The 72,089-nt window shown below is 36.4% G+C and overlaps 6 protein-coding genes and 2 long non-coding RNA genes across 15 annotated transcripts in view; 7 read left to right on the top strand and 1 right to left on the bottom strand.

The window, feature by feature from the left end:
* The window catches only part of LOC132599364 (acetylserotonin O-methyltransferase-like), a 2,909-nt gene extending 1,574 nt beyond the window's left edge, over window positions 1-1,335 (top strand). Inside the window, exons 2-3 of the mRNA XM_060312700.1 lie at window positions 1-138; window positions 919-1,335. The exon at window positions 1-138 is cut by the window's left edge and continues 215 nt beyond it. Of these exons, the coding sequence (XP_060168683.1) occupies window positions 1-138; window positions 919-1,221 (441 nt within the window). The 3' untranslated portion in view covers window positions 1,222-1,335. The remainder of the gene's footprint in view (window positions 139-918) is intronic.
* Window positions 1,336-26,889: 25,554 nt separating this feature from the next.
* Window positions 26,890-30,071, top strand: LOC132599363 (acetylserotonin O-methyltransferase-like). The gene is made up of 3 exons (XM_060312699.1): window positions 26,890-27,417; window positions 28,047-28,399; window positions 29,602-30,071. Exons 1-3 carry the CDS (start codon window positions 26,994-26,996, stop codon window positions 29,902-29,904), a joined length of 1,080 nt encoding a protein of 359 aa, XP_060168682.1. The 5' UTR covers window positions 26,890-26,993; the 3' UTR covers window positions 29,905-30,071.
* A 1,055-nt stretch (window positions 30,072-31,126) lies between these two features.
* Window positions 31,127-34,615, bottom strand: LOC132600286 (uncharacterized). 4 transcript variants are annotated; one of them, XR_009567175.1, is made up of 7 exons: window positions 34,518-34,615; window positions 34,250-34,367; window positions 34,016-34,125; window positions 33,047-33,105; window positions 31,818-32,002; window positions 31,635-31,725; window positions 31,127-31,345 (listed from the first exon to the last, which is right to left on the bottom strand). It is a non-coding gene; the product is annotated as an uncharacterized LOC132600286 (long non-coding RNA). The 4 variants fall into 4 exon arrangements; XR_009567177.1 differs by lacking the exon at window positions 34,016-34,125; XR_009567174.1 differs by lacking the exons at window positions 34,016-34,125; window positions 34,250-34,367; window positions 34,518-34,615 and adding an exon at window positions 33,642-33,873.
* A 257-nt stretch (window positions 34,616-34,872) lies between these two features.
* Window positions 34,873-39,426, top strand: LOC132599362 (uncharacterized). Of its 4 annotated transcripts, XR_009566814.1 has the most exons (6): window positions 34,873-35,152; window positions 36,326-36,383; window positions 36,497-36,657; window positions 36,976-37,085; window positions 37,155-39,161; window positions 39,256-39,426. It is a non-coding gene; the product is annotated as an uncharacterized LOC132599362 (long non-coding RNA). The 4 variants fall into 4 exon arrangements; XR_009566811.1 differs by having other exon boundaries at window positions 37,155-39,426; XR_009566813.1 differs by having other exon boundaries at window positions 34,873-35,295; window positions 37,155-39,426.
* A 2,438-nt stretch (window positions 39,427-41,864) lies between these two features.
* Window positions 41,865-42,317, top strand: LOC132644763 (uncharacterized). Its single transcript, XM_060361370.1, has one exon. The coding sequence runs from the start codon at window positions 41,865-41,867 to the stop codon at window positions 42,315-42,317; it is 453 nt and encodes a 150-aa protein (XP_060217353.1).
* A 66-nt stretch (window positions 42,318-42,383) lies between these two features.
* LOC132644762 (uncharacterized) lies at window positions 42,384-43,133 on the top strand. The gene has a single exon (XM_060361369.1). It carries the CDS (start codon window positions 42,384-42,386, stop codon window positions 43,131-43,133), a length of 750 nt encoding a protein of 249 aa, XP_060217352.1.
* A 77-nt stretch (window positions 43,134-43,210) lies between these two features.
* LOC132644761 (uncharacterized) lies at window positions 43,211-43,807 on the top strand. Its single transcript, XM_060361367.1, has one exon. The coding sequence runs from the start codon at window positions 43,211-43,213 to the stop codon at window positions 43,805-43,807; it is 597 nt and encodes a 198-aa protein (XP_060217350.1).
* An 18,293-nt stretch (window positions 43,808-62,100) lies between these two features.
* On the top strand, window positions 62,101-68,448 carry LOC132599361 (F-box/LRR-repeat protein 10). Of its 2 annotated transcripts, XM_060312697.1 has the most exons (5): window positions 62,101-62,258; window positions 63,174-63,551; window positions 63,628-63,833; window positions 64,054-64,147; window positions 66,777-68,448. In XM_060312697.1, the coding sequence occupies exons 2-5, from the start codon at window positions 63,366-63,368 to the stop codon at window positions 68,211-68,213; spliced, it is 1,923 nt and encodes a 640-aa protein (XP_060168680.1). In that variant the 5' UTR covers window positions 62,101-62,258; window positions 63,174-63,365; the 3' UTR covers window positions 68,214-68,448. The 2 variants fall into 2 exon arrangements, with proteins under 2 accessions (XP_060168680.1, XP_060168681.1); XM_060312698.1 differs by lacking the exons at window positions 62,101-62,258; window positions 63,174-63,551; window positions 64,054-64,147 and having other exon boundaries at window positions 63,693-63,833.
* Window positions 68,449-72,089: the final 3,641 nt, after the last annotated feature.

Genomic DNA, 72,089 nt, shown 5'->3' with positions numbered 1-72,089 from the left:
AAGGCATTTCCATGGATTAGTGGGATCAACTTTGATCTTCATCATGTTGTGTCTGTTGCTCCACATTGTCATGGTGTTGTACATGTTGAAGGGAATATGTTTGATTCTGTTCCCAAAGCTCACGCTGCTTTCCTCATGGTAAGTAGGGTAGACAAATTGAAGTATTTATCTTATATTTACTTCAGATATAAATTAAGAGAATCTTTGAATAAACTTATAATTAAGTTGATCAAATTGAATTATAAGCATTTTTTTTTGACTTATTAAATTTTAATATACATTCTAAGGGTTTATAAGCGAACGCTTATAAGTAAACATCAGCCAACAGTAGTAAGATGATCACTCAACTTACGACTTTTCAAAGATAACACACTTTCTGCTAAACTAAGGCTTTATGTGCTTTTCTGATCATTCTAATACTATGCCAAAATATAAAATATAAAAAATATTGTACCCCAACAAATTTTGTGTTCATAGTCTCATAAAATGAAAATCTATAATTTTTAGGAATAGAGACAAGGGGTGAGCATGGTGTGGTGATTGGCTGGTCGCTATAGTAATTTACAACTTATCTCTATTTTCGACAAAACGAGAAAAAATGAAAAAGAATATTAGAAATGAATGCAACTAAGTATTTCTAACTTTTATATGTTGGCCCTCGACCAAAACTATTTACATCCACTAGCCAATATACATAATATATACATATGAATGCAGCTAAGTATTTCTAACTTTTATATCTTGGCCCTCGGCTAAAACTATTTACATCCTCTAGCCAATATACATAATATATACATACTTTATGTGCTGACTCTCTTTTTGGGTGCAAAACTATTTATGTCAATTTCCCTTTAATTTGTGTACGCTCCTTATTTCTATTTAATTTTCGAGTTTTTTTTTGCTTGTGGTAAAAATCAGTCGGTCTTACATGACTGGAGTGATAAGGAATGCATTCAAATCTTGAAAAACTGCATAAAAGCTATTCCAAAAGACACTGGAAAGGTGATAATTGTGGAGGCAGTTCTTGAGGAAAAAAAGGGCAATGAAAAAGGGCTCAAGGATGTTGGTTTTATGCTAGATATGATAATGATGGCTCACACAACTAATGGAAAAGAAAGAACTGCAAAAGAATGGGCTCATATTCTGACTGCTGCTGGATTTAGTAGGCACTCTATTGTGGACATTCCTGCTATTGAATGTGTTATTCTGGCTTATCCTTGAATTGGATCTTCTCTTAAAATTTGTTTTTTTCTGTTTTTTGTGACTATTTCGGTTTAGGTTTGAGGTCATTGTTTGGTTAAATGTGGAATAATTTATTCAGTTGTTGTGTGTCAATCTGTCCAATTGCTTATTTCAAGTAATTATTTGAAATAATTATTTTTTGTTTAACCATCCGGTATCTGGTACTTACTGATTTGGAATCGCATCATGTGTGATTCATTACATGAGAAGTGCTCCCTATTAGGAATTCATCCATTTTCAAGTTTAGAATTCAAATTCCTTACTTAGTAATGGAGACTGGATATTCAAGCACGTCAAGAAAAGCGTACAAGGATCTTATAGGTATCTACCAACAAATCAAAGAAGTACAATATATGAACAAAATAACCTTGATAATATTTTCTACTCTTTCATGATAACAAATATTGAATGTTTGGCAAGTTTTACTTGTACTTTAATTATAAAACCATCCTTCCAAATTTAATGTGTTTCGTCTTTACAAACAAACACAATTTATACATGCAGTTGATTGAAACTTGTATCGTATATGTATAGGTGCACTCGTGCTATATTTTTTTTTTTTTTTTTTTTTTTGGTAATCAATGTGAATTTATTACCATAGACAAACAAAGATAATACACTTAAGGAGCACCTAGTATCACAGCCAACTGCATGAAGCTGTTGTGATTTCCTAGGCCTCAAGGCACTCGTGCTATATTAATAGGCTCAAACGAACTTGTCTTATGATTTATGGCAGTAACTACCCTAGTAACAAAGTAAGCTTTAATAATAGGACTAATAAAGATTGCCCCTGCTGGCACGGGCTTTGTATCTATTTCTTCTAATAAGATCTGGAGTATCAAAGAAGTACAATTTGTCCGACTATGCAGGAAAATATGGTGGCCAGATTTTTTGTTTTTGTTTTTTGTTTTTGACAAAAGACTTACAAGTAGGTAAATTTCATATCTCAAATTCTAGTTACTTTACAAAAGACAGATATGTACATCTAACTTGTCTAATCTATTGGTAAAGGCGCATTTAAGCCTTGATAAGGTCCAGGTTGAACGGTTTGCCTGTCTTTATATGCATGCATTCTTCAAGATATCTGGTTAATTTTTTGACGAATAGATGATATTTTATGCTTCATTCTGGTTGAATGTTTTCTTTGGTTGAAATTTTAGGGTCTGTGATCGTAGAAAATAGCAATTGTCATATTTGTTCGACATCTTACACTGGTATGTTAAAAAAATTAGTTGTACACTCGTTGGCACCCCATATTGTAGTGATTGGATATGAAAACTTACTAACTTTTTAAATGCAAACAAAATCTTTTTTACTATTGAAAATTTCATAAAGAGAAAACTAAAACGTGAAAATAAAAAAAAAATGATCAATTGAAGTCATTTCTGAGTGGATGACAAAAGTTATTTCTGTAGTGGATGATTATAAGAATCGAATGAAATACAATATGTGATTCTTAGTGGACGATTAAATTAAAGTTGTTTGTGACTAATTTGGGATTAATGACGCATATATAGTTGATTGATTACTTTGATTTAACTTGATTATGGACACTTAATGCTATTGCTATTTTCTTGATTCTCCAAGTGCATCGTAATTCTTCATTTAGATGTCTCCATCAATTCTTTCCCAAGTTCCGACCGACTTGATCTTTTGCAATCTTTCCCACATAATATATAATCGATAAATTTTCTTTGGTTGGTGTCCCAGTACGGACTAATTTCAGTTTTTTTTTCCTTTCCTGTTCGACTGGAAGGTGCCTGGTGACAAAACACGTTGATTGAGGTTGGGCTAATTTTCTGGGTGAGTGGTTGTTTACCCCAAATTTGGATAATCAATTAAATTTATGAGTGAGGTATAGGATATGTGGTTAAACTTTAATCTATTTTTGATTGAGAGAAAATGGAGTAGGATCAAATATGAATAATCTAAATAGTAATCGATGATTTACACTAAACGTATGTGCCAATATATTGAATATCGTTTGATTGAACAAATCTAAAGAACACAATAAATCCGAACAAAAATCAGATATTGAGAGGGAGAGATTTATATATTTTTTGCTATTACAAATGTTCTAGAACTCAAGAAGCCAACCCCTAAAAGTAGGGTAATGACCCCTATTTATAGTTTTTGCCTCATGGGCCTCATAAACATAAAACCCTTTTGAATAAAGAAAAACCCTAAAAGGATAAGGTTGGTCGTACGGTCTGACACCCGTACGATTGGCAGTACAATGTGGCAGAACGGTCTTGACGCGTGACAATTATGTAACGGATTACCCGGACCAACGACCACGATCAACCGGGCCATGGAGAAACCGGACCAAACAATGTCTTTCGCTTTTTTCGGTTCAAGCACCCCTTCGGTCCCGAAAGAAAGTCTTCATACTCGTGCTGGCTTCTTTCTTCCCTCGGTCTCCGGTCTTATCGGTTTAGCATATATCCGATTTTTACCGTATACAGATAGTCCCCACACTTTTCGGGCCGTAGTTTACCGGAGTAACGGGAAGTGGATGAATCAAAAAACCGGTGGTTTCATATGCTCGTTCTTATCTTTTCATTTTGGCGGGAACAGTTGCGTCACGTCCCTCCGTCATCAGCCACGTGTCTCACACCGGACGGTCAGCTCTGACAACCGCCGTAACGCACGTCATTTCAGGTCACTTCTCATTAATTATGGGACATGTGGCACTCCCCGGTTGGCTGGGATCTGCAACCGCCTCGATCCCATGTCTATATAATGTCTTCTTCCACTTCACTTTTTCATTTTACGATCCATTCTATTTCATCATCTTCAGTTCTTCATTTCACCTCTTCATTTCGTTTCTTCTAATCACCTTTCATCTCATATTTCTCATTGATTCATTTCTTTTATTACGTGAAATGAAACAACTTTGCCAACTTCTTCACTTAGCCATTTTTGTTGAGTGTGTTGCTGCTGCTTCTTCTTACTCTTTTGCCATTTCGAATTCTTTCTTGATTGTTTTCTCCCTCCTATTTTTTAACTTCTTTTTTGAATTCACCCAGTCTCCTTTTCCATATTTTCAAATGTCTGCTAACACCGAAACCACCTCCCATGATGTTCCCTCGGTTTCTTCTCAAGGAACCGAACCAACTTCTCAACCCAAGGGGAAGGTCACCTTCGAACCCACTGCCTTGGACATTGTACCGTCCAAACCTAACTACAACAAAGATTTCGAGGTCGAGAAATCTTCTCTGGTTTTCGATAGAGGGTTTGATGTAAGGTGGTACCCCTCGTCCATTACTGAGGACAAACGCGATTTAGTCCGGGCCGATTGCGGATGGGATAACCATCCGGTTCAAGTTTTCGCCCCCGCACCAGATGAGTCAGTCACCGACCATCGGGAGGGCTTCTTGTACGTTTATACTTATCCTTTCACCCTCAAGCTCGACCCCCCGATCGATCCGGTCATTTTAGATATGTGTCGGACTTACAACGTTACCCTGGCCCAGATTGGTCCGATTATTTGGAGGACCGTGGCCTGCCTCCGGCTGTTGGCCAATAATACGAAAAAGGAGTTCACGCTGGCCCGTTTCATACGGTTATACTCCCCGAGGTTGTTCCGGGGCGGTGTAATAAAACTCGCTAAGCGTAGCCGGAATCCGATTTTTTCAAAAATGGACGAAGACAGAGACCGGAGCTGGTTGGAGCGTTATGTCCGGGTGAGGACCAAGGACATTATTCCGGCCAGTTACATGCCCTTTTTGGAGCGGTGGAATGATAATCGTAAGTCCCAGTTCTTCTAATAATTACTTTTGAATGCTTTGTCAAACTCCAGTTCTTCCACATTCTCACTACTTGTCCTCTTATTTATACTAGCCGTGGGTTGGATACCTCCGGCTGTCCGGAACCTCAACGAATGGGTTACTGCTCTCCTCAGCCAACATACCCACGAAGCTCGGACATGGGGACTCCATTCTCATGGCCGATGGGTCGCCCGAAACCACGGTAATATTGCAGGTGATGCTTCTTCCGAAGAAACCCCCCTGCAAAGGACAAGAAGATCCGGGAAGGCACCTGACGCCGAAGCCGGTCAAAGAACTGAGCCAGTCCCCGAGACCGAAGTTCCAACGGCTTTTGTCCCATTTCCCAACTATGAGACTGCTGCAACTTCGGAGATCCCTACCTTTGCCGAAACTGCTGAGGCCGCTCCGAGTTCTCCAACTCCGGCTTCAAGTTCGGATGAGTTTGATGACATGTTCTCGGACACTCCTCCTGTTACCGGCGAAGCTGCTGGCTCCGGACATCTCCCGATCCCTCGAGCCACGAAGGCGGCTAGCCGGACCACCGAGACTGGAGCTAGGGATAGCCTGTGCGTGTCTTCCCGGCCCCAAGCGTGGAACCCAGGAGGAACAGATCGGCCGTAATCACCGTTCCCGAGGATTGTATCTTTTTGTCTCGCCTGGTGGGAGTAGCAAGCTACCTGAGGCTGCTCGTCTCGGACTCGGACAAATGGAAGATGAATGGAGTCCCCTGGCAGTGTCTCATTAACGAGGGCATGCACGCGGGCAATCGAGTATGTTTATCAGCCATCCTTTGCATAATTCATTGAGAATTTTAGTTTCTCGTTTATCCGAGTTTTAACTTGTTTCTTTTACAGAGTGTGATGCTTGTTAACGAAGTCTTCGTCCGTGCCAAGTAAGAGGTTGACGATCTCAAGGGCCAACTGGATACCCAAGGTCGAGAAACGGAGAAGTTTCAGCACCTTTTACGGGTGAAAGAGGATGAGCTGAACCGAGCAGTTACTCTTTCCAACCTCCAACCCGAGCTCGATGCGACGAAGGCCGAAAATCTTCGATTAAAGGATGAGCTGGCCGAGATGGTTGAAAATAACCGGCTTTTTGAAGCGGACAAAGTTGGCCTTAGCCAAGACAATGCTCGTTTTTCTTCAAGGCTTGGTGAGCTCGAAACTACCATCTCTCAACTCCGGGGGGAGCTGGATTCGGTTAAGTCTGATGCCACGAGCATGGCCGAAAGACATCGGCTGCTCGAATCTGAGAGTGCCCAGTACAAAGAGCGGATGAGGGTGTTTGAGCGGAAAGCAGAGGACCGAGCCCGGATATGTGATGAGCTGAAAACCGAACTCGAGGGGATGGCCGAAGCTAGTGACCTTCTCCAGGCCGAGCTCGAGTCGGCCACTCAAATCCAAAGGGTCCTCGAAGAAGATCGGGATGAATGATGGCAAAATTAGCCCAGGCTGAGGCCGATTTGGCAGAAGCCCTTCGGAGCATGGAGGCCGCCGAGGCTCATACTACGATATCTGTGGAGTATGAATGGTGAAAGTCTCGGAGGATCACCCTTGAGCAAGCCAGGCATGGTTTTGCGGATCTTCCGGCCTGATACTCGAAGCTAAAAGGGTCGAGGAAGAAGCTAAAAGAGCCCTCGATGCTGACTCCGAGCGGACAGTGTCCGAACACTACGGATCCAGCCATACCGGATAGACCTAGGCCTGTACTTAGCCTTTGTTTTTTGCTTTTGTAGAGGTTCCCGGTGTAAAAACCTTTGTATAAATGGAAGATGCATTTTTCTTTTCTTTATTCTTTTGTAGGATGTTTGTTATGACTATTGCCCAAATTGTCGGTTCGTTTTAAGGACATGCAGACTCGGAGTCAGTATTTCGGACTGTGCCTAAATATCAGCTTTTCTTTTCGTCCGGTACTTTTTTTCCGGAATTTTGATGAAGTTTTTTGCCCGTGGGAGTTATCCAATGCTTTGTGAATTCAGACGTCTCCGAATCACGATAGGCATTTTTTAAGGCCAGTATTTTTCGTCTATTTTTTAGGGCCGGTATTGTTTACAGCCTTAGCAAAATTTGATGTAGCAATCCCCATTCGAGGGAGTTGAAAGATTTTGGCTCGGTTCATTGTGACCTTGTTGCCTTTGTCGAATTTCGACCGTAGTGCCCGGAATAGGGTATATGAATGAAACGATGCCAAAATAAGGCGATAATCACCGGGGTAGGGTGTTTAACAAAAAGATATCCGAAATATCGTAATTCGAACTTTCGATAAATTTTTGTATTGTAAGTATTTTGTACATACATGATATGAGAATTTGTTTCCTTCTGCTTTTGCCGCAACAAATACTAAATGGATATGATTCATTCTGATCGTTTGGTCTTTACATCGAAACCTAATGCAAAAGGTCCGGTCTTGGTTTTGCCGTAGCAAATATTGTGTGGACACGATTCATTCTGATCGTTTGGTCCTTACATCGAAACCAAATATAGAAGGTCTGGTTTTGATTTGTTGAGCTCCTCCGTTTTCAACTAACCGGGGTATAATAGTCCCCTAGCGCTTATCCGAGCTGCAAGATCGGGTAAGCGCTATTAAGCCCCCACTCATAGGCCGTGACCCCGAGTTCCGGGCGTTTGTCCTTGTCTTTGTCAAGTAACACGTTGTACTTGTTGCCTCATTAAAAACCTTGTCGGAAAACCCATTTTGGGACAAAATCATACTAAGGAAAAGAGTGCAACACATGTTTTCATACCTCGGTTATCTTGTACGGTCCTTCCCTGTTCGGACCCAATTTTCCTTCGTTGGGATTCTTGGTGTTCAAGGTAACTTTCCGAAGCACCAAGTCCCCAACTTGGAAATGCCGAAAATTGGCTTTCTGATTATAGTACCTCTCCATTCTCTGCTTCTGGGCTGCAATACGGACCAACGCGTTTTCGCGAAGTTCATCCGTGAGATCGAGTTTTAGGGCCATGGCCTCCTCGTTTGACTCCTCCTGAATCGAAGACTCGGTTCACCAACTTCTACGGGAATGAGGGCTTCGGCCCGGTATACCAACGAAAAAGGTGTTTCTCCCGTGCTTGATTTCGATATGGTTCTATAAGCCCACAATACCTCCGGTAGTATTTCCCTCCAGTGATGCTTTGACGTTTCAAGTCTTTTCCTCAGATTTTGAATTATTATTTTATTCGTGGATTCCGCCTATCCGTTCGCACACGGGTGGTATGGATTTGATACGATTTTCTTGATCTTCAACCCTTCGAGAAAATCATTGACTTTGCCGCCCACGAACTGAGGACCATTATCACAAGTTATCTCTACCGGGATGCGAAACGACATATGATGTGGTACCATATGAAGTCAATGACTTCCTTCTCTCTAATTTTTTCGAAGGCCTGCGCTTCGGCCCATTTGGAGAAATAGTCAGTCATAAATAGAATAAAACGGGCCTTACCCGGTGCCCATTGCAGTGGACCAACGATGTCCATTCCCCACTTCATGAAAGGCCAAGGTGACACAACCGAATGCAGCAACTCCTCGGGCTGATGAATCATCGGGGCATATCTTTGGCACCCGTCGCATTTTCGAACACAATTATTCGAATCTTCCTCCATCCGGTTCCAGTAATAACCGGCTCTGGAAATCTTTCGGACCAGGGCTTCAGCTCAGGCATGGTTGCCGCAGGTCCCCTCGTGTACCTCTCTCATCACATACTCTGTTTCTCCGGGACCCAAACACTTGGCCAGGGGTCCGAAGAAAGACCGTCGATACAGTTGGCCTTCTACCAAGCAGAAACGCGCAGCTTTTGTCCTTAGCGACCGTGATTCTTTTGGGTCCCTCAGGAGATTTGCATCTCGCAAGTAGTCGATGTACTTGTTACACCAATCCCAAGTTAAACCCATTATGTTTATTTTAGCATGTCCGTTTTCTATCGTCGAATTCATCAAGTGCACCATAGTCCCGGGATTGATCTTTTCTCCTTCGACTGAAGATTCCAAATTGGCCAATGCATCGGCTTCGCTGTTCTGCTCCCTCGGTAAATGCTGCATGGTCCACTCTTTAAACCGATGTAGTATCACTTGGATTTTTTCCAGATACATTTGCATCCGTTCGTCCTTGACCTCGAAGACGCCATTCACCTGGTTAACGACCAAAAGAGAATCGCACTTTGCCTCGATTATTTTGGCCCCCATACTCCGGGCTAATTCCAAACCTGCAATCATAGCCTCATACTCGACTTCATTGTTAGTCAATTTAACAGTTCTAATGGATTGTCGAACGACATTCCCCGCTGGGGTTCTAAGGACGATTCCTAGCCCGGAACCTTTGAGGTTCGAGGCTCCGTCCATGTGTAGCGACCAAATACCCGAAGCTTTCCCCGAGGTTAGCAGAAGTTCTTTCTCAACCTCGGGGACCTTAGCCTGGGTGAAGTCCGCCACAAAGTCGGCCAAGATCTGGGACTTGATGGCCGTCCGAGGCTTATATTCGATATCATATCCGCTAATTTCTACGACCCATTTAGTTAGCGGGTTTGTGCATGATGTTTTTTAGGGGGTAAGTGGTCACTACACATATCGGATGGCATTCAAAGTACGGCTTGAGCTTTCTAGAAGCAGTTACCAATGCCAATGCCAATTTTTTCAAGTGGGGATAACGGGTCTCCACAGCCCCCAAAGTTCTACTTACATAATATATAGGGAATTGCGTACCTGATTCTTCTCAAACCAAAACGCTACTTACCGCTACCTCGGAGACAGCAAGGTAGAGATAAAGCTGCTCGTCCGTTTTTGGTGTGTGCAATAGCGGTGGGCTGGACAAGTACCTTTTTAATTCTTGTAAAGCTCTTTGACACTCCGGTGTCCAAACGAAGTCGTTCTTCTTCCTCAGTAAGGAAAAGAAGCGGTGACTCTTGTCCGAGGACCTCGTTATGAAACGACTCAGTGTCGCTATCCTTCCGGTGAGCCTCTGCACTCCTTTGACGTTATTCACCACCTCAATATCCTCGATGGATTTGATCTTGTCCGGGTTGATTTCAATCCCCCGGTTTGACACCATGAAACCCAAAAATTTACCAGACCGGACACCGAAGGCACATTTTTTCAGGTTGAGCTTCATGTTATACTTGCAGAGTACATCGAAGGTTTCCTGCAAATGCTTTAAATGGTCCTCTGTTTCCAGGGATTTGACCACCATGTCGTCAATATAAACTTCTATTGTTTTCCCTATTTGTTCTTCGAACATCCCATTAACTAGGCGTTAGTAAGTTGCACCGGCATTTTTTAATCCAAAAGGCATGACATTGTAACAGTAAGTCCCATACCGGGTAATAAAGGATGTTTTCTCTTGATCCTCCGGGTGCATCCGGATTTGGTTATACCCGGAGTAAGCATCGAGAAAACTTAACATCTCATGCCCGGCCGTCGCATCGATCATTCTATCGATGTGAGGCAACGGAAATGAATCCTTCGGGCATGCTTTGTTTAAATCTTTATAGTCAACACACATTCGAAACTTATTACCTTTTTTCGGCACCACTACTACGTTAGCTAGCCAGTCCGGGTATTTTACCTCCCGGATAGAGCCTATTTTTAAAAGCTTCGTTACCTTGTCCTTCACGAAGGCGTGTTTTGCCTCTGCCATGGGCCTTCTCTTCTGCTTCACCGGGGGAAACCTCCCGTCTAAGCTGAGCTTGTGAGTTGTTACTTCCGGTGGCACACCTATCATATCTATATGGGACCATGCGAAGCAATCGACATTAGCTCGAAGAAATTCAATTAACTTATTCCTGAGCTTCGAGGTTAACCCCGTGCCCAGGTATACCTTTCTGTCCGGTAGATATTCGAACAAGGTGATCTGCTCCAACTCCTCTATTGTTGACTTGGTTGCATCCGAGTCATCCGGCATGACGAATGATCTGGGTACACCGAAATCATCCTCTTCATACCCCGGATCCAACCCCGTGTGCTTTAGTTGCTATTTGGTGTCCTTTCCCCTGGTTGAATTTTCTTCAATTTGATCCGATTTTTTAGGCTGAGGTGTCGCTTCCTCGACCGCGAACATCTCCCTTGCAGCGGGTTGTTCACCTCGGATGGTTTTTATTCCCTCTGGGGTCGGGAATTTCAGCAGCTGATGCAATGTCGACGGCACGACCCTCATGCTATGTATCCAAGGTCTACCCAACAATGCATTATACTTCATATCTCCTTCGATTACGTAGAACACCGTTTGCTGGATAGTGCCATCAATGTTTACCGGCAATGAGATCTCCCCCTTTGTGGTTTCGCTCGCCATGTTGAACCCGCTGAGTACTTGGGCTACCTGGGCAATCAAAATACGTTTAATTTAAGTTTTAAAAATAAGTATCGAGATTACCAATGCATCAATGTACGGATGGATGATGCCTTCTGTATCCTCGTTGCTGAAAGAGATGGAACCCTCGGGTAAATAATCCCGGCTGCGCTTCTCACGCACAATAGAAACCTTGGTCCGTTTCATCACCGGCCCTCGTGGGGTATCGGTACCCCCGATTATCATGTTGATTATATGCTGAGGTTCCACTGGTTGGCTCGTTCACTTAGCAATTCTTGGAGATGGTCATTCTTTAGTAACCGAGCCACCTCCTTTCTTAGCTAGCGACAATCTTCAGTTCTGTGTCCATGAGTTCTATGATATTCACACATTACGCTCGGGTCTCGTTGGCCCGGGTCCGACCTTAGTGGTCTCGGCCATCTTATATCTGCTATACGGCCAATAGCCGAGACGAGGTCTGAAGTGTTGACATTGAAGTTCTACTCCGATATCCTCGGCAAGTATTTGTTGCTGGCAGAGCTTTCGGCATCGCTCCTGAATGAGAGACCTCGACTGCTCGACGGGCGCTCGTCCCTTTTATCTCCTCGACCAGAGAAATGACTCGGGCCGACCCTTGATTTTCCCGACCTGAAGCTTGGTTTTTCCGAATGAGAATATGGTCGATACTTTTCCCTCGATGATCTATCCTCCGGTTCTTAGTTCTTCCTTAGTCTTTCCAAACTTTTGTTCATATTTACGAGCCTCGGGAGAAGCTCGAGTTGGTTATATTCCATCCGAATCTTTGACTCATATCGGTTATGGACATCCGCCCAGGTCACAGCCTCGTATTCCAGCAAGTTTTCCTTTAATCTGAACGAAGTCGTCGAGCTCCGTGGATTGAGCCCCTTTGTGAAAGCTTGTGCAGCCCATTCCTCCGGAACCCGAGGGAGCTCCATTCGTTCCCTTTGGAATCGGTTGACAAATTCACGCAATAACTGTTATATCCCGCATTATTAGAGCATGAGCGTGATACGTGCTTCCTCAAAAAATTGACAATCATGTTGTTGCTACATAATTTAAACTCACATTGATAGTGTTGTATCCTGTATTTTTGTACGTCAGATTATTTGTAAGCTGAGGTGGGGCCCACACGTCAAGAATTTTTTTTGGAACATGTGACAAGTTATATGAATCACATATGTAAAGTTAAACACAACTCACGAAGGACCCTTGGGCCAAATCAAAGTGGAAGCCCTCGAAACGAATATTTTTAAGAAAACGTTTTCGGGTGACCTGACTTTGAGGGGCAAAAACGGTATTATAAGTTTGGAATTTGGAAAAATACTAAGAAATAGAAGTTGTAGATAATTGAATTAGCTTTCCAATCATAGGTCGTGGGTTCCCAGGTGACGTCGGTACAAGGAGATATGGACGTTTTAAGGTCGAAAGATCAGTGGGTTAGGCCCAACTCGGGCCCAAACCGGGTTAGGCCCATGACCCATGGTTATTTAAGTAAAATTTCAGCCTTTCACCCTCATTTTTCACACCAAAACACCCAGAAATTTCTGGAGGAAAGGAGAGAAGAGATCCTAGAGAGAAAAATCAATTTTTGACCAAAATCCAAGCCCCGAATTCCGAAGCCCATGAAGAGAAAAGTGTTGTACGTCGCGTTGTCTTCAATTTGAGCTAAAAATCAACCAAGGAGGAGGGTGATAACGTGGTGGCTGAATTCTTAAGGTATGGATAAGGTTCCTTTTCATTGCTAACAAGTTTATTTAAAGTTTTAACGGATTAGAACGGGAAAATAGCGATATAAATTCGTCCGTTGGCCTTGTGAATTATGGAATGAGATTTGAAGAGAATTTTGGATGAAAATAAATGTAGTTAACTTGTAGAATGTGGAGGATGTTGTTATTGATGTTGTTAGTATTAATTTCGACTTCTTTAATGGAAATAAAAAAATTATTAAATAGTTATCGCGAATTGGTTGGTTGAAAAATTTGAAGAATAACGTGTGGGTTGTTCTATGGAATATTTTGGGGTTGAAATCGTTTGTGAGCTATTGTGGAAGTTAGTACATTGATAACATAGTTTCTTGCATTTGTATGAATGGTATTGTAACATGTGGGTTGTGGTGATTAAATTTGAAAGAAAGAATTAAGTTGTTATTGTTTTGTTAAATTCGGAAGGTGTCGGATGAAGTAGTACGTTGGTTGAATCGTTTTGAATATTATGTGAATTAAATTGAATATAAATGAATGTTATCGAATTGTATGACGAAGGTTATTGACGTTGGAATGTGTCTTGAATTGACTGTTGATATTGTTGGCATAATTGTTGGTATTGTTGTTGATAATGTGGCCGAGTTTCATTCTCGGATTTGTTGTTGTTAAATTGACCGAGCTAGATTCTCGGGGACGTTGTATTTACAGGGGAGATGCTGCCCAAATTTCTGTAGACAAGTGTGGATTTAAGATTCAACTCCTAAAGGCTTATAATTAATATTTGGCAATTGTGACCAATTGTAGATTTTGGAGGAAACGGGAGTTGAGTTTGGACAAAGCGTAAAAGGCGAATAAGGTATGTAAAGCTTTACCTTTCCTTCTTTTAGCATGTCCTAGACATAATAGGTTATGATACGAGCCTCGAGGGAAAACTCTATTCCTAGAAATACGAGCCTAATTTTGACCCTTATTCATTCAATGCAATTGAATTAGATACTTTATGCTTTGATAGAAAAATAGTTTAAACATCCGTAACTTTCACAAACATGACCGGATTGCCCAAAAATTTTTGTAGATGACCTCATAAAGTCTAATGTTCGTAATTTATGTACACCACCTCGACTTGACCCGAGGCGGGCCCACAATTTCCGAGATCTTTTTGTATCATTCTATTTGACTTATTTCCGTACGGTAATTAAAGGAAACTTTTGGCTAATCTTCCGGCTACTAAACGATAATTGTTTTAACTATTCCTTTGAGTCCCGTGATGAATTTTGATATGTACAAACGATCCCAGAAGTTTGTTTTAACATAATCCATCGTAACGTCCAAAAGGTACGTACTACGACTATCGTCTGATTCTTTTTCTAAATGACCTATCGTTCGGATTACTTTGTCGAATCTTTTTAAATGTTTTATGATGCATATAGTATCTCACTACTCTACTCGTGGATGCCTCATTGCTTCCTTCACTAAGCCCGGGCCAGGATATGTTATCACGCGTACTCCACTGCATTGTTCGCCGTGCCTCGATGTGAGGGGGCAGGTATACATGTACATGGGTTGTGGAGTATGCTGTGCCATGTACACACATTCTGATATATGATGATATGATATGATATGGCCATCTGATATGTTTGATATGTGCACATTCTGATATGATATGATATGATATGTTACGGAGCTATTCCCTACTCTGGAGTATGCTGTGTTGTGGCGCCAGTGACGGGGTGGCAACCACGTTCTGTTCACCGTATCCCATAATGGGGCCGGATATGGCATATGTTCTGACATGCATTACCTATTTTATGAGTAAGCATTTTTGATACTCCGGTTACTATACTTATTTTCTGTATCCTCTGTTAAGATTACGATTCTGTTTATTGTACCTTATGCTTTACATACTCAGTACATATTCTGTACTGACCCCCTTTTTTGGGGGGCTGCGTTTCATGCCGCGCAGGTACACCCAGATGATGTGGAGTTATTATAGAGGATGTTCCAGCAGAGTTGGCAAGCTCCATTTGCTCTTGGAGTGCTGCCAAGTTAGAGTTTGTATGTGTGCTTCTTCTAGATTGATGTTAGAGACTTTGTAGACAGAGTCGTGGGTATAGTATGTCAGTTGTGTAAGCGGCTTCATCAGCCGATATGTCCTTCTGTATTATGTGTTAAATTTTGTATAATCACAGATTCTGTTTGATTTGGAAATCACCGGGAAAGAATATTTTGAGAATTTATTATGTATTTTATCTTTATTTGATTTAAAAGCCTAATAAGATTTTGTATGTCCCAAAGGTCTGTGGGTTCGCTCGGCTCCGGATATGGGGCTGGGTGCCCATCACACCCTAGTGGAATTGGGGTGTGACAATAACTCATCGTCTCTTTGGGCTATATGAAAAATATCTGCCTTACGGGCCTGCACCTTTTTGGCACCGGTGTGAGCTTTTATGAAAGCATCGGCGAGCATTTCGAAAGAAGTGATCGAATGCTCGGGCAGATGGTCGTACCAAGTCAATGCTCCGTTTGATAGAGTTTCCCCGAATTTTTTTAGTAACACGAACTCAATTTCATCCTCTTCCACATCATTGCCTTTTATAGCGCAGATGTATGAAGTCACGTGTTCCTGAGGGTCCGTTGTGCCGTCGTACTTCTGGATATCCGGCATCTTGAACCTCTTCGGAATCCATTTCGGAGCCGCACTCGGAGGAAAAGGCCTTTGAATGTACCTCTTCGAATCCGGTCTTTTCAGAATAGGCGGATCCTCCGGTATTTGATACACCCGAGAGTTACATGTTTCCACTCTATTTTCGGTCAAGTCTACCTACTTCGCCAATGTTTCGAGCATTCTCAGAACCTCGGTGGATGAACCAGCTCCAGACCCATTGCTCTCCACCATCCGTGCCTCATCCCTTCTGGGTTCAGCAACACCCTTCGCTTTCTCCGGGGTCGTTTTTTCTCTTCTGTTTTGCAACTGGGCTATTGTGATTCCTTGTTCGGCAATCGCTGCTCTCTGTTCTTGCAACATTTCAAAAATTAAACGTAAGTCAATATTATCATTCGGAGTATTCGGTTCTTTCCGGCCTTGTGTACGGGACAAAGTAATTGAATTGTGAGTATTTAAAGGATCGGTGGCCGGCTGGGCGGCATTCTCCTGATTCACGGTGTTTTGCCGGTTGAGGCCCTCCCTCGAATTAATGGGGTTCGGGTCAGCGGGATTTGCTGGTAATCCTCCTGGCCCGCTGTCTTCATTTTCGGCCACAATCTCGTTGTTGTTGACGTGACCAGGTTGTCCACTGTTAACCATTTGGTTCGTTTTTTAGAGATGAACAAAAGATTTTTTTGATTCTAACGTGTGAAAGAAATTAAGATCAAAGACCACTATTATCCTAGCCCCACGGTGGGCGCCAAACTGTTTACCCCAAATTATATTTATGAGTGAGGTATAGGATGTGTGGTTAAACTTTAATCTATTTTTGATTGAGAGAAAATGGAGTAGGATCAACTATGAATAATCTAAACAGTAATCGATGATTTACACTAAACGTATGTGCCAATATATTGAATATCGTTTGACTGAACAAATCTAAAGAACACAGTAAATCCGAACCAAAATCATATATTGAGACGGAGAGATTTATATATTTTTTGCTATTACAAATATTCTAGAACTTAAGAAGCCAACCCCTAAAAGTAGGGTAATGACCCCTATTTATAGTTTTTGCCTCATGGGTCTCATACAACATAAAACCCTTTTGAATAAAGAAAAACCCTAAAAGGATAAGGTTGGTCGTACGGTCTGATACCCGTACGATTGGCAGTACAATGTGGCAGAACAGTCTTGACGCGTGGCAATTATGTAACAGATTACCCGGACCAACGGCCACGATCAACCGGGCCAATGGCCACGATCAACCGGGCCATGGAGAAACCAGACCAAGCAATGTTCTTCGCTTTCTTCGGTTCAAGCACCCCTTCGGTCCCGAAAGAAAGTCTTCATACTCGTGCTGGCTTCTTTCTTCCCTTGGTCTCCGGTCTTATCGGTTTAGCATATATTCGATTTTTACCGTATACAGATAGTCCCCACACTTTTCAGGCCGTAGTTTACCGGAGTAACGGGAAGTGGATGAATAAAAACACCGGTGGTTCCATATGCTCGTTCTTATCTTTTCATTTTGGCGGGAACAGTTGCGTCACGTCCCTCCGTCATCAGCCACATGTCTCACACCGGACGGTCAGCTCTGACAACCGCCGTAACGCACGTCATTTCAGGTCACTTCTCATTAATTATGGGACATGTGGCACTCCCCGGTTGGCTGGGATCTGCAACCGCCTCGATCCCATGTCTATATAATGTCTTCTTCCACTTCACTTTTTCATTTTACGATCCATTCTATTTCATCATCTTCAGTTCTTCATTTCACCTCTTCATTTCGTTTCTTCTAATCACCTTTCATCTCATATTTCTCATTGATTCATTTCTTTTATTACGTGAAAGGAAACAACTTTGCCAACTTCTTCACTTAGGCATTTTTGTTGAGTGTGTTGCTGCTGCTTCTTCTTACTCTTTTGCCATTTCGAATTCTTTCTTGATTGTTTTCTCCCTCCTATTTTTTAACTTCTTTTTTGAATTCACCCAGTCTCCTTTTCCATATTTTCAAATGTCTGCTAACACCGAAACCACCTCCCATGATGTTCACTCGGTTTCTTCTCAAGGAACCGAACCAACTTCTCAACCCAAGGGGAAGGTCACCTTCGAACCCACTGCCTTGGACATTGTACCGTCCAAACCTAACTACAACAAAGATTTCGAGGTCGAGAAATCTTCTCTGGTTTTCGATAGAGGGTTTGATGTAAGGTGGTACCCCTCGTCCATTACTGAGGACAAACGCGATTTAGTCCGGGCCGATTGCGGATGGGATAACCATCCGGTTCAAGTTTTCGCCCCCGCACCAGATGAGTCAGTCACCGACCATCGGGAGGGCTTCTTGTACGTTTATACTTATCCTTTCACCCTCAAGCTCGACCCCCCGATCGATCCGGTCATTTTAGATATGTGTCGGACTTACAACGTTACCTTGGCCCAAATTGGTCCGATTATTTGGAGGACCATGGCCTGCCTCCGGCTGTTGGCCAATAATACGAAAAAGGAGTTCACGCTGGCCCGTTTCATACGGTTATACTCCTCGAGGTTGTTCCGGAGCGGTGTAATAAAACTCGCTAAGCGTAGCCGGAATCCGATTTGAAATAATAATTTTTTGTTTAACCATCCGGTATCTGATACTTACTCATTTGGAATCGCATCATGTGTGATTAATTACATGAGAAGTTCTCCCTATTAGGAATTCATCCATTTTCAAGTTTAGAATTCAAATTCCTTACTTAGTAGTGGAGACTGGATATTCAACTACGTCAAGAAAAGCGTACAAGGATCTTATAGGTATCTACCAACAAATCAAAGAAGTACAATATATGAACAAAATAACCTTGATAATATTTTCTACTATTTCATGATAACAAATATTGAATGTTTGGCAAGTTTTACTTGTACTTTAATTATAAAACCATCCTTTCAAATTTAATGTGTTTCATCTTTACAAACAAACACAATTTATACATGCAGTTGATTGAAACTTGTATCGTATATGTATAGGTGCACTCGTGCTATATTAATAGGCTCAAACGAGCTTGTCTTATGATTTATGGCAGTAAGTACCATAGTAACAAAGTAAGCTTTAATAATAGGACTAATAAAGATTGCCCCTGCTGGCACGGGCTTCGTATCTATTTCTTCTAATAAGATCTGGAGTATCAAAGAAGTACAATTTGTCTGACTATGCAGGAAAATATGGTGGACAGATTTTTTGTTTTTGTTTTTGACAAAAGACTTACAAGTAGGTAAATTTCCTATCTCAAATTCTAGTTACTTTACAAAAGAAAGTTATGTACATCTAACTTGTCTAATCTATTGGTAAAGGCGCATTTAAGCCTTGATAAGGTCCAGGTTGAACGTTTTGCCTATCTTTATATGCATGCGTTCTTCAAGATATCTGGTTAATTTTTTGACGAATAGATGATATTATGTTTCATTCTAGTTGAATGTTTTCTTTGGTTGAAATTTTAGGGTCTGTGACCGTAGAAAATAGCAATTGTCATATTTGTTCGACACCTTACACTGGTATGTTAAAAAATTTAGTTGTACACTCGTTGGCACCCCATATTGTAGTGATTGGATATGAAAACTTACTAACTTTTTAAAAGCAAACAAAATCTTTTTTACTATTGGAAATTTCATAAAGAGAAAAGTAAAACGTGAAATAAAAAATAAAATAATCAATTGAAGTCATTTCTGAGTGGATGACAAAAGTTATTTCTGTAGTGGATGATTATAAGAATCGAATGAAATACAATATATGATTCTTAGTGGACGATTAAATTAAAGTTGTTTGTGACTAATTTGGGATTAATGACGCATATATAGTTGATTGATTACTTGATTTAACTTTATTATGGACACTTAATGCTATTGCTATTTTCTTGATTCTCCAAGTGCATCGTAATTCTTCATTTAGATGTCTCCATCAATTCTTTTCCAAGTTCCGACCGACTTGATCTTTTGCAATCTTTCCCACATAATATATAATCAATAAATTTTCTTTCTTGTTCGACTGGAAGGTGCCTGGTGACAAAACACGTTGATTGAGGTTGGGCTAATTTTCTGGGTGAGTGATCGTTGAGGTTGCCCTGATATTCGACAAGAAATTATTTGGAAATGTAATGCACACAAGAGACAAATTAAGAATTTAAGTCTTTTTTTTTTTTAGTTAAACTGTCTTCATTTAATAATTGATTTGCAATAAAGTACACGTTGAGTTTGGCATCCCGAGCTTTTTACATGATCATGAGATGGGACTATCTTTGTAGGTTAGCTTCTATGGATGACAACAAAAAAATTGCTCTTAGTTAGAACAGTAAGCTAACCTATCATGACTATATGGACCTCTCCTTTATGGAGGATCACATACAAAAAGAGATGGTTTGACGGGTTTGGTTCTAAAGCTAGGCGTATTCCACCTGTCAACATTTATCAAGAAGTCATATATTTGTTGTATGATCGAGTTACATGTTATTGCATTTCAAAATTTAACCTAAGGTACGTAAAAGGTAATATACACCTTATAAAGATTGTGGATGATAAGTACTCCTTCATCCTATAAAGGTTTTAGGTTCGAGCACATGGAATGAAGTCATCTTTAATAGGAAGCGCTTTACAACCAAAATAAGGCTTTATTTACGGTACGAATCTGAATTAATTGAATCTCGAAACACATATGATATACTATGTAAAAAGAAGAAAAGAAATAAAACAATAAAACCCAAAACTGAAGCTTGTCACCCAATTAAGACCTGGTTCCTAGTTGGCTACTATTTAAGTGTGTGACTATTTCATCTAAAAACTTAACCAATAGAGATCATGTTATATCCCTTATTTTATACATTCGGATATTTCAAGGTGGTCGTGGTAGGTTAAGGGCAAGACTATGTTCCAAAATTATTATAATATACAAGTTGTTTATTAGTATGGAAATATTGAGAAAGGCTAAGGGTAAAAAGGAAAATTCACAAAGTTCATGGTAATATTGTGGAAGGCTAGGGGCAAAATGAGAATTTCACAAAATATTCAAGAAGATTCTTGAAAGGGCCATGTTGGCCGTGTGGTATGTGTGGAGTATATGTCCACATTTTTATTTAATAGGGCTAATTATAAATATATATGGACCAAAGCTTACATGGCAAGACATTATTCATCCTTTTAATTTAAGAAAATTAGAGAAGTTTCAAGAAAGAGGACATGTGTCCACTTGGAGAAAAGAAAAGAAAAAGAGAAAGAGGGTGTTCGGCCATGGCTTGGCCGAACCTAGTCCATGGAAGTTGATCAAGGAAAAATTATTTTCTTCTAGAATTTCAACTAATTGGAAGGTCCTTATTAACATGGAGTAGTTGTTGGAACAAGCAAAGCATTCAATTGGGCAATTCATAAGCCTAGCCGAATGAAGGAGTTAAGTGAAGAAGGTATGTATTCAATCTCCTTTCTCATGTTTTATGGATGATTTGTGAATGTTGTAGAGTGAGGAATGAATGAAATTCCTGAAATATGTAAGTATAGGGGTGTGGCCGAATGGAGGTGGTGGTGTAGAAGTGATGAATTAATTTTATTTAGTAGTTTGATTGTTGTGTTGTGGATTCCATGATGTAAAATGAAGGTTTGGTGGCTTGAAATGAATTTGAAATTGTTGTGCATTATTGAAGAAGTTAGTGTGACATTAGTGTGGTTTCTTATATTTGTAAGAATAAATTTGTTAATGTATGGGTTGTTGACATAATTCATGAATTTGGAAGTGAGACATGTGTTTGGAAAATTGTAAGTTGGTTTGTTGTGATTGAATTTGAAAGAAGGAAATAGGTTGTTATGCTTCTTGTTGAATATGGAAGGTTTCGGGTGAAGTAGTATGTGATCGAGTCGTTTTGAATGCTATGTGAATTGAATTGAATATAAATGAAATGTCGTTGAATTGTATGACAAAGGTTGTTGATGTTAGATTGCGTCTTGAATTGGTAGTTGATGTTGTTGGCACGATTATTGGTATTGTTGTTGATAGTTTGGCCGCGTTGAATTCTCGGATTGTTGATTAATGATTTGGGCCGAGTTAGATTCTCGGGGATGGTGTATTTACAGGGGAGATGCTGCCAAAATTCCGACAGATCATAAGTGAATTTATTTGAAAGACTAAGACAAGTGTGCGTGACGATGAATCTAATGATTATGTAAATCTTCTTGAATGTAGACTAGCGATAACGAGCTTGGACAATTAAGCGTAGCTAATAGGACGTGGAGCGGGTATGTTAAGGCTCGTCCCTTTCTTTCAAATGCATGATTCTAATGTTATGGCTTCATTAATGTTTTCATATCTTCTTTATTTCCAAAAGTTGGATGTTATGATTCCAAAGAATGACTTATTCTCCCGATAACCCGTAAATGTTTTCTAAAGTGGCCGTATTTTTACAAGTCGAGGTTTATGACTCTGTAAGCTTTTATGACAATAACGATGGATATGTGTTACAATGACATTGATGATGTCGAGGATCAGAATATTTCTATGATGACTATGATAAGAATGATTTCATGTTTAAAGGTACTTGATATGATTATTGCTTTGATTTTTCCAAAAATGGCTTCTGAAACGTTCATAGAAGGTTCTGTACTTCAAACGCTCATAACTTTCTTGTACTAACTCGGATTGGCTCGAAACGTGGTTATGATCTTATCCTACGTTCTCTTAATGCTATCCTTCGTTGATAGTCTCACCTTATAATAGTTGTTCCTTCAAGGTGAAACGAGGCCACGATGATTATTCTATAATATAATCGGAGGTTACCGACCTTACGTCACTCCGATAGATACATGACTTTCTTTGAGCTCTCATGCATGCTGCTTATATGATATATGTATATGCATATTTGGGGGGGGGGGGGATATGGGGGATATGGGGGAAAAGGGACATATGTTGCGCTATAGACGCATTGTCACCTGGTCAGTTGGCGTAATTTACCATCCCGGACGCGGGATGCCCGGACGCAGGACATGTATGGGGGAGCCGACGTTGTTCGACGCTATGTGGGGGAGCCGACGTTGTTCGGCGCTATGATATGTTCTATTTTCTATATATGAACAAGAAATGTTTTTCAAAGGAACGCTAAGCATGCATGGCATCCGCCCTAAGAGGCACTCAGATGTACAGGTTACTCTTTTACCTCATGATATGCTCTATATTTCCATTCTGTTATTATTAACATTTATATCCTTTACTATATTACTATTCATGCCTTACATACTCAGTACATTGCTCGCACTGACCCCCTTTCTTCGGGGGCTGCGTTTCATGTCGCGCAGGTACACCCAGATGAGTAGAAGCTATGATAGAAGATGTTTCAGCGGAGGTGGCATGCTCCATTTGCTCTGGAGTGTTGCCGGGTCAGAGTACTATGTTATGATGTCTTGTTCGAAGTTAAAGACTTTGCAGACAGAGTCGTGGGTATAAGATGTCAGTTTGGTAAGCGGCTCCACCAGTCGATGTGTCAGTATGTTCCACGTTACAAGTTTCATGTGGTGACAGATTTTACTTGACTTGAGCACGATGAAAAGAATGGTTCTGAAAGTCTTACTATGTATTTCATTTTATTTGATTAAAGAGTCCAAAGAGATTATGTATGTAATAAGAGTCAGCGGGTTCGCTCGGCTCCGAATATGGGGTCGGGTGTCCATCACACCCTAGTAAGGTCGGGGTGTGACAGATCACACTTTTATGTTTTTGGTTATTGGTTATGTCTTTAACACACCCTTTAGACTTGATTCTATTCCATGAGTCAATATGGATGAAATTTGAGGCGGGATAGGGCAGGTTGGGACAGGAAAACTCTTAATGGGCAAGAGCAGGGGAATATTTAAATGGGGTGGGGTAGGACAGGGCAAACTTATTTTTTGAAAAGATTAGTGGAGTGGAGTGGGGTCGTGCCGGACGGGACGGGGCAGAGCGGAGGTGTCACACCCCAATTCCACTAGGGTGTGATGGGCACCCGGCCCCATATCCGGAGTCGAGCGAACCCACAGACCTTTGGGACATACAAAATCTTATTAGGCTTTTAAATCAAATAAAGATAAAATACATAATAAATCCTCAAAATATTCTTTCCCGGTGCTTTCCAAATCAAACAGAATCTGTGATTATACAAAATTTAACACATAATATAGAAGGACATATCGGCTGATGAAGCCGCTTACACAACTGACATACTATACCCACGACTCTGTCTTCAAAGTCTCTAACATCAATCCGGAAATCATATCGTACATGCACTCTGACTCGGCAACGCTCCAGAAGCAAATGGAGCTCGCCAATCCTGCTGGAATATCTTCTGACAAATCTTCTATTCATCTGTAGGTACCTGCGTGGCATGAAACGCAGCCCCCGAAGAAAAGGGGGTCAGTACGAAAAATGTACTGAGTATGTAAAGCATAAGGTACAATAAACAGAATCATAATCTGAACAGGGGATACAGAAAATAAGTGTAGTAACCGGAGTATCAAAAATGCTTACTCATAAAACATAGGTAATGCATGTCAGAACATATGCCATATCCGGCCCCATTATGGGACACGGTGAACAGAACGTGGTCGCCACCCCGTCACTGGCGCCACAACACAGCATAACTCCAGAGTAGGGGATATCTCCGTAACATATCATAACATATCAGATGGCCATATCATATCATATCATCAAATATCAGAATATGTGTACATGGCACAGCATACTCCACAACCCATGTACATGTATACCTGCCCCCTCACATCGAGGCATGGCGAACAATGCAGTGGAATACGCGTGATAACATATCCTGGCCCGGGCTCAGTGAAGGAAACATTGAGGCATCCACGAATAGAGTAGTGAGAAACTATATGCATCATAAAACATTTACAAAGACTCGATCGGATAGTCCGAACGATCGATCATTTAGATAAGAAATCAGACGAGGGTCGCAGTACGTACCTTTCGGATATTCCGACAAATTATGTCAAAACAAAACCTTTTGAGATCGGTTGTACATGTCAAATATGTCATAGGACTCAATGGAATAGTTATAATAATTATCTTTTAGTAGACGGAAAAATAACTAAAGATTTTCTTTACATATCGCTTGAAAACAAATCAATAGCACAATAGGAGGGATTTCGAAATAGTGGTCCCACCTCCGTCAACTGAGGTGGCACACACACAAATTACGTACATAAAGCTTTATGGAGCCACTTATGAAAGTTTTAGTATAATCCAGTTCCATTTGGGCAAATTATACATGTTTAGGCAATTATCTCAACAATGCACAAAGTACTTAATTCAATTCTATTGAATGAAAAAGGGTCAAATTCAAACTTGGATTTATAGAAATAGAGTCGTCCCCGAGGCTCGTATCCAAACCTCTTAGGTCTAAGACATGCCAAAAGAAGGAAAGGTAAAGCTTTACATACCTTATTTGCTTTTTACGCTTGTCCAAACTCAAATCCCGTTTCCTCCAAAATCTTAAGAATTCAGCCACCACGTTATCACCCTCCTCCTTGGTTGATTTTTAGCTCAAATTGAAGACAACGCAGCGTACAACACTTTTCCCTTCATGAGCTTCGGGATTCGGGGCTCGGATTTTGGTCAAAGTTGGTTTTTCTTCTCTCCAAAGCTCCTCTCTCTCTCTTTCCAGAATTTTCTGGTATTTTTGGTATGAAAAATGAGGATAAAGGGCTGAAACCTCACTTAAATAACATGGGTCATGGGCCTAACCCGGTTGGGCCCGAGTTGGGCCTAGCCCACTGACCTTTCGACCTTAAAACGTCCATATCTCCTTGTACCGACGTCACCTGGGAACCCACGACCTATGGTTGGAAAGCTAATTCAATTTTCTACAACTTCTATGTATTGGTATTTTTCCAAATTCCAAACTTATAATACCGTTGTTTCCCCTCGAAGTCAGGTCACCCGAAAACGTTTTCTTAAAAATATTCGTTTGGAAGGCTTCCACTTTGATTTGGCCCAAGGGTCCTTCGTGAGTTGTGTTTAACTTTACATATGTGATTCATATAACTTGTCACATGTTCCAAAAAAATCTTGACGTGTGGGCCCCACCTCAGCTTACAAATAATTCGACGTTCAAAAATACGGGATACAACACTATCAACGTGAGTTTAAATTATGTAGCAACAGCATGATTGTCAATTTTTTTGAGGAAGCACGTGTCACGCTCATGCTCTGAAAATGCTGGATATAACAGGAGGAATATCTAAAAAGAGATAGGGGAGGACAAAACTTATTCTTTGAAAATTTTAATAGGGTGAGGCGGCAATAAGACTAAAACTAGGATCTCTACCTGCTTTGGTATCATATTAAAATGTGATCATTTAATTTAAAAACTTAGAAGCCGTATGGATATGAGAATTATTTATTTTTTCTCGGAACAAATTTTCACTTTATTTCAAAATTCATGTTTGGTTATAAAAGTTTGAAATCCAACTTAGAGTTGGATTCTAAATTTGAAAAAGTCTTTCAAGTTTTCTAGTTCTATCTTCATAAATTTCAAATAAAGTGTTTTCTTCTCTTTTTTCTAAAAAGTATAACCAAACATAACTTCATCTTCATCTTCAACTCTAACTTCATGACGTTCAAAAATACGGGATACAACACTATCAACGTGAGTTTAAATTATGTAGCAACAACATGATTGTCAATTTTTTTGAGGAAGCACGTGTCACGCTCATGCTCTGAAAATGCGGGATATAACAGGAGGAATATCTAAAAAGAGATAGGGGAGGACAAAACTTATTCTTTGAAAATTTTAATAGGATGAGGCGGCAATAAGACTAAAACTAGGATCTCTACCTGCTTTGGTATCATTAATGTGTGATCATTTAATTTAAAATTTTAGAAGCCCTATGGATATGAGAATTATTTATTTTTTCTCAGAACAAATTTTCACTTTATTTCAAAATTCATGTTTGGTTATAAAAGTTCGAAATCCAACTTAGAGTTGAATTCTAAATTTGAAAAAGTCTTTCAAGTTTTCTAGTTCTATCTTCATAAATTTCAAATAAAGTATTTTCTTCTCTCTTTTGTAAAAAGTATAACCAAACATAACTTCATCTTCATCTTCAACTCTAACTTCATGAATTTCAAATAAAATGAAAAATATTTGAAATCTACGACCAAATGCCTATAGAGAGAACACACTTTTATTTCGTAATTATGTTAAAGAGGTTAAAGAGGGAAACATCAAACATGGAGTACTTGTAGCTAGAGGAAGGTGTAATTCTATAAATAGCTGAATCACTTAATTAGCTTGCACCACTAAATATCAAAATCTTATAGCTTTCTCAAACAATTGTCATATGGCGGAAAAAACAAATGGAGTTGCAAGAATCCATGAAGGAGACCAAGTTGAGTCTCAAGCTCAAGAGGATATATGGAACTGCATCCTTGGTTTCACTGAAATGGCTGTAGCAAAATGTGCTATTGAATTGGGGATTTCTGATTTCTTGGAAACCCATCAAGAACCCATCACCTTAAACCAATTGTCCTCTGCACTTGGCTGCTCTTCTTCTTCCCTACATCGGATCATGAGGTTCTTGATTAATAGGGGGATATTCAAAGAGGTATCCATTGGACATGGCGAAATGGGCTATGTCCAAACACCGGTTTCTCGTCTGCTCATGAGAAACGGAGGAAATAGCATGGCTGCTCTTGTCCTACTTGAAAGTAGCCCGGTCATGCTTGCGCCATGGCATTATCTCAGTGCCCGCGTTTTGGCAAAGGGTATCAATATATTAAATTATGTGATCATCTTGTTGGGGTTGTAGGCCGGGGGTGGCTAAATCAAAATCTAAACCGCCTAAAGTTTGTTGGGATCAAAATAACTTGGGGTTAATAATATAGGTCAAATAACATCGTTATAACTCAACCCCTCAATATAAATTCAACCTCACGTCTTTTTCAATTTTTGCTTTTTGCCCAAAAAAATAAATAAAATGAAAGTTAATTACCTTTTTTTTAAACAGTCTTAAATTTTATTAAATTATGAGATTACAAGGCGGGAATCGAACTCTCACTAATAAGGTGAAAATTCAAGTAGCCAACCAACTGAACTACTAAGATCCCCAACCATTGTGTTAAGTTAGCAAACGAGTTATAAGTAAATCGGTTCAAATTTGGCAGGTCAATAAAAATTGGTTGATTTTGACACCTTCAATCTCATTTAAAGTTTGAAGTTGTTAAAGTGGGCGCAACTACTTAATCCTATATTACATCGTAAAAAAAAAAATCTTTCTTTTTTAGTGACAGTAAAATTTGAACCCAAAACCCTTGATATTATTTGTGATCGTTATATTTAAGAAAATTATTAAGAATGCGTTTATTTTTAATTACTTAACTACATATCTCTACAGAAAATACAGCAGCATTTAGTGCAGCTCATGGAAAGGACGTTTGGGAGTACGCCAAAATCAATCCAGAGCATAGCAAGCTGATAAACGACGCCCTGGCCTGCCATGCACGGGTGACACTGCCTGCCATTATCGATAATTGTGCGGAGATATTCAAAGGGATAGAGTCATTGGTGGATGTTGGGGGAGGTAATGGTACAACTCTTGGTATGTTGGTGAAGGCATTTCCATGGATTAGTGGGATTAACTTTGATCTTCATCATGTTGTGTCTGTTGCTCCTCATTGTCATGGTGTTGTACATGTTGAAGGGGATATGTTTAATTCTGTTCCTAATGCTCATGCTGCTTTCCTCATGGTAAGTTGGGTAAATTTATTATACAGTAGTACTATTTATCTTATATCCGCTGAAGGTGCAAATTAAAGGGTGTTTGGTAAGCTAATAAGCTGGTTGAGTCAGCTTATAAGTGTCTTTAGATATATCTACGCATTTGATAACACTCAAAGGCTTATAGGTCAAATACTTATAAGTCAAATTGTCAAAAGTCATAAGTTAGTCACCCATAACTTATGACTTTTGAGCTTATAGACATTTTTAATTTGACCAAAATCTTTAATTTTTTTTAGTCTCAAAATATCATTTTCAAAATAAAGTCCCTAATTCCACTGATTAAAGGTATTTATGTTTAAACAATTTTGACGAAACCTGGCAGTAGAAAAATATGTTACATTGATACTATATAGAAGTTAAATCCATTAATTAAGTATTTGTACATAATTATCAGCCAGTTTGCTATTAAATCAAGAGATAATTAGAGAGGGCAGCAATGAACGCCGGGGCCTAGGGGTGGTCTTTAATTTTTGCCCTCTGCCTTTGCAAATTCTGCATTAAGGCAGAATTTCGCAAAACAGAATTCTGCCAATGCAATTTGGGCCTTGAGGCAGAATTTGCATGGACAGAATTTGCAAAATTTCGCTAACGGAAGTTTTTTTTTTAAATCATTTAGGATATTTTTTAATTAAAAAAATGTCACGTAAATTTTAAAAAGTCTACCTATTTTTTTTTAGTAGACATATTTTTCTAAAGCCATGTAATTTTTTTCTGGTGTGTCAGGTATGATTCGCTTAAAAAAATATCTCCATGACTTTTAAAAAAAATAAGTCTACCCATTTTTTTAAACGAACTAGACCCGATCCATCAGAAAAGAAAATTACTATGTGGCTTTAGAAAAGAATGTATACTAAAAAAAATGGATAGACTTTTTTTTTAAAGTCATGTGACGTTTTTTTAAATTAAAATCTAAATGATTTTTAAAAAAGAACCCGTCAGCGAAAAGGGTATATTTGCACCATTTTGTAACGGCGGGAATATATTTGCACCATTTTGTAACAGCAGGGGATATATTTGCACCATATACATGTACACCACTTTTGTAACGAGGGTATATCTGCTCTAAATAGCAAAGTTGAGGGGTATATTTGCACCTTTGCCCTTTAATGTACATTCTTTATTTTTATTTAATTTTCGGGTTTTATTTTGTACCTTGTGGTGAATACTAGATGGTCTTACATGACTGGGGTGATGAGGAATGCATTCAAATCTTGAAAAACTGCATAAAGATTATTCCAAAAGACACAGGAAAAGTGATAATTGTTGAGGCAGTTCTTGAGGAGAAAAGAGGCAATGACAAAAGTATCAAGGATGTTGGTTTTATGCTAGATATGATGCTGATGGCTCACACAGCTAATGGAAAGGAAAGAACTGCAAAAGAATGGGCTCATATTTTTACTGCTGCCGGATTCAGTAGGCACTCTATTGTGGACCTTCCTGCTATTGCATCTGTTATTGTGGCTTATCCTTGAGTTGAATCTTCTCTTATAATTTGTTTCTTGTTATTTTGGGTTTGTTTGTTCTGTGTTTTTTTTTTTTTTTGAGTATTTTTGGATTAATATGGGATAATTTATTTCGTATTTTGATTATTGTTGTGTGTTATGTCCCATTGCTTGTTTAATGTAATTATTTGATTTTTTGTTTTGTTTTGTTTATTTAACCATCTGGTATCTGGTAGTAACTGATTTCATCATGTATGGTCTATTAAACAAGAAGGACTTTTCATTAAGAATTCCTCTATTTTTAAGACTTGAACCGGAAATCTCGAATTAATGATGGAGACTGGATAAATTTAGTGTTACACACAAGGATCCTAGGTCATCTACCAACGAAATAAATAATACTAAAGACAGATAACCTTAACCATATTTTCTACTCCTTCGTGATGAAGATTTATTGAATGTTTTGCAAAATTTACTCATACTTTATGAAACCATGCTCTCAAATTTAGCGTGTTTCGTCTTTAACATTGAATATCAATAAGGTCACACAAAAAAATTTATTTACATGCAATTGATTGAAACATGCTAGTATCATATATGTATAGGTGCACTCATTTAACGTTATATTAATAGCCTCACACGAACTTATCTTATGACAGTACGTAACCATAGTCATAGAGTAGCTTTAGCATATTATTGCACCTAGCCATATAATTCTGGATGTTCTGAAATATCTCTTACAAGTTACATGTATAATTGGTTTGAAGTGATGAGAATCTGCAATTTATTTGTATAATTGTAAGTATTTTAAAGTTAAATTCTAATGATCATTTCATTGGCCGAATAAAGAAAGATCACCGCAACTTGAGCCTGTAAACCGGTTGACCCGGAACCAGAACCGATTCCGGTTAGCAAACTGACTGATTACCGATTTCCGAACCGGTAAAGTTGCCGGTTACCGGTACCGGTTAGCCGGTCGGTTTTGCTCTAACCGGCTCGGAACCGGTAACCGGTAACCGGTTAGCCCAAAAACGATTTTTTTTTGCTTAATTACGTATTTTGCACATAAATTAACACTATAGTTTATTAGTTTGTATATAAGTTTTATATATATCCAGGTTATAAGTATTAAGAAACTCAAGATTGTATATTTTTAACTTAAGTATATTTGTATATGTTATGTTACTCTAAGTATATATATATATATATATATAACTAGGGGGTGATGGCCCGTGCTGCGACGCTTTTTGTTAGCCAACTGGAGATATTATTTACACGCAGATATTGTACCCAACGGTGGGACGCTTTTTGTTATATTGTTTACATCCATGGCTGCATAATTTACATCACATATCAGAAAAATATATGTACATGCCACACTATTTACATGTTGGAAATGGTGGTGTGGTATTTCTCCCGCATTTTGTCTGTGCTTTGTAGCCTTCTTCTTAGGAGCATTTGGCAAAAATACCTGTACAGTTATTGAGTAATAAGCAGTTGTTAGCATTTACCCATGATACTAAAGCGAACTTCGCTGGTTAAGCCACATCACACAAGGTATGCAACCAGCAATGTCGAGTTTGAGAAGTTTATCATGCTTGAACTTTGAACCTTAAAATTCAGAAATCTTTAAACACCAAACCATAGGCAAATTGAGAGAACGGACACACAACACAGGAGAAAACAGCAGAACATAAAAACAAAACCACAAGATAAAATAAAAATCAAGAAGAATCAGAAAATCTCAGATGCAACAATACCTAAATGAAGACAAAGGCACGGGCAAGACAGAACAGTCAGAATACTCCTTGCGAAGAAGCCGAGAGCACAGAAGCATAAAAAACTGCAACTCTGGAATGGGTTATGAATAAGCGGACCAATTACTATTTACAATACATTCCAATTTTAGATCGATATATACTAATTGAGCTAAAATGTCATACCTTTTCTGGAAACTTAAACCGCTTCCGAACAGAAACATTGTGAATCTCATCATTACCATCAGATCTTAAACAACCCATTTCAGTGTTGTTCATAGTGGATTAGACTTCATCAGCAACACTCAATTTCGCCGCCCTTTACTTTGACCTTTTTGCAATTGCCACATTTTCTCCATTACAATCTAAACCTGCAAAGCAAAATCCAGTAGTATTAACAGAGAATTTGGAAGCCGTCGTGAAGCATCCAAGAACTGATGCGGCATTTTGTTGAGTTTTTGGGCCGAAGGACTCGTAGTTGTTCGATTGCAGAATTGATAGACACGTATAAATAAGTAACGAAAAGGTCCAATATGGCCTTAGGTTGAAATTTATAGACTAAGAAGCAGCCATGTCGAGGTCAACTTTTCTGATTAAATTTCTTTTAATGTTCAATAATCTAAATAAAGAGTCATTTTCAAGTGAACTTAAAATCAGTGTTGATATCCCTGGGAGAAAATACAGAGAAAAAAAATTCTTACCATCAGGAGTGATAGCAGCAGTTCAACAAAAAGCTTTTTCAATAACAGAACCAAACAGTAATATTTTCCGGGATTTCAAATTATTTTCTTTTTCTTTAAAGTTAACAGATACAGTGAGTTGAATACATCAATAATCATAATTGAGGAATATTTATGTAGAATATTGCACATTAATTTGGTAGGGGGGGCTTTTATATGAAAGTTTGACCGGAGTAGTTTAAGAGGTAAGAATATTTGCTTCTTCCATGGATCCATAATAGTTTTCAATCAGGGAAGATTGTTTCTTTTGCAGTGAGCAAAATAACCCATTCACAATGAAAAGGGCAAACCATCATAAGCTGGTACCCTCTTGTCTTTGAGACTAAACAAATACGGCTTTACCTATTCATCAAAATCACAACTTTAAATCATCCTTGTCTGCAAAAATGTAAATATCCTTCCTCGAATTATGAAATGGATAGATAGAAACCCCAAAGAACCACCACAAAAAATAAATGAAAGATAATACATATTACTTGCACCTAAGTTCCTAACAGAGAAGGCCATATTTTTTGCCTTCTTTAGAGCATTATCAAACACAATAAGAACATAAAAAGGACTAATAATATTCTCATCTCTTCACATCCAAACATATCTGATAAAGGGAACTTGTGCCGACAATGAGAGTGATAAACCACTCAAAATTTGGTGGAACAAAAGAAATTTCGCACATACCTGTAATTTGTAAAACCATTATACATTGCACAAATCATAATCTTTCCATTGGTCGGGACCTAATTGAAAATGAAGACGCATCAGTAATTAATGGCAGCTAGGACAATGGATGCTGCAATTATAAATAAAATAAAACACAACAAAACGAAAAGATTGATGACGGGCAAGGACTACAAAATTCATACTAAAAATCAGTTAGCCAATCGTGATTAATCAGTACATAATAAATGCAAATTCATTTAGTTATTTTTCCTTTCATCTATCAAATTTCCAACTTCTCAACATAGACCCATATCGCCAACTGTGTGTATTATGTAAAGATGTAAAGGCATGGGTCTTTACGCCCAACCATTCTCTCAATTTTGTTCTTCCTCCAATTCATCGGGTCGAAATTTCCTTTCTCAAGAAAATTAAGAGAAATCAGAAGGAGACCTGAGGGAAGATCGAAGACGAAGCAGCGAAAGAGAACCCACAACATCAATTCAATTTCAAAATTACTAAAGATGCAAAGAAACCCAAAATAAAACCTAAAAATAGAACCCAGCAAGACAAAGGATAAGAAGGTATGACAAAATTGATAAACAAAGACACATACCTTCTACGAAGAAAAGTAATACCGACTGCAACGCCTAAAGAGAGGAAAAGAACGATGACATCGAACAAGATGTAAAGGACGGATAAAAGATAATATGCTACGTGGTTGTTGGGTTACAACGTTGAAGACACGTATAAATAAAGAGATGAAAAGTCCATTATGACCTTAAGTTGAAATTTATTGGCTAGGAAGCAGCCATGTTGAAACCACTGCTTATATTTATTTATTTAAACTTAAGTATATTTATATATGTTATGTTATGTTTGTATATATATAAAAGTTTTATATATATTCATAACTTATGTATATAAGATTATAAATATATATATAAAATTTATATTATAAGAAAATGAGAAAATCTTCTTGCTTGATACCAAATATCAAATCTTCTTGCTCTGATACCAGGATATCGCCAGTCCATAACTCAGATCTTGAAGTATATGATGAGAATAGTGAACAATAAGCAGATAGTGATGTTTGAATTCTGTGTCAAAAAGTCGATAATATCATTGGACAGCTAATAAAGGAAACAAGCCCGATAGGGCTGTTGAAGAGCAACCGAAATAATTTTCAAGCATGATTGATACATAGAAACAAAAGGAATGTACCTTTATATCGGGGGATCAAATCAATTACGCCCAACCATTCTCTCAATTTTGTTCTTCCTCCAATTCATCGGGTCGAAATTTCCTTTCTCAAGAAAATTAAGAGAAACCAGAAGGAGACCTGAGGGAAGATCGGAGACGAAGCAGTGAAAGAGAACCCACAACATCAATTCAATTTCGAAATTACTAAAGATGGAAAGAAACCCAAAATAGAACCCAGCAAGACAAAGGATAAGAAGATATGGTAAAATTGATAAACAGAGACACATACCTTCTACGAAGAAAAGTAGCACCGACTGCAACGCCTAAAGAGAGAAAAAGAACGATGACATCGAACAAGATGTAAAGGACGGATAAAAGATAATATGCTACGTGGCTATTGGGTTACAGCATTGAAGACACGTATAAATAAAGAGATGAAAAGTCCATTATGACCTTAAGTTGAAATTTATTGGCTAGGAAGCAGCCATGTTGAAACCATTGCTTATAGTATTTATTTATTTAAACTTAAGTATATTTATATATGTTATGTTATGTTTGTATATATATAAAAGTTTTATATATATATATCCATAACTTATGTATATAAGATTTAGTACCCTTTAGAAGAGCCGGTTAAAGAGGCAGCTTCGTCGTCCGTTTGGTGGACCCACTGTTTAATTGAAAATAAAATTCACCAGCTTTGATGTTTGCTGGACTCACTTTTTAATTTATTTAATAAAATTCACCAGCTTTGATCCAGAAACTTCTACAAAGTAGTAGAAGCTACAACTTCCGCCCAAAACCCAATCCAGATAGTTTTCATCCTCTTCACATACAGTAAATCAAGAAGCTTCTCATCAATTTATACCGCCAAAAATATAGTATAATTTTGCTCAGACTGGTGCTGCAATTTTCAGATATCAGGTATTAATTTTTGAACTCTTCTACTTTGAGCATCAGTCTTCTAAAAAGTAGAAACTACGGTTTTGGGGATTTAAGTACAAGGTGTTTGATAATATGTGTAAGAGAAATGGGTAGGAAAGAGCAAGGGTAGGGAAGACTAAGAGGTTAATCATATTGAAAGTATTCTGCAATTTTAGTTTCTGGGTTGTCTCAAATTTTAATTCTTTTTCCTCTATTGTTGTTGATTTTCCAAATCTTTCTGTACTTTTAACTATTTGTTGTCTTAACAATTGTTTCTTTCCCACTATTATTATGCATTTTTAGTTTTTCTTACAATTGTAGCATCTGGATTGTCTTAAAAGAATCGATCAACATGGATATTCCAATCTATCTGCAACTTTAGCAGCTGGGTTTTATTAAAATTGATCTTTTTGGCACCAATTGGAATGAAGTGCTTTCAAAATGGTGATAGATTAGCCGACTCCACCTTAATGTAATAAAATTCACCAGCTTTGATACTTTATTATATTACCAATTTTTGAACTCTTCTAATTTGAGCATCGTCTTCTAAAAAGTAGAAACTAGGATTTTGGGGATTTAAGTACAAGGTGTTTGATAATATGTGTAAGAGAAATGGGTAGGAAAGAGCAAGGATAGGGAAGACTAAGAGGGCTGAGGCATTTAACTTGACAATTCAAAGTGCCCACAAAGCAGCAAAATTGAAACAAAAAAAAAATCAACTCAATCGAATGGAAAATTGACAAAAGGCTGGAAATTGAAACGAAATGAAAGAGGAAAAGAAAGTAAGAAAGAAAAGGGATAGTGGGTACTTTATATAGCTTAGATTTCACTTCAGCCATCCATGAAAATTAATAATAAGCCAAAGCTCATTTTACAGAGCACCTTTTTTAGAAACATTTGGATAGGGAATATGGGTAGAGAATAGAGTCGAAGAAAGATTGAACAGTGATGAAACATAATAGTGTTAATGTTGTCTGATTTTTGCCATTACTATAAAGTTGGAACTTTATTTATGTTATTGACAAAGTTGGTTGAATGTGTTCGTGAAATTTCTTGGTTGGATTTTACGTAAATTTTCCATTTTAAATTCTTTCCACCTTTTACAAAATAACAATAAGTTTTATATTACTAATAGTTGGATTGTTATATTTTGTTTGATCTTATTTGCTGTAGGTTTAACTTTGTGTTGTAGTGATTGTGTACATATGTCTGTTCAGCCTCTTTAATTTAAGTAAGTGTCACTCTTCTGCATTGTTAGATTATTGTCAAATTGTTTCTTCAATTTATTTTGTCGTCACGGGATTTTATCACTCAACAAAACTAAATCAGTTTGTTAATTTACAGGGACAAATACTCTATATCGACGGTCAACTTTCACTGATAAATGAAGACCAACATTTCTGCTCCATGGCATGCTCAGATTGTAAAATGCCATTTTTAAGAACTACTTCACCAAGGCCAATCTACTGCATCCAGTGCGAAAGATCCACCCAACTTATTCCCAGGTATTACTGATAAACATAACATCGACAAATATTCAACCTTTAAAGAAATACTAAAAGACATCTACACTTACATTAACCGCTGAAACTACTATGAAACTACTTTGTTCGCGTAAATATAAAAATAGGAGGAGGATCTTATACCATAGATTATATTCACGTTTTAGTCTTGGAATATGATCGTTCAAATGATGTTTACGCATGTTCGAGAAATCTTATTAGTGCATAAAATTAAAATGATTAACATATTTTGGGCCCATGTTGCCACTTATTAAACTTGAAATTGTTTTTTATTACTTTATGACATAATCCAATTTGAAGTTATGGTCATGGATCGCACTGGTAGCACAGTAGCCTCCATCTCGGATCAATCAGCAACGAAGATGCTGAACCTCACTGTACAAGAGATTTATGAAATCTGCCATGCACAGGTATTTTATATCATCGAATTTATAAACTTATGACAATCATCATGACTAACTAACTTTTTCTCACTGTAGAGAAAAGTGCTGCTACTTGACAATGCGCATAAACAATTGGGACCAAAGACTTTCAGAATCCAGATGAAAAGATTATTTTCCAAAAATCAAGATAAGCTAGCTATCATGAATTATGAAGAAAAATAACCTACCAACCAACCATTACCAACTACACCAATGATCAACACTGCTGAAGCAAGCAAGCGCAAGGCTATGGAGATTAGCTTCGACCAAACGAATCAGCAGAACCTGCCCACCAAAGACAGACCTTCCAGCACTAGACAGAAAACAGAAACCAAGACTCCTCTCAAAAGGGAGTGAAAGCTACTGGAGATGTAAGTCTTACAATTTCACACATAACTGAATCTTCTCCTTACTTATTACCATTATTAAAGTTACCATCTTGGAGAATCTTCTCTAGCTTACGTTACAAATATCACTTCTCTGTTTGGATTTTATGTATTCTGCTAAATTGAGATATGCAATGATATCTTATTTATGTCTTTGACTTTTTTGTTTAGTTGAAACAATGCTACTTCATTTTTTGTCAATAAAAATGGTTAAAATGACTCCTTTTGTGCTTTATGAAACAGTGCTACTTTCATTCTACTTTAGCAGTTAAAATAAAGGGAGGAAAAAAAGAGAGAGAGAGAGACTATAATTATGTTTATAATACATAATGAGCATGAGACTTTCGTACTAATACACGTGAATGTATTTTTATAGTGTTATGTTAGAAGTTATTAGTATGGAAAGTTTTAGGGTAATTCTTCAAAACTTCCATTCTATTCAGTAGTAGTTGGATTGATTCACTTTGAAATTTTAGCACTCTTTGTACTAGCATTTGGGTTTTATGTATTCTGCCAAATTGAGATATACAATAATATCTACTGTAGGGCATAGGTGTTGGGATCACATATCTAAACCTCCATATTTCTAGGCAATTTTTCAGAGGAAACACTCTTCCTATCTTTTCCACTGTTCTGATAAGTATTTCTGCTCGATATTTCATAAATGACATCCTCAATATCATGAAATTCCACCCATATCTTCTTATCTCCATCTATCTGATTCTGCAACTCTCTAAATAAATTCTCATACTTCATGTTTTTTTTATTCAATTTTTGTGCCTTCTAATCAATATGTCTTTTGTCTATTTACTGTTTGGTACTCCATAACTTTTAGATGGATAATACGTTGTCTTTAGGACATATGAGCCATTACACGTTGCATATATGCTGCAACATTTTCTCTTCGAAGATTTGGTTGTTTATTCTCCGCTATGCTAATAGAAACTTGATTAAAAAAAGTTGGCAACTTCCTTTCTTTGGCCAACAAAAATGCATAACAGATGCTTTTCATTCGCTAAAAACAACACTCTAATTTTAAACTCCAATTTGATGTGTTGATGGATCTCTATGGTACATCTGGAACATATATCCAAATTCACATTTTTCTTTACTAATTTGATTTGTTTGGATGTTATATATTATGATGTGTATTATTCCTTGCTGAATTATGCATGACATGTTACTCTTTTGACTCCACATCTTATAGAAAAATTCTAGAGGGTCTGCTGCTCTTTTTGTTTGTTAAAAAAATTTAAAGAATGTTTAAATTGACTCCCAGAATAGTAATTGGGATGGGGGAAGTAATTTTCAGTGTGTGACTATAGGAGATAAATACTTTGTCAACCAGGTTGACTATAGGAGGAAATAGAGTTTTTTCCCCCTCTTGGTGGATTCAAGTCATGTTGCTTATGAAAGTTTTTAAAGTAATTTATTGTCTTTCCTAATGTAGCGAAAAAAATTGTAACTTTTTGTTTGTTAAAAGAATTTGAATAATGTTTCAATTGACACCCAGAATAGTAATTGGGATGAGGAAGTAATTGTTAACAGAGAATATGTTTTTAGTATTTACAGGGGAAACTAGGTTTTCAGACTAGAATTAGCTGTGCACTTCACTGTGTATATGGTTGGTGGAGAGGTGGGGGCTTAAAATGATTTTGACGCCCCCTGCTTTAAAAAGGTACATGACACAGCTAGCAGAACTGCACTACTACTACACTCTCTACATCCATCACCTGAAAACTTGCATTAATTTTAACAACAAATTTCTACAGGTATTTTGTCAACCATGGCGTTGCACAACTACAACATGCATGATTACTACTAAGAAAATACTTTTTCTGTAAATATGTAATATAAATGATGTATATATGACAGTGCAATCATCAATGTAATAGACAAATGTATATATGCATAAACAATGCAAACTTATTTTAGTTGTCTTATACTATATTCAGTAGGAGACAAACAAACATAAATCCACTTCAAGCAATGGGACTGCCCTGACAGTGTTTTGCTAACACAGACAAAAGGCAGCGAATTTTTAAGCAGTTGTTGAAAGTTCTGCTCTAGATTTAATTATATTGCTTTCGATTATCAATGATAGTACCATTTTTCAAGGAAATTATGCCCTGTACTTAACTGTAATTGCTCAAGGTCGTCACAAATTGTTGATACCAACTCTTTTCAACTCAGCGTGAAGGAAAGTGTTTCTATTTTCAAAGCCCTTCATACATACAACAATACATTCTAAGAGCTAGAATATATAGAATTTTTATCCAATCATTGGTATGTCTCCTTGTCTTTGTCTTTATCTTCTTTTCTGTCAACCTATTCCATCAAACATGCACTTTCAAGCTAAAATAGTACAAAGTTCACCTATTATTTCTACTCGCCTGAATTCCTTTGGATTTCTACTTTATCATAGTTGTCTTGGAAAGAGTAGATGATTTATTTTCGTTGATATTCCAAAACTTTTCAGACTTTTCTTTTTTTTTTCATTCTTCAAGTAGTCATTGTCAATGAACTTAGTCTCACTTTCATCTTTTACGATATCGTGCATTCTTTTAGAGGTAGTAGATGTTAGCATTATTCTTTTGTTTTGAATTATGTTAAAATTTCTATTTAGATATCGAATTATGCATCACTGATGCCTTAGTAAACCCCTAGATATTCTCTTTTTCAGGATTTATTGTTACTTACAATATTGCCCGCGCTGCGCACGGACGCAACATTTAAAAATGTGATACTAATTAATGTGGCTACCCTTTACTTGCATAGTTTCATTCACCTAAGATGTGACTTAAATCCTAAATGGCAATAACTACTTCAAAATTAACCATAATAACACTACCCAATATAAAATACATATACTAACACTATTCAATACATAAACTTTTACAATTGTACGCAATTACATATATATAAATACATTATAATTCAAAGTGTTGGGCCCGTGCGCAACACGGGCATACACCCTCTAGTATAAGTATATATATAAAATTTATATTATAAGAAAATGAGAAAATCTTCTTGCTTTGATACCAAAGAGCAAATCTTCTTGCTCTGATACCAGGATGTCGCCAGTCCATAACTCAGATCTTGAAGGAGACATGGTAAATTTTCAGAACAGTGCATTTCATGACTCGCAAGATCCAAATGACGTAGATTCTGGAATGAGTTTTGATTCCATTGCACTACATAATTTAGACACATGAAGAAATTAGTAAAAGAGGTAATTATGATAGCCAAAGACAAAAGAAGAAAAAAAAAGATTCGTTGAAAAAAGCAGCAATGAGTAGAAGACAATATAGATAAAATAACTTCATTAAAGTAAGTTTTAATAAAGTAACTACAGCAAAGTAGTTGGTTTCATATTAAAAAAAATTAGATGATTATTTTTATTATTGTACCATTAGTGGAAATGCTTTTGATCAAGAGTTAGGTAAAAAATTATTTAATAAATTAACAGGAGCCTTAGGAAGAGAAATAGAAGACAGATGGAACAGGGGCGGATCCAAAGCCGACGAAAGGTGGTCATATGAACACCCTTCGTCGGAAAAAATTGTCGAGTGCCTATGTTAAATATAGAACTTTGTGGATATATACTAGTAATGAACAACCTTGACATAGAAATGAAGGATAGCCTAGCGGTTAAGGGTGTGCAAATTATCGCTGAGGACACGAGTTCAAATCCCCGCTGTGGCACAACTTTTTTTATTTTTGCATTAGAGAAACTAGTTGTCTATTTTCACTACTCCGTATTGCCACAAGTCCACAACTTTTAAAAAGTGGTGACTTTTTCTTTTAAAATAAAAAAAAAGTTACTCATCAAACTTTTTATCTTCCAGCAGAAGCCATCTTATTTTGTATTAACATAGTCAAAATTCTATTTTCTACCCAAAACACCTCTTTTCCTCATAAACTAAAAACCTCCCTTTGCTTTTCTTTCCCACCACTGTCATCCCCTCTGCGACTCTGCCTTCTCTTACTCCATCAAAAAACCACCTGCACCACCGACCACCGCTATCAACTATCACCGCAAGGTCCGCAACCATAACGCCAGTTAATAGATGTAAGTAAATAACATCATTGAGAGCATGTAATTTTTCTTTTCTTTTTTATTTCTAGGTGATGGGAAGAAAAATTAGGGATTTTTATATATTGCTACTTTTTCAGTAGAGATTTTTTTTTTATTTCTAGGTGATGGGCTGATGGCAAGAAAAATTATGTAGTTAGGACCTATCTTCAATTGTAGAAGTGTACTGTGTTAGATGTACCAACTGAATTTTTGTGTTTTTTTAATTTCTTTACATATTCAGCGAGTGATTTGTATGATTGATTTCTAATAAGTGCATCACATTTGACTGTTATTTCAATTTGAATGGAGAAATATTTTCAGAAAGTACCAAAAAAAAGTTTGGTGTCTCGCTCTTCTCAGAATCAAAATCAACTAGGCCGAGATGAAAATGCCAACCAAGCAGAAATACCATCGTCTCACTCTTCTCAGAGACAAGAATTTGATGTAAATGATCTAAAGGCTGACCCGACCGAAAGAACTCGAATTTTGGATTATCATCCAAACATTCGTGATGAGGTAAGGAGGGCATACATTAAAAAAGGTCCTTGCCAACCTAAGGATCATAAGTTTCCTAAAACTGATATTTCTGGAATACCACGTCGTTTTGTTTCTAAATGGTTTGATGAATTTCCTGATTGGTTGGAATATAGTACAAGTGCAGATGCAGCTTATTGTTTGCCTTGTTATTTGTTTCAAGGTGAAAGCATTCATCAAGGTGGTGGTAATGTATTTTCGACTAAAGGGTTTAAAAATTAGTATAGAAAGGATAGCTTGCTATCGCACGTTGGTCCACCAAATAGTGTTCATAATCAATCAAAAAGAATGAGTGAAGATCTAATGCGAGAAGAACAATCCATTCAGGTTGCATTTTACAAGTTGGATGATAAAGGTAAGCATGAATATTCGGTTCGCTTAAATGCTTCAATCGATGTGGTACGACTTCTCTTGAATCAAGGTTTGGCACTTCGCGGTCATGATGAGAGTGAATCGTCATTGAACAAAGGTAATTTTCTTGAAGTTCTTTCATGGTACGCGGATAAATGTGATCAAATTCAACCTTATGTGTTAGGAAAAGCTCCAAAAAATAATAAAATGACTTCTCATGATATCCAGAAAGATATTGTGAGTGCTTGTAAGATTGAAACAATTAAGGCTATAACAGAGGACTTAAATGGTGACTACTTTTCTCTATTGGTTGATGAATCTAGAGATGTGTCACACAAAGAGCAAATGGCTATTTGTTTACGATATGTTGATAAAAGGGGATTTGTGATGGAGGCATTTATTGGACTTGTTCATGTTAAAGAAACTAGTGCGTTATCTCTAAAGAAAGCAATTGTGGATGTACTCGCTCACCATTATTTAACTTTATCTTATGTACGGGGGCAATGTTATGATGGGTCAAGCAATAAGCAAGGTGAGCTTGGTGGTCTTAAAACATTGATCAAACAAGAAAGTAGATCGGCTCATTCCGTTCATTGTTTTGCTCATCAACTTCAACTAACTCTTGTTGCGGTTTCTAAAAAGTGTGTTCAAGTGGGAGAACTTATACTCTTGGTTTCAAATGTTTGAATGTGTTGGGAGCTTCTTTTAAACGTGTGGATGGATTTCGAGAATCTCAAAAACAAAAACTCCGAAAAGCATTAGATATGGGTGAGCTAGAAACGGGTAGAGGCCCGAATCAAGAACTTGGCCTTATTAAAGCCGGTGATACTCGTTGGGGATCTCACTACAAGTCGTTTGGAAACTTTATTAGTAACTTTGCCTCTATTGTTGATGTACTTGATGCTCTTGTTGTAAATGCAAGTACTCCGGATGAAAGAGCTAGTGCATCGGGATTTCTTAGAAGTTGTCAAACATTTGAGACTGTTTTCTTGTTGCATTTGATGACTGATGTTTTAGGAATCACATATGATCTTAATGTGTCATTACAAAAAAAGGAACAAGATATTGCAAATGCCATGATTCTTGTTAAGGTTTGCAAGAGAAGGTTGCAAGCTTTAAGAGATAATGAATGGGATCCTCTCTTAGAAAAGCATTCTGGATGGGATTCACTTAAAGAAAAGGTAGAAACTTTTTGTATCAAGCATAAAATTTCATTGCCTAATTATGATGATCCATATGCTAACTCTGGAAGATCACGACGTAAAGTAGTTGATTACACTACTTTGCATCATTACCGTGTGGATTTGTTTTATAAAATTATTGATTGGCAGCTACAAGAACTCAATGAGCGTTTCAATTAGGTGACTAGTGATTTTCTTAATGAAGTAGCTTGCTTGAATCCAATTGATTCATTTTCTAGTTTTGACATAACAAAAATAGTGAGAATGGCTGAATTATATCTGTTATATCCCGTATTTTTTTTACGTCGGATTATTTGTAAGCTGAGGTGGGGCCCACGCATCGAGATTTTTTTTTGGACATCTGAAAAGTCATATGAATCACATATGTGAAGTTAAACACAACTCAAGAAGGACCCTTGGGCCAAATCAAAGTGGAAGTCCTCCAAACGAATATTTTTAAGAAAACGTTTTCGGGTGATCTGACTTCTAGGGGCAAAAACGGTATTATAAGTTTGGAATTTGAAAAAATACCAAGAAATATAAGTTGTAGATAATTGAATTAGCTTTCCAACCATAGGTCGTGGGTTCTCAGGTGACGTCGGTACAAGGAGATATGGACGTTTTAAGGTCGAAAGGTCAGTGGGCTAGGCCCAACTCGGGATCAACCGAGTTGGCCCAAAAAAATAAAAAACGAATTAAGGCCCAAAGGAGAGGGGTGGCCGGCCATCTTATGGCCCAAGCCCACAAAATTAATAAATTTCCCATGTGATAATTAATATAAAGGTGTTATAAATATCCAACTAGTGGATATCCATTAATTTGGAAATATCCCAAAATATCTCCTTTGTATGTTGCTCCTATAAATAGGATGCACAGATGCAATGTTGAAAGAGCAGAAGTAAGATAATCTGATATCTCTCTACATATTCTCTCTATATATTTCTTCTGTGTATTTACTTCATAGTTTTATTTTATAACACGTTATCAGCACGAGCCTCAGCCATCTTGAGCAAATACTTTGAAAGTCTCGAAGGTGCAATTCTTGGAATTACACTTAGTACAAGTCGTTGCCTCCTCGAGATAAAGTAAAGGACTTGCAGTACTTATTTAGTCTAAACAGTTCAGGTAACATGTTTCAAGTATTTTTCTATCTTTGTTTTGATGGTTGATTGTTGTTGACTTTAACAACTATGAAAATTTTAAACTGATTTTTGGGAGAAGCTCACCATCAACGTAGTAAGAAACATGGCCTTTCTTTTTTTAAATATTACTATGGAATATAGCACTTCGGCCTCTTTTTGCCAAAATATCTTGAAACCAAAGTTGCTGAAGGCCTTATGCCAATATTCTACTGGAAGGTTAGTTCGCAAATATGAATTGATTAAATGAGTTTATATCCGTGAACACCAGAAGTGGTAATATTTTTACGGGCTTATTGTGTTTATGATTGAAGATGTGTTAGAGAAAAATTCTCCACATTATATGTATGTCTCGATTTGCTCCTGAAGTAGCAATATCATAAAAGAGGCTATAAGCTATCACGGTTTGATATGCTTAAGGCGCGTTCAGATAATTATGTTTTATTCCTGAAGAATTAAAACTTTTGATAAATGTTATAAATATAGATCCATTCCCTGAAGTGAATGTGATAATATGTAGTAAAGCCTATAAATATAAACATGCATTTGATTATGAAAATATCATGATCCATCTCCAGAAGAGGTAGAATAATTGAGAAGAAATATTCTGAATATTATATGTTTTATTCCCGAAGTGGTAAACTTGAAACTTTACTCCCGAAGCAGTAAAACTGTGAAACTTTACTCCTGAAGCAGAAAGAATTACCAAAATATCTGAGAAATACTCTGAAGCAATGTTTTCTTGTGTTTGAGCAAAATAACGAGCTATTGATGAGCGTCGTATTTCAAGCACATTTAAATAATCAGGTTTCATTCCCCGAAGTGAATGAACAAATACCACAACTTATCTCCTGGAGGGATAAAATACAAGGAATGTAGATGTTATATTCTGGTGGTATGAAATTCAGACATTGCTGCATGTACCTGTCGTACGTCGAAACATATTTCTAAGGCAAAAGGAAGTAGAGTAGAATGCTTTCTCCTATAACCACATTAATACATTATGGTTAGTTGTTATTGATTTCCTTGAAGGAAATAACAATTAATATATTTCTTTATGAAGGATTTGATTATTATGTGTTTGAGCTTAGATACAAAATACTCAGTTAATCATGAATCTCCCTGAGGGAGATGTTTGAAATATTGAAGTTTAGAATTCAATGTTTATTTCGTGACACCAGTAGTGTCGGAATTTGCTTTAATGGTACCGGAAGTATTTAAGAAATATTTGGTAATAGAAATTAATGATCAAAGGCTCCAGAAGAGCTAATTATTTATTTACAAGTATCATGACACTAGCAGTGTCCAAATAATATATGATTATGGTGAACAAATTGATGTCTCTCGAAGAGCTTATATATGATAGTACCATTCATCTCAAATCATAATTATTTCGATCGAAAAATAAATTATAGTAAACCTGAAGTTTACTAGCGAGAAAAATGGTCATCATATTGAGACTACAGATGATTGGAAGATTGAATATCTCCAACTTATTACGGGTAGGGTCACGTGTGTAAAGCGTTACCCGAGCATGATGAGATCGCATGTCACAATAAACCAGAAGTTTTGACATAAAATTTCATGCAATAGTAAACCAGAAGTTTATTAAAAGAAATAGTACTCGTCATAGTAACTTGAAGTTTACGGGTACATATAATTTTATCAGTTGACAAGACCATTTTGATCGTCCTGATTTAAATCTGATGTGCTAATTGAGTATTAAAAAACATATTGAAGAACTAGAAGATTCTTCAAGAATTTGTTTGTGTTGCTTGTTCTCATGATAAGTTGATTACACCAGCTAATGTTGGGACTGAATCCCCAAAATTCTGAAAAATATAAAAGGTGAATGTGGGCCCCTTCACCTGCAATGTGATGTCTTAAATAGATGCATCTATTTAAGACAGTCACATGTATGTTTATTGTCAATTGGCAGTTTGACATTTACAAAGTTGCTTGCTCAAAATAATTGAGTTGGAAGCACAATTTTCAGAATATGTAATCAAGACAATCATCTTGATAATGCCGGTTTATATCTAAGTTGGTTTGGCATTGGATGCCTCTATAATACAGCTAAACCATTGCTTATGAGAACAGAGTTTCAGATGTTGGTCTGAGATATGATATATTGCATACAACAACACTTGTATGCTTCAGATCAATAAATTTTGATAAATTCTCCCCTCATATTTGGTTCAGGGTCAGGAACTAGATATTTCCATCTTTTAGCATTTGATGTGCAGTACATGATTAATGGATATACCATGATGCACATAGATGGATTTTTCCAAAGAAAATGGGGACATATGTCACTAAAATAAGGGGGAGAGAATAAGCAGCTAAGAAATATGTTGTGAATTATCATCAGTATGATCCTCAGATAATTCAAGTCAAATGCTGGAAGCATTTGCTGACCCAACTATTTCATGATCTACAAAATGATCTTAATGTCCCTGAAGGACAAAGTCTACAGCGTGCATGGAGCATGGTAGACCAATCGGTTCCAAATATAATAATCCTTGAAAAAGGGAGGAGCAAATGATCATAATAAGGAGGCAATGTGCTCTTGAAGAGCTACGACATAACACTTCATAAACCTTATAAGAGGTTCAGGTACCTGAAAATAATGAAGTGATGAGATCTCAGTAAGTTATGTCGAATTGCGAACCGATACAACATGATATCTTGTCGACAATATACAATATAGCGCGCAATATTGTATAAGGTTGTGAGGATTTGATTTCTACGTCTCTTAAAGCATGTTGACATAGAATAATTACCAAGTGAAATGATCCATCTTGGTAAACGTAATGTTTTTTGGGCCAGCAGTCCAAACAACAGAAGATGTCACATTATTTATACTGATGGATGCTGTCACGGCCTATGTGGCTTACTTGATGAAATTTATATGAAAATTCCTGAAGGATATAAAATGCCTGAAGCATTTGGTTTAAAGTCTCGGGAAATGTATTCAATCAGATTACAAAGATCATTATATGGTTTAAAACAATCAGGGTGTATGTGGTATAATCGCCTAAGTGAGTACTTGATAAATGAAGGATATATAAATGATGCCATTTGTCCATGTGTTTTTATTAAGAAAACAAAATCAGGGTTCATTATACTTGTTGTTTATGTTGATGACATAAACCTCATTGGAACTGCAGAAGAGCTCCAAAAGGCGATTGAATGTTTGAAGAAAGAATTTGAGATGAAAGATCTCGGAAAGACAAAACTCTGTCTTGGTCTGCAAATTGAACATTTCGCAAAAGGGATCTTTATACATCAATCTACCTATACTGAGAAAGTTTTAAATCGGTTTTACATGGACAATGCGCATCCTTTAAGTACTCTTATGGTTGTTCGCTCACTTGAAGTGAGCAAAGATCCGTTCCGACCTCAGGAAGAAAACGAAGAGCTACTTGGTCCTGAAGTACCATATCTTAGTGCAATAGGTCCACTTATGTATCTTGCTAATGCTACAAGACCTGACATAGCATTTTCTGATAATTTGCTAGCAAGATATAGCTCTTCTCCTACACGGAGGCATTGGAACGGGATTAAGCATATATTGCGATATCTGAAGGGAACTAGCGATATGAGCCTGTTTTATACTAACAAAGGTAGTACAAATCTTGTTGGTTATGCAGATGCAGGTTATTTATCTGATCCACATAAAGCTCGATCTCAAACGGGCTATCTGTTTACATGCGGAGGTACTGCTATATCATGGCGATCGACCAAGCAGTCCATTGTTGCTACTTCTTCAAATCATGCTGAGATAATCACTATTCATAAAGCAAGTAGAGAATGTGTGTGGTTGAGATCAGTGATACATTTCATCAGAGAAAGATGTGGCTTGAAGTGTGATACAAAAATACCCACAGTATTATATGAAGATAATGCTGCATGCATAGCTCAATTAAAAGGAGGTTTCATAAAAGGAGATAGAACAAAGCACATTTCACCAAAGTTATTTTTCACACATGATCTCCAGAAGAATGGTGATATTGATGTGCAACAAATCCGTTCAAGTGACAATCCTGCAGATTTGTTCACTAAATCTTTGCCAACTTCAACTCTTGAGAAGATGATATTCAAGATTGGAATGCGAAGACTCCGACATCTGAATCTTGGTCTTCGTCAGGGGGAGTGAAATACGCGTTGTACTCTTTTTTCCTTAACCAAGTTTTGTCCCATTGGGTTTTCTTGGTAAGGTTTTTAATGAGACAACTCTCAAAGCGTATTTCTAGATATGTGCACTCTTTTTCCTTCATTAGGACTTTTTCCCACAGGTTTTTTTTTAAGGTTTTAACGAGGTACATCATCTATTAATGGACATCCAAGGGGGAGTGTTATAAATATCCAACTAGTGGATATCCATTAATTTGGAAATATCCCAAAATATCTCCTTTGTATGTTGCTCCTATAAATAGGATGCACAGATGCAATGTTGAAAGAGCAGAAGTAAGATAATCTGATATCTCTCTACATATTCTCTCTACATATTTCTTCTGTGTATTTACTTCATAGTTTTATTTTATAACAAAAGGATCATTAAATTGTCTTGAAACATTTAGAAGTTTCAAGACAATTGAGAAAGAGAGAAACAAGAGAAAGAAGAGCAAGAATAAGAAGGCCATTTTCGGCCAAGCTCTAGACCAAAAAAAAAAAAATTTCAAAAATCAATTTCTACCAATTAAAGGGTCCTTTACAACTTGGTGTAATTATTTTGGAAGAAAGAACACTTGTTTCTTCAAGTTGACAACTTGGTCAAGTGAAGAAGATTGTAGAAAAAGGTAAGAATTAATCCCTTTTTATTATGTTATGAAGGTTGGTTTATGTTGTAGTATGTAGAAATGAGTAGAATTTATGGAAATATGGAAGTTTACAAAGTGGGTGTGCATATATGTAAGTGGACATATATGTATATTGTTGTATAAATAATATGAGTTGAATTTTATGTTGTATTCTAGTTGTGGTTATGGTGAAATTTATATTGGAAATGGAAGAAAATGGTTCAAGTTGGCATGGAAAATTATTGGGAATAGTTATAGGAAATTATATGATTTTAATGAAGTTTTTATGTAATTATAGAAGTGGAGTTTTAAATGTGAATTATTATGTTAGTTGGTGAATTTGGAAGGATAATAGTCCATATTGGCATGAAAGATTGGTTGTTAAGTGGTTATGAGAAGTTTTGTGATTTTATGGTAGATTTATGTAATTATGAAAATGAAATTATTAAGGTGCAAATTATGATTATGGTTGATGAAATTGGAAGATGGAAATATGTTATGAATATGTAGATTGAAGATTTGAAGTTTTGGATGGATTATGGTTTTGGTGGAAAGTTTGTATATTTTGTGTATCTTGTGAATATTTGGTAGAAATGATATGAAATGCTTTCGAATTAGATTGTAATGATATTGATTAGTAATGAATGTAAAAATATTGAGATTGGTTTGGAAATGTGAAGTTGGAACGAAAGCTATTGCATTATGTTGGAAAGAAGACTAGTTGTGTTATATTGTGTTTTGTAGTCATGGTTGTTGTCATTGTGTTGATAGTTTGGCCGGGTTGAATTCCCGGATTGTTGTTGATTAAAAAATTGGCTAAGTTGAATTTTGGGGATGGTGTATTTATAGGGGAGATGCTGCCCAAATTTTTGTAGACAAGTATTGGTTAAGATTGAAATCTTAAAGCCTTACAATTAACATTTGGTAATTGTGACCAAATTGTAGATTTTGGCGAACTTGAAACTTGATTTTGGAGACGTGTATGAATCGGAAAAGGTATGTAAGGATTCACCCTTCCTTCTATGGCATGTCTTAAACGTAATAAGTTGGATACGAGCCTCGGGGACAACTCTATTCTCCGAAATCCGCACCCAAAGTTTCCCCTTTTTCATTCAGTAGAATTGAATTAAATATTGTATGAAATGTTGAAAAATTGCCTAAACATCTAGAACTTGCACAAATAGGACCCGACTACCTTAAAACTCTCACAAGTGACGTCATGAAATGTAACGTATGTAAATCGTGTACGCCACCTCATTTGACCCGAGGTGGGCCCGTTATTCCCGGACTTTCTTAATTGTTTCGTTTATCGAACGATAAGTATATGTACATGTATATGGGGAAGATTGGGAAAGAGAAGGCGCTATAGACGCATAGCCACCTGATCAGTTGGAGTATGGTACATGATATCGTCCCGGACGCGGGATGCCCGGACGCGGGATATATGGTTAAATGGATCGGAGCCGACGCCTCGGCAATATGATATGTTCTATGTTATATATATATATGAAAAGAAATGTTTTCCAAGAAAGCAAAGTATTATATGTATATGGATCGGGCTGCACGTGCCGCAGCAATACGTTATAGTATATGCACATATGGATCGGGCTGCACGTTCCGCAGCGCTAAGCATGCATGGTATCCGCCAACGTGCACTTATATGTACAGGTTGTGTTTCTACTTCATGACATGCGCTATATCTCTTTTATGTTATTATTCATGCCTTACATACTCGGTACATTACTCGTACTGACGTCCCTTCTTGTGGACGCTGCGTTTCATGCCGCGCAGGTCAACAGGTAGACAGATTTGATCCTTAGAAGCTCTACCAGCCGCACTTGACAGCGCTCCAGTTGTTCCGGAGCCTCACTCCAGCGGTACTATTTTATGCATATACATTCGGGCTTGGTAGCACCCCGGCCCTTTCTATGTATAAGTGTACTATGTCTAGAGGCTCGTAGACAGATACTTACAGTCAGTCAGGTATAGATATATGTATAGTGTTTTGGCATGTTAATATTGTTGTACAAGGTAATAACGGAGTTTATTAGTTTATGTTCAAGGAAAGAAAAATGACTCGGTTTACACGGCTTGCTAAGAGGTACAGGTAATACGATAGATAAGGGGTGCTCGGTACAAGTATCGGGTACTCGTCACGGCCCCTAGTCGAGTCGTGACAGAAGCAATATCCTGATGACTTTGATGGATTTAGCATGAGGGCCCTTGAGAATCAACTTGCTAATTACATTATTGATGTTCGTGATATTGACTAAAGGTTCTCCAATTTAGGTGGACTTGGGGAACTTTCAAGAAAGTTAGTTGAGACAAAGAAGCATTTAAACTATTCTCTTGTATTCCTTTTGGTGAAGTTTGCTTTGCTTCTACCAGTTGCCACTGCAACAGTTGAAAGGAGCTTTTTCTGCGATGAAGTTTAGTAAGAATGACTTGCGGAATCGAATGGACGATGAATTCATAGATGGTTGCATAGTACCTTATGTGGAAAAAAAAGTATTTAAAGATGTTTCTAATGAGTGTATTATAAAAACATTTCAAGGGATGAAAACTCGTCGAGTGCAATTGTAATTTATTAGTTTGTAATAGCATAATTTGTTGTTGACTTCTTTATGTTAATTTTATTTTGTACAAGTATCTTCCCGACTCCATTCTATTTTTTCATATTCTAACTTGATGTTACAACTCTTTTGTTTTTCCTTCCTATCAAAGTTGAATTTCATGATCTTCGGTTGAGATACACTGCAGATAAATTGCTTGGACAGTTACACCTGAAGATTCGGCGTCACACTCTTTTGTTTTTCCTTCCTACAAGCTGTGACCATTACACCTGAAGAGAGTGAGGCCATTGAACGTGTAAGTTACTTATTTATTCTTTAGCTTGCATTAGATAAAGTGTTCTATGGTAGAGCTTATTACGTAATAAATTCTATGAAGGGGTAGAGTGTCGGTGGGAGCTTAAATGAATAATTCACTGTTGCAACTATTTTGACGCAATACTGGGCCATATTGATAGTTGGCAGAGGCATTGTGTTTTTTTCATGCGTTGTTTTTCCCCCCCTCACACATCCCCTGTCCTAAAATATGAACACCCTTGATAAAAATCCTGGCTCCGCCCCTGGGATGGAATAAGAGAGACGGAATAATACAAAACCCTAGTCTAAAATGGTCAATATGATATAGAATAAAACATATAATGGATATACTACAAGAAAAATGTACTCATATACAAATACAAAAACAATTAAAACAAAACAAAATGAATTTTTGTAAAAGCGTGGTATACACTACTTAGAGTTATGACAAAGATAATTATAGAAAGAAAAATCATAGAAAGTATATAACTCAATAGAATAGAAATTATCCTCAATATAATAGAAAGAAATATTATCTTAGAAAGTCGGCAGCCAGAAAACCTTATTTAGATAGAAATAAACATGTAAGAAAATATAGGACCGAGAGAAATTATAAAAATAGAATAGAATGTTGTACTTGTGGAAGTATAGAACATGTAGCAAATACATGTCCAAAAAGAATAAATAATAAGACAAGAAATTCACAGTTAATTGAAGATTTTCAAGAAACTTTAATAAATGTAGACGAATACATGTCTGATACTGAAAGTATATATTCCATAGTAAGTGTAGACACTGAAGAAAAACTCAAAACAAACTCATCAGACTCAGAAGCAAAGGAACTAATTAATGAGATAGGATTAGAAAAATTAGATTTAGAATCAATTCAAGTTGGTAATTTAGCAAATATTTCTGAAGACTGTAATCATGAATTCGAAAGGAATAAAGGATTAGATAGTAATTCATGTTTCTTTTGTAAATGGTACCCTAGTAGAGAAAAAAGAGCTAAATGTAAGAATTGTTATATAGAAGGATGTATAATATGTATAGAAAAAGAATTAAAAACAAAAATAAACAAAGAAGAAAAACATAAGAAAATAGAAGATCCTGCTATTAACCTAAGGATAATAACATTAGAAATAAGAATAAATGAATTAGAGACTAGACTATATAAATTAGAAAAGGGGAAACAAAGAAAGGAGGATAGTGAAGATGAAGAAATGAGTCTATCTAATATACAACCAATAATTAGACCATTAAAAACAATACCAGAAGATTTTCAAGAAGAACTAACAAGCGTAGAAGACCATGAGACATTGGTATGTAATGAGGATAAAAAATTAGGAACAATAAAGATACTTTCAAGAATTAAAATAGATGATTATGAAATAGAGACTTTAGCTTTAGTAGATGCAGGATGCACAAAGTGTATAATAAATAAAAGGATAGTTCCACCAAATCTAATAAAAATCCTAGAAAAACCAGTTGCAGCAACGTAAATGGATGGAACTCATAACATATATAGACACTATGTTAATAAAGCATACATTCGCTTTATAAATACATGTTAAGAATTTTATAAATCAAGCTATAAAATGGATAAACTATGGGTAAGAGACTTAAATATAAATGTGAATTTTGTCATAGGATTAGACTTTATGTTACATAATAATGGAAGTTGTATGATTACAAGAGATGGAGTAATTTTCTTAAAGAATATTACTCATACACCAGTACAAGCTCTTAAGACTGAAACTAGAATCCGACAGAAGAAAATCCAAACAGCAAACCAAATAAACATGCAAAAGAAAGAATATAGTTGTTGTGAAGACTGTCAAGAAAATAATACATGTTGTAAAAGAAAGATAGAAACAAAGAATTTAATTCTAGAAGAGGAAGAAATACTAGACGATGAAAATCTAATAAAAAAAATTATACTTTAATAGATATAGAAACATAATTATATAATTTTAAAACGGGAATAGAAAGAATAGGAGTAATAAAAAATCAAAAGGATCTAGATAATATAATAAAAACACTAGATGAGATAGAAATTATAGGAGAAAAACCTTTAAAATATTGGGAAAACAACAAGATTGTATGTAGATTAGACATAATAAATCCAGAATATGTAATTAAAACAGCCTCAATAGAAGCTACTAACCAAGACTTAGAAGACTTTAAAATCCAAATAAAAGAATTACTGAACCTAGGAGTAATAAGAAGATCCACCTCTAAACATAGATTTGTAGCATTTATGGTAAGAAATCATAGTGAGGTAGTGAAAGAAAAAGCTATAATGGTAATAAATTATAAAAGACTTAATAATAATACTAGAACTGATGGGTATAAATTACCAAAAAAAATAGAGTTGATAAACAGGATACAAGGCAAGAAAATATTTAGTAAATTTGATTGTAAATCAGGATACTGGCAAGTACGAATGCATGAAGAAAGTATAGAATGGACTGCATTTACCTATCCTGAAGGACATTTCGAATGGTTAGTGATGTCATTTGGATTGAATACAGCTCCACCAATTTTTCACCGAAAAATGGATAGTATATTTAGAGAATATAAAAGGTTTGTATTAGTATATGTAGGTGACATATTAGTATTTAGTAGAGATATTAAAGAACACCTAGGACACCTACAAACGGTATTCAGACTGTTTGTGGAAAATGGAATAATAATTAGTAAGAAAAAGATGGAATTATGTAAAAATTATATTAATTTTCTAGGAGATGGTAAGATAAAATTACAACCTCATATAGCTAAAAAAGCTTTAGAAATGCCAGACAAGTTAGATAATGTTAAAGAATTACAAAAATTCCTAGGAATAGTAAATTATGCTAGAAACTTTATAAAAGACTTAGGAAAAATAGCAAGACCATTATATTAAAAAACATGATCTAATGGTCAAAAATACTTTACTACTGAAGACACTAAACTAGTACAAAAAATTAAAGAAAAAATAAAAAATATTCCTGACCTAAATATGCCACTAGAAACAGACTATTTAATCATAGAAATGGATGGTAGTTTCAAAGGATGAGGAGCAGTATTAAAAGCAAGACCAAATAAATATAGTAATAAAAGTGGGAAAAAAATATGTGCTTATCAAAGTGGTAAGTACAAAGAAAAAGGTAACATGAGTAGTATAGATGCAGAAATTTTAGTTGTAATATACAGATTAAATAGTTTTAGAGAATATATCTTAAACAAATCAGAAATATTAGTTAAAACAGACTGTGAAGCTATAGTTAAATTCTATCGAAAGATAAATGATAAAAATAGTAGTAGAAAAAGATGGCTAAACTTTATAGATACTATTTCAATTTATAACTTAAAGTTTGAACATATAAAAGGAAAAGATAATAATCTAGCAAACCAATTAAGTAGATTAAATATTACTGTTAACTAATAAAATGATTTCTCATTTGACAGCATGAGACCAACAAGTTCTCAGACAACAGACAAGGGAAAAAGCATACAAGCCTCAACCCTAGACACTTACAGACAAACGGTACTAGGTAATCTTCATTTCAGACCTATATCTTCATTAGGAAGTAATGCCCTAGAGAGAATACACTTTGGAACTAAACATAATTTAATATTCATTCCACCATCAAACATGACTTTTAGAAAATTACCACAATGCATAATAGATAGACAACAAACATGTTTGGTAGACAATTTATGGATATCACATAACAAAAAAGATTCTAAACATTTTGTAGCCACCCTAAATGCACTTTGTCAATATTTTACAAACAACAATCTAGACAAAAAATTTAGTTATTATGTCGTAGTTCATGGCAGGACTAATGGTATTTTTCAAACTTGGCCAGAAGTCATAGACTCTATTAAAGATATACAAAAACCTCTTTTTAAAGGATTTAATATTTTTACTGAGGCATTAGATTATTGTAAGGGAATATTGGGTCCAAACTACTATATTTCCCCAGTACTCAGACAAAATCCGGACAAAATTCCTTAGTACAACATACAAAAAGACACAGACAAAGTAATTTTTTGTGATCATTGTTCTTCTATGACCGAAGCCTTTAAAAGACTAAACCAGAAAAATGAGACATTGATCCAAGAAAAGATGAAGCTCTTGAGCAAGTAAAGATGTTAGAACACAGACTACAGGCAATCAAGTTCGAGTTAGCACAATCTCAGAGTTTTCCATCTCAGACTAAAATAGATGAGACGGGTGTGCATTCCCCCATGAATGCAGCTAGATCCACTGTATCAGATAAGGATACAACTAGTCCGGTTCAAACGGTAGCCGTTAAAGACTTATCAAATCCGTTGATGGCTGTCACTTTGTCAAAAAGTGAAGATGAGGGATGTTCATCTCTCCAGACAAGACGAAGACTACCAAAGACACTAACACAAGGAGCTACCTCTACAAAGAAAAGTATACTTGCCAAGAAGAAAAAGAATGAGAGAATAGCGAATATAGTTAAACAGACATTATAAATATTTTTTCAGACAAAAGAAGAGCAAGATAAACATATAGTCCAAAATTCTAGTCTAGAATTATCTCCAAGTCCATGGATGTCGCCAGTATATAGTTCAGATCTTAAAGGAGACATGGTAAATTTTCAGAACAGTGCATTTCAAGACTCGCAAGATCCAAATGACGTAGATTATGGAAAGAGTTTTGATTCCATTGCACTACATAATTTAGACACATGAAAAAATTAGTAAAAGAGGTAATTATGATAGACAAAGACAAAAGAAGAAAAGAAAAGATTCGTTGAAAAAAGCAGCAATGACTAAAAGATAATATAGATAAAGTAACTTTTTAAAGTAAGTTTTAATAAAGTAGCTACAACAAAGGACAAATCAGCAAAAGGACAATAATATAAAGTTTTCTTCTGAAAGTTTCATGTGACGATGGGCCCCAAAGAGCACCCGGCTGAACTCAGAAAGATTCTTTAATATTTTGGAGTCTGAAGTTAAAGTCCGCCAGACGCCTATAAATAAGACCATTTGTGAAGAGGCAAAGACATCATCAATAACACCCACGAGAAAAAATCACAACATCCATATTCCCTTTCTCTTTAAAATGCCTGAACTCCTTTCCCTCACCAAAATTCTTGTAATATAATCTTCTATTGTAAAATAATATTACTTTTCAATAATTCTCCTAGTGTGAAGTAGTTTTTGGGGTTCCCCGAAAGAGAAACATCCCTTCATCGTTAAATCATGTAAGTTTTATTACTATGTTTTTTCTGTACTACTCTCCCTACTATGTAAATTATGTCACTGTAAATCTATGTTTTTATGAATCTGTTACACTTAGTATATGAATATTCTCCTAACTTCTTAATAAATTCGATGGATTAACATGTAAATTCCTAGGTGATAAAGCAGTTGTTTTAATATCCAAAAAATGATAAAGGACGATGTTGGCCTGGCCGGGGTGTTGTTAAAGAAGAAAGTTATTAAGAACAAAGGTTAAGAGAAAGAGATGAATAGTGTAACAAGATTCATGACTGGACAGAGTCCAGATTATTAATATATATATAATAATATATATATATATATATATATAAAATAATGGGAGATTATACAGAAACTTAGAAATATAACTACATGATAAGAGGACATTTAGGAGTGAGGAAGTACCGAGTAGGATTATTTAAACATTTGATAAAAATCACATTAAATTTTCCACTGAGTTCTTTGAACTTTCTTTGAAATTTTAAAATATTGAAAAAACATAACCCCCCTCTCTTTGGTATTTTTAAAAGCTTCGGTCATAGCGGAACAATGATTACAAAATATTACTTTGTCTGTGTCTTTTTGTATGTTGTACTAAGGAATTTTGTCTCGGTTTTGTCTGAGTGCTGGAGAAATATAGTAGTTTGGACCTATATATATATATATATATATATATATATATATATATATATATATATATATATATATATATATATATATATATATATATATGTTTAAGTTATATGTATTACTTAAGTTTATATATTTACTAACAAGTAACAACTTATGAGTATTATAAAATTCAAGATTGTATATTTATAAATATATATAGTTATAACTTTCTATTTTTTAATTTAAGTAGATGTATATTATAAATATATTCTAAGTATATCGTAGATATTTTCTTAACTTAATATAAGTAAGAATATGAACACAAGTAAATAAAATAAAGCTCAATGAGCCATAATTTTTATTCATTAATGGATAACATTTATTTGCAAGTTGTAATTTTTTTAACTTGCAAATAATACATGAGTTGCAACTAAGCAGTACTAGAATAAAATTACATTGTAAGCACCATTTCGTTAATTTCATCTATATTATATTCATCCATTGGGATATCTTCCATGTCTTCAAATTGGTCCGCTTCACTTGCTATCAAAAATTCAATCTCTTCCTCTTCGCCTTGCCTTGCCTCGCCTCTAGCCTTTGGTTGCGTTACTCCGATCGAATTCAATCGCGAATGCAAACTAGTACTTGCAAGCTAAATCCGGATAAGGAGTATCTATGGTCTCCAGTTTGTTGTCTTCTTTGGCTAAATGCACTTTCCGAGGCCACGGTTGATATTTGAACATTAAATATATCCCGAGCCATTCTTGCAAGTATGGGATAATTCACCTTGAATTTCTTTCACAATCCTAAGAAGTCCACTTCGGGCACGGTCATTTGAACCAATGGCTGCGACAAATAAAAGTAAAGTTCATCAAAGTTTGCAGTAGTTTGAGTAGTAGAAGAAGACATTCTTCGAAAAAACACCTAAACTCGACATGCCTTTTCCTTTATTTTGAGAAGTAGAAGTACCAGGTGGTGGAGCAACGGGACTAACACTTTCTTCCAACTTAGAATAATATTCAAAAACTTTTTTAAGCTCAATTTCTATGGCTCTCTCAGCCTCAAATTGTGATGGTTCCTCGGTGGTAATTTCTAAATATTCATAAATTTGTCTAACCAATTGAAGTATAAGAATTTTTAAGACAAGGATTTAAAATAGAACCCAATATGAATAAAGTTGGTATGCGAAAATAATACTTCTTAAATTTTTCCCTCATAGAATGAACAACCCCTTGATAACCCGATTTTGCCTTATACTCAAATAAAACTCTAGCTATTTCGGTCAAGTATGCTAAAATTCCGGTAACCGCAGGATAAAATTATTTAGAAAAAGCAAGAGTAGTATTATAAAAATGTTCTAAAAGTTCTTTACATTCCAAAACATCTTCCCAATCGCTATCAAATAACCACTGCGAAACCTCTTTATTGTGATTGTTTTGAGTATTTTGTATGGCAATCCTATATTCATATGCTTGTTACAACATAATGTAAGTGTAGTTCCACCTAGTATCAACTTCAACTTGAATTTTCCAAGGTCTAAGACCAAGACTCTCACATTGATTTTTAAAATATCTCATTTTAGCCTTAGTTGAATTACAAAAAAGAAAAGCAACCGCATCTCTAATCTTTTGAATAGGATCATCAAATAAGGAAAGACCATCTTTAACAATCAAGTTTAAAATGTGACAACTACATCTTACATGAAAAATATCCGCTAGTGGAGGTCTTAATTCCCTTTTTATAAGGCCAACCGCGCTTGTGTTGTTAGTAGCATTATCTAAAGCAATACAAGGTGTTTTTTTGTAAATTTGAAAAAAGTTCATAATAGTTGTCATTCCCTCCGCTAAAAATTTATCGTCATGACGACCCTTCCCTTCATCATATAAATAAGCTATAATTCTTTTTTGCATGACCCAATTATCATCTATCCAATGACATCTAATAGCAAAAAATTCTAACTTATTAAGACTAAGACCAATATCGGCAGTAAGGGAAACATTACAATTTAAAGAATTAAGTGCACGACTCAAATAAAATTTATATTTTTTATATAAATCAATAATATCCGCTCTACAAGTACTTGTAGGAATACCCTCAAACATCGAATTATAACTACGTTGAATATAAGTAACAAAACCCGGCCCCGAAGGAAAGGAAAATGGTAAACAATCATAACCTACCATTTTAGCTATCTCTACCCGGTCTTTCTTTTTATTGTAACTAAAAGTTTTTCCAGTATGTGGGTCTATTGTTCGTTGAGTACCCCCTACGGATCCCGTTCCCTCTACCCAAATGTCCTTATGTATAGTCAATAAATGAGTCCTTAGTGAACCCGTTCCCACATCCTTATTGTTCCTACACTTGAATTGAAATATTTTTTTACATAAATCACATGTGACTATTTCTTTCTCCCTATCTCTAGTCATAAAATTCCAAACTTTAGAGGCTGGCGTACGAATTTTTGTCAATTTTTGTTGTGTTTGTGATTGTTGTGCTTGTTGTGTATCTCCTATCGAATTTTCCGGTGATCGTGTTTCGTCATCAATGTCATCATCATCAACAACTTCATTATAGGTTGGGCCATATCGGTGTTCTAATGCTTCATGATCTAAAATTGGATTATTTTGAGTAATGTCAACTTGACCTATCATATACACTTCCGTTTCTGGCACAAATGTTTCCTTCATATTTCTCCTCCCCCTACTACTACCGCCTCTTCTAACTCTCTTAGACATAATTAAATCACAAGTAAATAAATCGCAAGAAAAGAAATTGCAAGAAAATAAATTATAAATAGAGTTGGAACGATGATACCAAATTGCCGAAATAAATTTCGCCAAAACAAATGTTGAATTGAAGGCGGCTAGACTTGCAAATCCACCAACTCCACCAACACTTTGTTTTTGTATAATTGCAAAATATAAAATAGCTAATAATTGAAAATTTTAGAGAACTTGTACTTTTACAGTAGCTAATAATTGAGAGAATTTGAGATTTGAGAAGAGAAAATTGGTGTGGATGAAAATAAAATGGAGAGGGATTTATATAGGAGTGGAAAGGGTTTAAAGTGTTAAAAATAAAAATTTGGGGAGTTGGGGGGTGGAGGGGGGCCAAAAATGTGATTTTTGGCCGTTGCCAACGGCCATTTTATCAATTTGGACCGTAGGCCAACGGCTCAATAACGTCTATATTCGCCTAGCAATTAATTTTTTTTTTTTGAAAATTTACCGGTTAACCGGTTCAAGAAAAATAAACTGTAACCGGCCCGGTATACTACGGTTTTCGCAACCGCTAAACCGGTATACCGGGACCGGTTCTGATGCCGGTTTTATCGGTTTTGATTACCGATTAATCGGTTATAACCGGCCCGGATAACAGGCTTACCGCAACATAACAAAAAGTTCATAACCAATACTATAATACAGTAAGTTGTTTGACACATAAAACTCTGAATCATTAAGGATTCATCATTTATGATTTTTTTTTTCTTTCTAATATTCGGAAAAAAAAAATTTAACGAAATGTAGCACATATAGAAGGTGAAAAATACCTTTCTTGGCACGTCAGCAATTTGTATTTAATAAATAAGTATAGTGTACTACTATTATAATTGAGATAGAAGAATCTGTTATAAACAGCTTGTAGATATTGTCCGCTTTGGCGCACCTCACGACTTTAAAACGCGTCTAGCAGGTAGGGACCTGCATGGGCCACCCATGGAAAGCCAACCTGTAGACGCGTTTTAAAGCCGTGAGGTGCGTCAAAACGGATAATATGTACAAACAGTTTATAAGATAATCTAAGTTGTAGAATAAGTAGAAAATTTTAAGGTAAGGTGGCTAAAAAGTCAATTTTTGCAAGTTGAGAAGCCATCCATTTCCATTCAGCAGTGACACCTCGAACTCCGCGCCCCAACACGCTATTCGGACGGGGAATTTGCTTTCTCTCTCTTCTCCGACGACATCTTTATCTGGTAATTTCTTTTTCTTTTTCTGTGTCTTTCGTTTTTTTTTTTTTCTACTCCCACCAGATTGTAAATCCTATGCGTTTTTAGCTTGTGATGGTAAATTGGATAATTTAGGGATCAATGGATTTTGTTGGAAATTACTGAACTTTTCTGAAAAGGGGTTGAGAGCAGCAAGGCTTTTGGGGAAGTATCAGTAATAACTTTAGTTTGATAACAATTTTTACCAAGGAAAGAAAAAACCAGCCTTGTTACAAAATAGGAGTAATTAATAGAATGTAATAATGGGTATGCAAATTTGTCATTATTTTATGAGCTTCTTGTCTGAAAGAAACAGCCTCTTGCAGAAATGCAAGGTAAGGTTGCGTACAATAAATCCTTATGTTCCGGTTCTTTTCCGGATCCCGCGCATAGCGGGAGCTTAGTGCACCGGGCTGCTCTTTTTAATAGAATGTAATAATGGGTATGCAAATTTGTCATTATTTTATGAGCTTCTTGTCTGAAATCAACTTACATGCCGAGATTATATCGACTCTTTCACCCCATTACCCTTTTCAACTGTGATTTTTTTTGTGTGTCCACCAAGAATGGAGAGATATATCGACTCTTTCACCCCATTACCCTTTTCCTCTTTTGTTCACTTACATTCAATTTTACTTGTGCTGAAATTTCTTTAATTGTAAATTTCCTATCACCAAAGTTTTCCTTTTTTAGGTTTATAAACGTTCTGCAAGTTTGATATCCTAACTGAAAAAAAAAAAAAAAAAAAAAGCTTTGCAAAATCTAGAGAAGAATTGGACTATTGGTTCCTTTGAAAATGGATAGGAGCTTCACATTAATGGAGGTTATACTATATATATATAACTATTTCTTTGTAGATTCAATGCATTTCCTAATAACTTTGTCTGACAAATGAAAAAGCAGAAGAGAAACACAACCAATGTTGCTTTGCTTGTGCCGAGAAAGTGTATGTGACGTCCTCCTCTCTCCATTGCCAACAACAAAGTGATTGGAGCAACCAACATATTCCAGTTTCGACCCACACCTTACATCTCATCTGCCCGTCAACTCAATTTTGCTCCCATCTCGGAGTCTGGTCTGGCAAAGAGGAAAAAAATGTCTAAGTCTTCAGATTCTGGTGCACACCAGCAGATGCGCCTGGACCTTCTTCCCTCAGCACTACTGGCCACTGTGATGACGAAGCTCGACATAGCTTCCATCCGTTCCCTGGCATGCACTTGCAAGGCCTTTAATTCATGCGCCTCTCACATGCTTTGCTTCATTCCCAATTTCCATCTCCTCGTATGTCTATTTCTAATGTTCTTCTACATGACTTAGCATCAATTCCCGTACGCTTAAGTCAGTGTGTTCTTATCAGGATATTGCTCCGTCTGCTGAATTTCTAAGGCCGTTGCTACCTCCCAATCCTTACCTTCGTAGCTTGAAGGTAGATTGCATGCGACTTGATGATTCATGCCTTGATTATCTTCTTCAGCCAACTTTACAAGAGCTTTGCCTCCATAACTGCGCTGATTTCAGCGGAAGGCTTCTGTCTCAGGCCGGCCAGTACTGTAAAGACCTCAGGTTATCTCTCTCTCAAAGCTTTTCTTGTTTGTTCTCCTTCTAAGTCCACGTATGAGTTTTTCTTTGTTTCTCTTTATTGTGGAATGAAATAGAGTCTAGTTTGAGCTTGTATAATCATGAGAAAAAGAAAAGAGAAAAAAGAAAGAAAAATAGAAAACTCATTTGGTGTTTTGTTCAGTTTGGCATCAGCTTGTTTGTTATCTTTAATTTTGCTCTTCAGGTTTCTTTATTTGAGCTCTTTGGCGGAGAACAGAGGCAGATCAATTGACGTATCTGATCTAGAAGTCTTATTTGGCGGATGCACTCAGCTGGAAGTAAGGCTTCTTGAAAGTGTGGCATAATAAAGATATAAGTTAGTAGGATAATAAATAGGCTAAGCAATTACTTCAAAATATAAATAGTTTGGGCTTATCAGCATTCTTTTAAATTGAGAAACATTAGCTAAGATATCGTTTGAACAACGTATCAAAAAAATGATAAAAATTTAACTCAATCATAGCATTTAAGGTGGTACTACTGTAACTTTAACCTAGATGGGGGGTAACTGTCCTAGGGTAAATATTCTGTTTTTCTAGAGTTCTTTCCTTTTCACGGTTCCTATCATAGCCTTTATGCCAGGTTGGATTCTGGATGAGTTTCTCTGATTTAGTTCTCTCGCCCCACGATGGTTTGGGCTAAGAGTAACCAATGCAGCACATACCTAGTATAAAATCATAATAATAATTGGCTAGATATAAGAAGGTTAAGAGGTGCACAATCATTCCAGCATTTCACCGTTGGAATTTTGAGATTTCTTTTGCTTTTTCTTTCTTTCTTTCTTTCTTCAGGTTTTAAGAAAGACAGAAGCATTTCAAACTTTATGCCTAACTTTCCTTGAGAGATAGAGGGAGTAAATCATAATTTTTTTAACAAATTAAATAGATGGGTCTAGTGATTTTTACGAATGAAGTTATTGGCTTATTTCCAAATTTGTTTAGATGACAATATGTAGGCTTGTAATTTAGAGAAAATAGCATATCAAATTAAACAAATAAATTATCACGTGACAATGTCAGTCATCTATACCTTCTGTTTATGAATATATGTACTACTCTCTTCATTTATATGACGATGTTTAATTGAGTGCGGAACTTGAAAAAGAAAGGGAGTGTGAAGAAAATGAATTGATTCTAACTCAAACCAAAAGCTAGCTCATGACGCGAGGATTGTGCAAGACCAGATAAGGAGACAAACAACCAATTCTTCCATCATTGTAGGATACTTAACATCCCCTGTGCCTGACGTCATCCATTGTAGCTCGAACCATCTCAAATTCTCACACCGTAAACTGTTTCTACGTGTCAATGTAGGAGATGGTGGTTCACATTGCCTGAACATTTGCACATGAAGCGCCATAGAATAGAAATGTCAAAATTAAGGAGTTCTTAAATATTGAATGTCTAGCAGTCTCTTATCCCCATTTCCAAGATGGTGGAGTAAGATCCAGAACTGCAGACCATATGTAACCCCATCTTTATCAACTTTCGTCTTTGCATGTTTGCTTCCTCTTCTCTCACAGTACGTGCACAACCCTTCACACGTGATTCCATACTAAATAGTGGAGGTTGATGGAAGGTTGGCATATGAAGAAGTTCCTATAGCCATACTTGATAGACAAGTTTTGTAGCATGTTACATCTGTTAACATAGTTTGATATTATTCTCAACAATGTTCAATACCTTATTTAACATCCAAACCTGCCAGAGTTGGATATTTGTATGCTTGGTTTTGTCATTAAAAGATTGGACAAAAAAGAAATAGAGTGTCATTAACAAAAGGAGTTAACAATTATAGATCTAGCTAGCTAGCTCCCCTACAATTATTGGAAAGGTAACTAGGTCGTTGTATTGTTAGTTAGGAGTTATTTTGTTGTTCCACTCTTCTTCTCTCATCACCAAATTTTTGCACCCAAAGGTGTGGCCTAGTGTCAACGAAGTATGTTGAGAATCTTGAGGTTTCAGGTTCAAATCCCAGCGGAGGCAAAAATCTAGGTGATTTCTTCCAATCTAGCGAGGTGCGCGCAAGCTGGCTCGAACACCAGCTTTGATCCGCTAAGGCACACAAATTTAGTGCACTTATTTTGTTTTAGTTTTTGCGTCTTAACTCCCACACTTGCCAAAACCATGAGAGAGAGGCAGAAACTGGCGAGTTTACGTAGTGTTAGGTTGACGAGTATTAGGGATTTTTTAGTTTTCTGTTCCTCCATAAACAGACAAAATGGTAAACTTATTGGCAGCTTTGTGATTGATAGTTTTGCTAAAATTTTGAGATAACATATGCGTAAAAGTGATTCAATTGTAAATAACCCCTAGGTTCTTTTCCAAGATTTCCGCTGATTTGAGAAACTCGGGCTTACCTTTTGGTATAATGAGATTCCTTCATGAATCTGTTTAACCTCAATTTTCTCCGAAACTGCAGAACAACACCATATCCATTTCGTTGGCAATCCTTTATCAATGATCCCGTCCCTCGCCCTTTGGAACTCCAACCTACCATCACCGTCGAAATCTCTATGTTGTACTTAAGCTTGTGATCTCCCCTTCCGTTGATTCATCAGTGAGCAAGCAGCTAAGTCTCTTGTGATCTGCTTCGCTCCTTTCTTCCATTACGACTGTTTTGTTTCGGATCCATTTCCCTGTTATTAATCACAGGTTGTGTTCTGTTTTGGGTTTATATGGCATCAGATGCAGTTTGACCATTGGCTTATTCATAGAGATTCGAGTGGCAGTGGGGAATACATTCTTTCTGTTTCTAAATAGTTTTCTGCCAATTTATAAGTTCAAATAATAAATGAAAAACCCCACCCACCCACCCTCCCACCCCCAAAAACCTACAAACCCCAACCCCAACAACAATTAGGTTTTAATGATACAGTTTGTGCTAAACATGTCTTTTGCTTTGTAGACACTGATCCTGATGTTTGATGTCTCAATGTTTTTGCGGCACAATTTTGCTCGTGTTTGGGCTGTAGCCCCTGCAACACTGTCATCTCTTGAAATGGGTTATATTTCTTCGGTAATGGTGACAGAATTGCTTAGCCCGCCTGTGGCACCTTATCAGTCAATGGAGAATATTCAGCCATCCATATTACCAGGAATACAGAAGTTATGTCTTTCAGTGGATTATATTACTGACACCATGGTCAGCACAATAATTAAAAATCTCAACTGTTTGACACATTTGGACCTTCGAGACTCGCCAATTATGGAACCAAGATTGGCGTTTGATCTTACCAATGCAGGTATGCAACAAATTAATCTGCATGGGAGATTGAAACATCTGTCGCTGGTGAGAAGTCAAGAGGTTTTTCCAGCTTACTTCAAGCGAGTTAATGATCTTGGTATTCTTCTTATGGCTGATAGATGCTCAGACATGGAAAGTATTTGTCTCGGTGGTTTCTGTCAGGTTACAGACACAGGTTTTAGAACAATTTTGCATTCATGTGCTAAAATTTACAAGCTGAGGATCTATCATGGGCCCCACTTGACTGATCTTGTATTTCATGACATTGCTGCAACTTCACTTACTTTGACACATGTAAGTTTAAGATGGTGTAATCTTTTGACGAACCATGGTGTGGCACGATTGGTTTCCAACGGAAATCTTAGTGTGCTTGACTTGAGGGACTCTAGGAATATTGGGGATGAATCCCTTAGAACCATTAGCAATCTTTCAAAACTGAAGGCTTTACTGATTGATGGTTCTGATGTTAGTGATATGGGATTGTCCCATTTATCAAAAGGGGCAATGAGTTCGCTCGTATCATTGTCTATACGAGGGTGCAAGAGACTAACAGACAATGGCATTTCCTTTCTCTTCGATGAATCTTCTAATTGTGAATTGAGAGAATTGGACTTGTCAAACATTCCGAACCTATCTGATGCTGGTATACTTTTGCTTGCAAAAAGACGTATTCCGCTATTTGAGCTTAGAATGCGTCAATGTCCGCTGATAAGTGACACTTCAATTATGGTGTTAGCATCAATGAAGGTTGATGAAGAAGGATGGTATGGGAGCAGTTTACGGCTGTTGGATCTCTATAATTGTGGAGGTATTTCTCAGCTTTCCTTCCAATGGTTAAAGAGACCTTATTTCCCGAGATTGAGATGTTTAGGAGTATCAAGTAGTGTCAGCAGGGATGTGCTGGATGCTTTTTCCCGGAATAGACCATTTCTGCATGTAGCTTTTCATGGGGAGGAGCTGGGGACGACTGGCCAATGGGATAATTCTGATGATCTCTATATGCATGACTATGATGAAGTTGATGAATTGGAACAATGGCTTGAAGGAGAAAATGAGGGTGACGATGAAGACATTCAAGAAGCTGAAAACAATGCATAGCTCATGCTGTAAGTTGCCAATTAACAGTTCTACTGTTGTAATGTATATATTGTTACAATTTTACATTCGTACCTAGCTCTACTGTTGTAATTGTATGACAAAACTTGATTTCGGATGTTGTATAAATTGTTACAATACAACGTTATGTGTCTGTCTGGCTTGGCGACCCTTGTAACAATCAGTTTACCGAGTTAATGCTTATGTTGGTGTTTATCAGTTGGAATGATTGGCTCAATGTTCAAATAAAACTTTTGGTGTGGGAATAAGCTGAGACTCTTTGCATACATATGATGAGCATCATCAAGCGCCACTGTTGAAAAGTGAGAATGTAAACCGTCTACGAGTACATCTACCTTGTTTGGCTTCACATTTTGGCCATATCTGTTTCTGGGTATCCATGTATTTATTGCTTGTTTTGATTCCCGTCCAGACAAAGTGGATTTTAGCAGAAACACCAATGGAACATGATATCCTGTTATGGCACTGGAGAACAATGGACCATTGTCCTCATGCAAGTTTCCTATAGATAAAGGCCAACAACAAAACGTGAAAACTTAGGCCCTATCACATGACAAGTGCCTGTCAGAACTTTGAAATATTTGATGGTTGCATGGATACCAAGTGGCTTATTTGGCATATGTTTGAGTTTTTGCAAGAAATAGTTAGTATTTGAGTTTTTGAAATTAGTGTATGTTAACGAAGTTTTTTGCAATGTAGAGTATTCCTGAAAAATCTTAAACTCAGCCTTTCAATTATCATGAATTCCGAAAACTAAGTAGTAGGATTAGAGTTTTTTCAAAAAAGATTTGAAAGTCCTAAAAAAGTTAGGAGCATTTTTGTGGGGGAGCAAGAAACTCAATTAAACGCCAAAAATGATTGCTGTCTAAAGCTCTAATAATTAAAAATGAAGACTTCTATACACACTATACTAAGCTGACATTCAAAAGTCAGATTAATTAACTATATAAAAAGATATGTATGTGAAATAATTTCATTTCAGAAAAATGTCGGTGGAATAAATATATAGATGGCAACACGGAGTCGGAGGAACCAACAATTTAACGTGAATCTCTATTTATTTAGTTAACTTAAGATATGATTATCAAAAACTTCTCATGGGGTCATGTACGACGCCAGAGACGACCATCGCAAGATGGTTTTCTTTCTACATCTAAGAAGCCGTTTGAACATGATTTGAAATTATGATGATTTGAAGTTAAAGTTTTGTTTAGACATGTAATTTGAATTTCTTAAGTTGTACGAGTATTTTTTTTTTTAGACATAAAAATCTCACAAGTTGTGAAAACCATCAAAATTTTCTCAATTCTTATACAATCTTATCAAATGAGCAAGTCACAGTTCATAACAAAACTAATATGCAACTAGAAAGCCTTTCTAAAAAATACAACATCAATTGATCAAATTTTAGTTCAATATAATGAAAAATTGAACATGAGTCGTAGTGTAACTACTCTTTAATATAATCCTCCCACATGATTGGTAAGAGTGAATTTATTATAAATATACTACCAACTTGTAGATCTTTTAATATTTGATATAAATGATTGATAAACACTATTGGTAAATATATCTACCAACTTATGGATCTATTTTTACAAAATATAAACTTATAAGTCAACTTTTACATGTAAAAAATTTGAAATCATGATTTGGAATCCCAAATCATGCCTTTTTGAATGATTTGAGATTTCATCTCAAGAGATGAAATCGCATGTCCGAACGCCTACTAAGTTAGATACATATTATTGTTTCTCCAGACGGACGGAGTTTAGAATTTTCAAACCATTAGGTAAATCAAGTTAATCGCAATGTCAGTGCAAAAACCTTTTTACAATGTTAACGTATATAACGTAAATGCAGTTGTTATTCCTTGTTTGTTTCTGCATCTACTCCGACTCCTTATTTAATATCTTAGTTTGCTAACAATTTTGAATCAATATTGGGTATTTTTTTTTTCCAACTCTAATTTTTTTTTAGCAAATATATATATATATATATATATATATATATATATATATATATATATATATAAAGCTAGGCATAGACAAGGTGATGTGGCACCTCTCTGTGGCCAAGAAATCTATTTATCATTTTTCTCCTTTTTCGCTTTTTTTAATTCATTCTTTGATTTATTGTTGTATTAAAGAAAGGCAATAACAACAATTTGTAAAGGAAAATGAACGTTACATGGGTTGTAAACGGAAATTTTCTCATCATGGCATTTATTTGTCGGCTCCATAATTTTATTCTTAATGATATTCATAACTCCTAATTCCTTTCATGTCCATAAACTTAAAAAAAATTAATGTATACAATTTATGATACTTTATTGTCTTCCTTCGCGTACGTGGGTATAAAATGTGTCTAATATGAGTTCATATGAATTGGGACTTATAGTGGTGGGCTGTTGATTTTGATTTGAGTCAGTCTGCAAATCATTTAGTCTTGAGTAGTACACTTTCTCTCATGAACTTGGGCTCAACACTCGGAATTCGGGCGAGATAGCTGATTTAATTTACTTTTCTTTTTTGATATTGTGATTTCAGGTTATACTGTAAAAATATGAGTTAAATATTACAAAAACACATTTGATGAAAGATAAAAGGTTGTCGAAGATATTCAAACTTCAGTCAACTTGCTTAAGTCAAGCGGTTCCAACAAAGTATTTGACATTTAAACGAAATTACATGTCATAAACTAAGATGGTTCGACTTGATGATACAGGTTTCCTTTCATGCACCTATTTAGTTTCTTACATATCAAATGCTATGAAGATTTTATAGTATAAATAGTTAGATGCACATCAATTTACCATTTAGAGTTATGAAAATCGTTTTTAGTAGATAAGTTATATGTAGATTGCTCCTAACAGTGGCGGATCCAGGATTTAAAGTTAATGGGTGCTCGTTTGCGTTTAGCGTATACTAGTCACAAAATCTTAGTAGAGAGTTATATTTTGGATTACTTTGGTCTAATTTATTCAATAACTTTTTCCTGCTTTCTGTTTCATTTCTACGTAAGTTTATTTTTTCACTCATAGAAATTGGTGTGGCTCTTAATTCAAGATCTAACTAATAATGTTTTTACAAAGAAATTGTAAAGTAATTCGAGTATATTAATCAATTTAGAAAATAAAGGTTTTAAAATTATCTTAAGAACAAAATTGGCACAACTATTATCGATATAAGAATCTTGACGTATTAAACTTCAACCTACTTCCACAACAAAAAAGGGGATATTGAGGAAAAGTGGAAGATGGTAAAATTTATAGGTGATAGAAAATGGAATATTGAGGAAAAGTTCAATGATTTTAAATAAGAGTGCAGCAATAAGAAAGAAAAAAGAAAAGATTGAATATTGCTTAAAGACATGGACTAAAAAGTAAAAGAGGTGGAAAAGAAATAATTGATGTTGCTTAAAGTCAGAATCGATCCCTTGACGTTGAGGACAAAAATCGGCTCCAGACCACAGTATCCAACACTCATCTTTGTCCAATGGGTGCTAACATATCTATTATCTTCATTTCTTAACGAATTTCTACATAATCATTGAAGTTTCAGCCGAAGTTGGTGGGTGCTTAAGCACTCATAGTAGTAAACGTAGGTCCGCCCCTGGCTCCCAGTTGAATATTAAGGCTTAAGTTGTTTCGTTAATTTTTTATTTTTTTTTACAAAGTTGTTGTTCTCCTTTGTCGCAGGGGAGAAACATAACATTTTTATTATATATTGCACTTAGAAAAAAAATATGTAGTAGTAAATAATCCATATAGGAGAATAAAAAAACTTTGATGCCATAAAAGATCAAAAAATGATTTTTTTAGTATCTAATAAGTATAGTGGAAGAGGAAAAGCTGAA

This window comes from Lycium barbarum, chromosome 6 (assembly GCF_019175385.1).
Source record: "Lycium barbarum isolate Lr01 chromosome 6, ASM1917538v2, whole genome shotgun sequence".
Lineage (NCBI taxonomy): Eukaryota > Viridiplantae > Streptophyta > Magnoliopsida > Solanales > Solanaceae > Lycium > Lycium barbarum.
This window is presented reverse-complemented; position numbering and strand designations above follow the sequence as displayed.

Bases quoted from the DNA above. Each gene is read 5' to 3' on its own strand.
- LOC132599363 (XM_060312699.1), top strand. From the start codon at position 26,994: ATGGCGGAAAAAACAAATGGAGTTGCAAGAATCCATGAAGGAGACCAA. The intron at 27,418-28,046 runs GTATCAATATAT...ATATCTCTACAG, and splicing joins TGCCCGCGTTTTGGCAAAGG to AAAATACAGCAGCATTTAGT. The intron at 28,400-29,601 runs GTAAGTTGGGTA...GGTGAATACTAG, and splicing joins CTCATGCTGCTTTCCTCATG to ATGGTCTTACATGACTGGGG.
- LOC132644763 (XM_060361370.1), top strand. From the start codon at position 41,865: ATGGAGAAATATTTTCAGAAAGTACCAAAAAAAAGTTTGGTGTCTCGC.
- LOC132644762 (XM_060361369.1), top strand. From the start codon at position 42,384: ATGAGTGAAGATCTAATGCGAGAAGAACAATCCATTCAGGTTGCATTT.
- LOC132644761 (XM_060361367.1), top strand. From the start codon at position 43,211: ATGGGTGAGCTAGAAACGGGTAGAGGCCCGAATCAAGAACTTGGCCTT.
- LOC132599361 (XM_060312697.1), top strand. From the start codon at position 63,366: ATGTCTAAGTCTTCAGATTCTGGTGCACACCAGCAGATGCGCCTGGAC. The intron at 63,552-63,627 runs GTATGTCTATTT...TGTTCTTATCAG, and splicing joins TTCCCAATTTCCATCTCCTC to GATATTGCTCCGTCTGCTGA. The intron at 63,834-64,053 runs GTTATCTCTCTC...TTTGCTCTTCAG, and splicing joins CAGTACTGTAAAGACCTCAG to GTTTCTTTATTTGAGCTCTT.